The sequence below is a fragment of the Eutrigla gurnardus genome, assembly GCF_963514095.1.
Source record: "Eutrigla gurnardus genome assembly, chromosome: 5".
Taxonomy (NCBI): domain Eukaryota; kingdom Metazoa; phylum Chordata; class Actinopteri; order Perciformes; family Triglidae; genus Eutrigla; species Eutrigla gurnardus.
The window spans coordinates 23,917,033-23,987,925 of record NC_139919.1 but is presented as its reverse complement, the minus strand read 5'-3'; the positions used below and the strand labels follow the sequence as shown (position 1 = coordinate 23,987,925).

The following is a 70,893-nucleotide window of genomic DNA, read 5'->3' as shown; positions in this document are numbered from 1 at the left end:
CAACAGTTGGGTTGTTTATACAACCCAGTTGGGTTGTTCATATAACCCAACCATAGGCTCAATTTGACTATACTGCTGTTTTTTCTACTCAACTTTATTATAATAATATAATATTGTTATGGTCATTATTTATTGATTAAATATATTCTGACACAAAAAATTAAAAAACATTTTTTTTATTAAAACTCAAAATTCACAGAATACAAAATATTTTAAGTAACAAACTTTTTATCAAAAATAGGGAACAGTGATTTACACAAACATTGGCTCAACATTGGCCATCTCCTAGTCGGTCTTCATCTCACGCAGCTCAACATTGGCCATCTCCCCGGTGGTCTTCTTCGCACGCAGCAAAAACTCGCCGACTGTGTGAATGTGTGTCGTATTACAATTTTTCTCAGTCGCTTTGGTGCTTTTCTCACATCACTATTAACATTTGCACAGCAGTTAGTGCATTTCTCAAAAACAATTAGTGCAAACTGCAAAACCTAGTCCTAGTGGATAACCTGCAAAATCACGTCACTTGCTCAAAATGGATAGTCCATTCCTCAAAAGTAACTATTCATGTCAATGAAACTGCCAGTGTCATGAACAAGATAGTCAAATGGCTTTGTAATGTTTTTATTATGACAGTTTATTCTCTCAGTGTTTTCTTAGATCAGAACTCTGTGACACTTCCTGAAAATGCTCAAAACAGTAACCACTTCCTGTACACTACAGCCATTTGGAAACTACAGTAAAGTAACACATTGCTGTAGTTAGGGGGAAAAGTGAGTACAAGACATCATAAGGGCACAACTGATATAGGCAATAAAAACAACACTTCAGTGTATGACCTTCAAGACATCATAAGGGAAAGAAAAATCTGCCTAATGGAGGAAGTTCAGCTGGCCAAAACTGACTCACTTATCTTTTACAGACACCGTTCTTATGTGGTTTTGGTTTTGGGTGTGGGTGACAAAGCGGAGAGAAATGGTCTCAACACTGGTTTGTCATGTTCTAGGACTACCAATGAGATCAGCGATGTTTCTAGATAGGAGAGCAGCTCCATCCAAAGTGGGGTGGATGCCATCTCTCCTGATCAGACCAGGTTTTCCCCAGAAAGGCTGCCAATTATTAACGAAGCCCACATCGTTATCTGGACACCACCTCAACAGCCAGCGGTGGAAAGATGACATGCGGCTATACATGTCATCACTAGTAAAGTTTGGCAGGGGACCAGAGAAAACTACGGAGTCCGACATCGTTTTTGCATATTCGCACACTGAGCCAACATTAATTTTAGTGACTTCCGATTGGCGTAATCGGGTGTCATTAACGCCGACGTGAATAACAATCTTACTGTATTCACGTTTATCCTTAGCCAGCAGTTTCAATTGAGCTTCGATGTCGCCCGCTCTGGCCCCTGGGACACATTTGAATATGGTCGCTGGTGTTGCTATTTTCACGTGTCTCACTATGGAGCTACCAATCACCAGAGTTGGCTTCTCAGCGGGTGTGTCGCTGAGTGGGGAAAAACGATTAGACACATGAACATGGTGGTTAACCGTGGGCTTCGGTTTAGAACTATGCCTCCTTCGGACATTCACCCAGCCTCCCGGCTGCTCGGGGTTAGCCGGGGGACGGCTAGCTGCTACGCTATGTCGGTCTGCACCGTGTACAGCTAGCGTCAGCTGGCTGGTTACAGCGGCAGCCGACGGAGGATTGTTGGTGCGGAGCCGCGCTTCCAAATCATTTATCCTCGCCTCCAAAGCAAAAAGTGAACTACGTTTATTACATGTACCGTTATCAGTAAAGGAGGCAGAGTAGTAGCTGAACATCAGACACTGCGGGCAGGAGAGAAGAGAAGGAGGACAGGGAAAGAGAGAAGCCATCGTAACCGCTAGGCTAGCTGTTGCGCTAAAGTAGCTAGCAGAGATAGCGCGTAAACAACAGCAAATTTAGCGAGGCAACTCAGAGAGTGAGCGATGTGTCTGCTGAAGCAGGGATAGCGTGTGCTTAGTTTAAACTTGGCGGTAGTAAGCCGCTGAACAGGGAAACTACGTTAGATTAACAGAGTTAGGCTAGAGAGAAAAACACAGCCTGTAGCGACTATCACGGAGAAACAGGAAATAACGCAAAGCGCTTACCGTCAGAGAAGTCTCGCGAGACTGGAGTGGAAATCACAACCGCTCTGTGAAGCCTCACTCACTGATTAAACCTCAAGATGTCAACCAACGATCAAAGAGATTTCCCTTGTCCCTAACAAACTCAACGTAAGTTTGGGTTGAACTTTTTCGATGAGCTCTGAATTTTGCCGGTATGCTTCAGGCACAAGCTCATAGGCGTGCAGAACAGCGGCTTTTACTTTTACGTAATCTAAACTGTCTTCCACAGGAAGTGCAGACACAACTTCTTGAGCTTTTCCGTAGATCTTACATTGCAGGAGCAAGGGCCAGATCTCTAATGGCCATTTTAAGGCTGCTGCTAAACGTTCAAATGCATGGGAAAAAAACATCTACTTCAGCCTCTCTAAATTCAGGCACGAGAGCAATATACCTGCTGATGTCAACTGGAGGCAGTGAACCGGTGGGAGCAAGGGGCGTGGCTATGGTAGGGACAGTTCTCTGTGCGTCAAGCTCTAGTTGTCGGATTCTGATAGCTGTCTCTGCTTCTAACTCCAGTTTTTTAACGTGCAGGCGATAATCAAGATCAGCCTGTGTAATTTTCTCTCTCTCCTCAGCCTCCATCTTGAGGCGAGCAAGGCAGACTTTTATACGGGCGTCATCTCTAGACCCCGTGGACTCAGACAGTGAAAGGGCGTTGAATTTAGGCAAAGTGAACGGTGTTTTAGGCCGTACCTTAGCCTTCAATCCGTCACCCACAATCACCTTGTCCTCATCAGACGTATCCGATGCACCCTTAGTCTCACCATGCAGGCTACCCAACACATAAGCGCCTAAACCTGGAGGAGCAACAGACACTGGAGGATCAGCAGGACAGGCTACATCTAATTTAACATCAACGGCTTCCTCTACAACAAATACTCCTAGTCTGACCAGCTCACTGACAACCACTTCCCTCAGTTCAGCTTTTAACAGTTGCCTCGACACCTGAATATTATAGTGGGCTGCAATAACAAATAAATCCTCTTTACGGCAGCTGTTAAGCAGCACCAAAGAAGGATTCTCAACAAATTGAGTAAGCACGGACTGTGCCATCATTAGTCTCAATTAGATTAACACAACAAAATACAACAATTTGGCACGGGATAAGGTTATAAAGATCCTGGACGAGCCCCCACTTGTTACAACCCGAACAGTAGAGTCTAGGGACAGAAGGGAAGCAACAAAGCACGTGTACGGTTTGCTAGTCAGCCATTTATTTCAACACAACAAGAAGAAAAGAACAGTAACTGGGCTACAGTCCGCCACAAACACACGGTGAGCAGTAAGCTCCAAGCAGACAGAACAAAAGCAGGTGTCAGGCCTGCATGGGGTTTTAGACTAGTTAGTGGCCCTCCAAAATAAAAGTACAAAACAAAACCACTCTTCAACTAGTCTAAATCCCCCCTCCCTTTACAAAGACAATTTATGTCACAATGGTTCGAACAAGTTGGCGTGTCTGATCAAGTTGAATCACAGATCGCCCTGCACCAACACAAGAGCAGCTCTTTTATAGACCAGCAGCAAAGAGGCTCCAACAAACTCCACTGACAAGCCGATTGTCCACACCTGCAGCAGGAGGAGACGGAGGCGGGGCGCAGAGGGAGTTCCCAGACACCTTCCATGACATCACAGGGATCCCTCTCATCAGGAGACAAGCAGCACAGAAGAAAAAACACACGCTATGCCCCACAACAAACTCAGACCGCCGACAGCCGTAACAGATATCCACAATGACATTCTTCCTATCCACAATTGTCATTTCAGATATCCACAATGGCATTCTTCCTAGGACAAATGACGTAACTTTTGCCATTCATGTGTATTGGGCTTTCAATTTCAGATATCCACAATTACATTCTGGATATCTAGAATGAACATTCTGGATATCTGCAATTTAATTCTTACTAGGAAAAACTTGCATTTCAGATATCTTCAATCCAATTGTTACTAGTCATAATTTTCATTTCAGATATCCAAAATGAAAAACTATTCCAAATATCCAGAATGTAATTTTGAATATCCAAAAATACATTGTGACTAGTAGAAATGTCTTAATGGATATCCACAATTCGTATTATGACTAGTAGAAATGTAATTTCAGATATCTACAATTAGAATTATGACTAGGAACAATACAATTGCAGATATCCACAAATGTATTGTTGATATCTGTTGACAGGTAGACAGAATAGTTTTTCATTTTGGATATCTGAAATGTTCTTTTTGACTATGTTGAGAGTGGTTTAAGTGTATGAATGCATGTAACTGTATTTGTCCATGGGGAGGCGCTGTTGCGCTGGATGTGGTCATGTGTCGCGTGGCCTGAAGGGAAAAACACTGCATTTTTCTCTCTCTCTTGTACCTGGCTCTCACGGAGGGCAACATGTTCTTGGGCACCGAAATAAAGTATGCCGGTTGGCTGAAGAGACACCGTTCTGCTATAGAATTATTATTCCGCTGTAGTAGGCAGTGAAGCCTACCAGTTAACAGGTTATGGGCCCAGCAACCGAGAATAATTCTAAAGTTTGACGGACACATGCGGCGAAAGCTAGCAAGGTTGCGCTAGCATACAGAAGTGTAAAAGAGCTAGCTTAGCATCGAGTACCCGGGAAGCTAATGCTAGGCTAAAAACAAGTAAGAGCTACAAACACAAAAAGCCATGGCGACAGGAAGCAAGACCAAATGGCCCAAGTTCGACGGGAGAGCAGAGGAGTACGAGCTCTGGGAAGAAAGGATGCTGTGCTGCATGCACGGAGTGGGGCTGAAGCAGACAATCCTCACAGAGCCAGCTGGACCGCTAACGGAGGAAGAAAAGGCTAAAGACGACAAGCTAAACGCGGACGCCTATTGTGCATTGGCGCCGCTACTTGACAATACAAGCTTGGGACTGATATTCAGAGACATGACGGCGGTGGACGTAGAGAAGGTCGTGGACCAGATGGCGCCACGGGAGAGGACTACACCTTCCGCGCGCAAACAGGAGATGCCAGCCTCTCAGAGCAACCGCAGGAACGGAGAAAGGGACTGATCGTGGACACGGGCGCGACGTCCCATATCATCAATGACCGGAGCAAGTTTAAGAACTTTGACAGCACCTTCAAGCCAGAGAGACATTTCATGGAGCTTGCAGACGGGAAGCGTACAGCCGGAGTGGCACAAGGCAAGGGGGATGCACAGGTATGTCTCATAGACAGTGAGGGGCGCCGGTGTGCAGTGACTTTAAAGAACGCTCTCTACATCCCCTCATACCCCCAAGAACTCTTTCCAACCCCCAAAAAGCGATACAATCCAGGCCACTGAGAAGTATCTGGCAGACGTAGCGCCCTACGGCACTGTGAAATGTATAAGATCAGACAACGGGACTGAATTCACTAACAGAGAATTTCAGACACTACTGAGAAAGAACAAAATCAGACACGAGACTTCCTGTCCTTACTCCCCGCACCAGAACGGGATAGCTGAAAGGGAAGGGCGTACTCTATTGGAGATGGCAAGGTGTATGCTTATTGACAGTGACCTACCTAAAAGTCTTTGGCACTATGCCGTCCAGGAAGCAGCCTATACCAGGAACCGGTGCTTTAACAAGCACACTGGCACTACCCCATATACTGCAATGACAGGTAAAAAGTGTGATCTAGCCAGGATGCATAAATTCGGGTCAGTGTGCTATGCTTACCAACAAGACAGAGGAAAGCTGGATTCTAGGTGCGAGAGAGGACTTTTTGTAGGACATGATAAGGGCAGTCCCGCCTACCTAGTCTACTACCCTAGCAGAGGAAAAGTGCAGAAGCACAGACTAGTAAAGTTGTTACCAAGACAACTTGTGAATACGAGACTCAGACACTGGAGCTGGGACTGGACCCCAATGTAGGTTGTGACGAGAGAATAGAGACCCCACAGCCTAGTATACTGAGTACAGATGTACAGACTGACGGTTCACAGTCAGCACCGCAGGATGATGGCGAGAAGCACACTAGGGCGACGCCACATGCCTCAGACAGTGGGAGATATCCCAGCAGAGAGCGTAAACGCCCGGGGTACCTGAGAGATTATGTGCCAGAAAAGACTGATGACGATGATAGTACACTCACTAGTGTAGATTATTGCTATCGAGCAGTCTGTGGTGTACCCCTGACCTTTAAAGAGGCCATGACATCAACTGAGTCAGAAAAGTGGAAGAAAGCGATGGACGAGGAGATGAAGTCCCTAGAAGACAACCAGACCTTTACCCTGACTAAATTACCAGAGGGCAGAGAAACAGTGGGAGGAAAATGGGTGTACACGATCAAAGGTGACATTGACGGACACGACCAGTACAAAGCTAGGTTTGTAGCGAAAGGATATAGTCAGAGGGCAGGGATAGATTATGGCGAGACCTTCTCCCCAACAGCCAATCTTACAAGTATACGTGTGGTAATGCAGATAGCAGCCCAAGACGATTTAATCTTGCATCAAATGGATGTAAAAACAGCCTATCTGCACGCCCCCATTGATCGAGATATCTATATGGAACAACCTGAAGGTTACGAAAAAGAGGGAGAAAAGCTAGTGTGTAAATTAGAGAAATCAATTTACGGCCTGAAGCAGTCAGGGCGTAATTGGAATGAGATGCTCCACACATGCCTAGTAAATGACAACTTCATTCAGAACCCAACAGACCACTGCGTCTACACAAAGGAGTCGAAGGACGTAGGAAAGGTAATAGTAGTCATCTGGGTGGATGATCTCATCATCGCGGCCAGTAACAGCAACAGCCTAGAGGAAGTGAAAAACATGCTTTCTACCAGATTTAAGATGAAGGACCTAGGTAGTCTGAAGTGTTTTCTGGGCATGGACTTCAGCCAGTGTGATGGCTGTGTGAAAGTGACACAAAATAGATATATTGAAAAGATACTGGAACGTTTCGACATGCAGGAGTGTAGAATTAGAGAAACACCATGTGACCAAAAATTAGAATACTCAGAAGATGTGCCCAAAATGCTTGACGTGAAGAAGTACAGAGAGGCTGTCGGCAGTCTCATTTACTTGACAACCTGTACACGTCCTGACCTATGTTTCGTAGTGAGCAAGTTATCCCAGCATTTTGCTGACCCTACAGACGAGCACTGGGTTACAGTGAAACATGTTTTGAGTTATCTCAGAGGTACTGCAGACAAACAGTTCTGTTTCAGAAAGAGTGACGAAGATCTAGGCCTACGGGCTTATAGCGATGCAGACTGGGCTGGGGACGCTAGCGACAGACGTAGTACCTCCGGGTATTGTGTGAGTCTGGGTAAAGACAGCTCCTTAGTCTCTTGGAAAGCCAAGAAGCAACCCACGATAGCGTTATCCACATGCGAAGCCGAATACATTGCCCTAGCCCTAACAATACAGGAGTGTATTTATCTGGAGCAATTACTGAGAGGTTTAGGTACCTGTGAGTATAAGAAAACTATTGTCTATGAGGACAACCAGTGGACAATTGCACTTGTTAATAACCCGGTGTGTAGACAAAGGTGTAAGCATGTGGACATTAAGTATCACTTTATTAGGTCCATCATAAGGGAAGATAAGATGTCACTTGCTTACTGTCCCACAGACAACATGGTGGCAGATGTCATGACAAAACCAGCCTCCAGAGTTAAGCTGAGGAAATTTGCTGGAGTCATGTTTGGTGTGTAAAATGTTGACACTTGACATTGTCATGTTTTTGTTTTGTTTTGCTTTGTTTATTTGAATTATGTAAACTCTGTACAGTATCCATGTCATTCATAAGTGGGAGTGTTGAGAGTGGTTTAAGTGTATGAATGCATGTAACTGTATTTGTCCATGGGGAGGCGCTGTTGCGCTGGATGTGGTCATGTGTCGCGTGGCCTGAAGGGAAAAGCACTGCATTTTTCTCTCTGTGTTCGAAATGCCGTACTAACGTACTGCCTACTACATACTCAACGTGTATGTACTGCATACTGCCTACTAAATGAGCGTTTGAGTATGCGGTTACCCTCAGACTGTTCACACCGAAGTATACACATCTCATACTACATTTTTTTGTTTTTTTTTTACTTTATTGACATCTCGTCCTCATCTACCCTCACGTAACCGAATCGATTATGTTAGCGGTTCTAGCTCCCGTTTAATATTAATTACTTATCAAAATATAAAGCATGATTATTATTACAGTTAATTTAATATTTCTAAATATTTTAAAGTCAAATTACAACTGTCAAATGTTTTCTACAGTTTATTATATATGCGCGCTCTCACGCTTTCCCTCTTTCTTCCTCTTACCTGAGTAGCTTCTTCACTCGCCATCGATCGCGACTATTAAGCAGCTTTTATCGATCATTAATCGTCCGTTCATAGATCGTATTATACCTCTGACCACGGAACACCAGCAACCTTCACCACGGAGACGACGCAGGCAATCTGCCCGTCGGAGGAGCTACATTATTCACATGTACGGGATTTCCCTCTGAAGTAAGTAATATGACTTATCTGGTTTAAATACGTTCCTTTATTATTTGATTATCAATAGATGTGCATATGCATGCATAAACAAATGTAGGCTACATGTAGGCTAATATAAGTGGTTTTAATAATATCATGCATGAGTTTGGTGTGATAAAAATAAACAAGTACAAGCAAGTGGGATATTAGTGAATAATTTATTAGACAAATAATCCATGTTATATATACAGGTTGCAATACGTGTATGATAAGAAGGAATAAGTAGTTTATCAACAAATGAATAGGAAAACATTCTGAATAAATGTAATATCTGATGTTTTCTGTTACAGGTTGGTGCCAGACGGCCGTACTGCAGGTCAATCCTCATGTTCCCCCGATGGGACTCTACTTCGGGAAGGGGATTCAAGGAAGGACTTCTGTCTTTCAAGGTGTTCCACGGAGAACCTCGTCCACTGCTTACTAACAGAACAGATGGGTTCCATGTCCATAGTTCCACGGTGGTGATGGGGGTGACAGCGACGAAGTCAACGAGCCACTCCAGCAGTCCTGGGACATCCTCAGAGGCTCGTAGCTGCAGTGTCTGCTCCAAATGTCCAGATCCCTGTGTTGCAGGAACATGATTATTGTTGAGGTTTTATTTGTGTTTATCAGTAGTGCAGTTTATAAGTAATACCACATAGAAGTTGTTACAGACAAATGTTTCCTGTTAAATGTTTTACGATTATTAGGTTGTGTACAAATCTAAATAATAAATATCTGAATATATATATGATTGTTGACTCATGTTTTAGGCCTGCAGGTCTATTTCCCTCCTGCTCTGCAGGAGAGACCCTGCTGCAGTGGTTGGCATCATGGCTGAGGAGATGGGGTGTAGTGGGGTAATAGCAGGTCTTTGCTCCATCACCTCATCCATGACAACAAACACTTCCAGTGTGCAGCAGTGACCTCTCCTCCCTCAGTGCTGACATCTTCAGTTCATACAAACAACACATCTCATAATCATTGTTTAGATCAACTATTCACCACTAGTCATATATTAGAATATGTACTGTAATACTGTTCCACATGGGATAGACTTAATGGACTCTGATGTTTGAACACATTGTAGATATTATCCAGCACTGACTTTGCCTGGTTATTAATAAGAAAGACAACATCATCTTGCTTATTTTATGCTTCACATCAAGCATGTAGAGTTCAATACTTTAAACTGCTTCCAACTCACCTTGTATTTCTGCTTCATGTTCTCCCACTTCTTCTTAGCTCATCCGGCTCCACCTTCCCTCCATCCCATGTTCTTCAATAAACATCCTATATGAAGAACAGTACATAGAAAAGTGTTACAGTTCATTGATGATTTCTTGCTGTTCAACAGAACGTTTCATGTAGACATCTCAGGAGAGCAGTACATCTCCCATCTATATACGCTGGTGTTCAACCTTATATAATTGAGAAGCTAAATATGCACCAGTAGTTGTTAAGCCCTGCATATGAGAATTATAACATTTAAACCACATTTTCTTAGGTGAAGCCTCTCAGAGCAGCATCCCTCTTGCCGGTGAACTTCTCCTTATCGTTCCCTCCACTGAATGAGGCGCCCGGTGTTTTCATCCGTCCCTTTAACGGACAACGATGCACCGCGTTATTAACCACCGTTAGTAAATATATTATCACGTTTTCACATAAGCACCATCTTCTTAGATAACGTCGGTAAAAACGGCACATTTGCTGCTTCGCTTACGCTCGCTAACCTCTATGGTAAATTAGCGTCAGTAGGCTAGCCGGCTAGCAGGACCTTCGATTCGTAACGTTAACGTACCAACAACAATAAAGTAACGTTCATTATCAATACGATTTAAAAGTCAGCTGGAAACATAAAAGTCATGTTACAGTATACTTACATGTGTACGCGGTTTGTGTCGGGCTGTCGCCAGAATCACCGCTGTCGTCCGCCATTATCCAAAACTTTTCAGAAGTCAGACGAGCCGCAATGCATTTTGGGGAAGTTGAGTAGATTTAGCAAGGTCCGCTGTATACTCAGAAATTCTTGCCAATGCAGTATACATCCGGGCATTTCTCGCGTACACAAATCCACATACTATTGTATCTGAACGCACTACGTACTCAAATTTACGTCACGATTGAGTACGAGTAGGACGTTAGTATGGCATTTCGAACACAGCTCTCTTGTACCTGGCTCTCACGGAGTTCATGTTCTTGGGCACCGAAATAAAGTATGCCGGTTGGCTGAAGAGACACCGTTCTCTATAGAATTATTATTCCGCTGTAGTAGGCAGTGAAGCCTACCAGTTAACACTGACCGTTGTCGAACTAAAATAAATACAGATTCGGCAACTGCACAGCTTATTTCTCGCATAAAATGTTTCCAGAAATTTCGGTGAACTGTTTCCGCAAAATAAGAGCCGCAATGTAAGTCGGTTTGGAAAGGAGCAGACAGCCCACCAGTGAAAGCGTCGTCCAATCAGGTGCAGTGGGAGGCCCACCAGTGAAAGCGTCGTCCAATCAGGTGCAGTGGGAGGGTTTCCCGAAATAACAAGCCGAAAAAAATCCTTTAAAGTGGTCAGTAGACTGTACGCTGACACAGAAATGTCATCCCTCCGATGAACCTGTTATCCAGAATCTGGATCGCTTATAAAACTGTATTTGAAGGCACCACACGTCTCTTCCTGTATCTGTTCTCCGGCTGTGTGCGTTTACTTTTCATGTTCGGGTGGAAACCGAAAGTCTCTAGCGGGATGTTTTCAACTGTGAGAGAAATGGTCTCCGACACTTTAAGACGTGTTTTGGAAAACGCGCTGGTTCGCCTGAGGCGCTTCTGCTTTCGCCTGCTGTGGCGCACAGAACGGCCGAGTCCTTCTTTCAGGATCCGAATGGATCTGAGGCTGTAGAGTAAACATATAATACAGGCAAAAAGCAACAATTTCATCTGCCAAATGCTGGAAGGACAGCCGGCAAAAACTCGGCCGACTGTGTGAATGCGTGTCGTATAAATATATGACTTCCTGTTAAGCATATGTGATAATATGTGTCAACAAAGTCATGTTAAATATCCTACACAGTGATGTACGTGTGTGTGCCTGCGTGCACTATGATGTTATTGTGAGCATGTGCAGAATAAACGGTCGGTGTGAGTTCCCGGACCAAAGAGATGATGGCGGTCTGTGTTTTTCTCCCGTGAATATTAATGCTAGCTAACCACTTTGAGGACTGTAACAACGATAGACTGCTGCGGAAATGTCCAACGCTACACTGCCCCATCATAAGGGCACTACGCCACCTGACTGATTACATCGATGTTCAAGTGCGGTGATAAGTGGGAGAGTTTCCCGCAATAAAACTTTATTGCGCACCAAAATAAATACAGATTCGACAACTGCATAGCTTATTTCTCGCATAAAATGTTTTCAGAAATAGGCTACATTTCGGCGAACTGTTTCCGCAAAATAAGAGCCGCAGTGTTGGTCGGTTTGGAAATCCGGGAGCAGACAGCCCACCAGTGAAAGCGTCGTCCGTCGTCATCAGGTGCAGCCACGAAGTGTGCTGATTGTAGGAAGGAAAGCACCTGCGAATCATCCGCGTAGTGTCAGCCCACCAAGCGGGGTGCGACGACTAGCGTTTAAAAACGTCCCTGTGTACACGTACCTTGACAAAGGCAATCAACCACGCTGGTGATCAACTCGAGGCGGCGTTTGCAGCATTTAACCGATCCCAAACATCAGTCCACGGGCAGGAGAGTATGGCGTTATATTTGTGCCACATTTATGAAGGAGCAATGTGAGATTTTGAGCGCAGAAAAATATGATATATTATCAATATTTGATTCTGCCATTCAAAGCACAAAGACAAAGTTGAGCGCAGCGAGCAAGAGTTTGAGAGAGGGCAACTGAGTTATATATTTTTGCCTGCTCAAATGACATGTTTTGCTCGCGTATCATTTCTCTTCAAAATAATTTCTGTGCTCGCAAAATATATTTTTCTGCGCTCAAAATCTCACATTGCTCCTTCATAAATGTGGCACAAATAGCAACAATTTCATCTGCCAAATGCAGGAAGGACAGCTGGCAAAACTCGCCGACTGTGTGAATGCGTGTCGTATTAATAGTCGTATACTACTGCCCCATCATAAGGGCACTATGATTAGGCCTACATCGATTTTCAAGTGCGGTGTTAAGTGGGAGAGTTTCCCGAAATAAAACGCCGAGAAAAAACAACAACTTTAAAGTGGTCAGTAGACTGTACGCTGACACAGAAAAGTCTTTCCCTCCGAGGAGAAGTGGATCTCTTAACTGTATTTGAAGGCACCACACGTCTCTTCCTGTATCTGTTCACCGACTGTGTGTGTGTGTGTGTGTGTGTGTGTGTGTGTGGGTGTGTACATTTCATGCTCGGGTCCAAGACGAATTAGTCAAAAAGCAACAATTTCATCTGCCAAATAAAGGAAGTTCAGACAAAAACTCGCCGACTGTGTGAATGCGTGTCGTATAAATAGTCGTATACGACTGCCCCATCATAAGGGCAGATTAGGCTACATCGATTTTGAAATGCGGTGTTCAGAGTTTCCCGGATTAAAATCCCGGGAAAGAAACCGTAAAAGTGGCCACTATAGACTGTACGCCGACACAGAAAAGTCATTCCCTCCGAGGAGAATCTGGATCTAAAACATCGTGAAGGAAAGAAAAAGACCGGTCTCTGAACACTCGAGTTCTCTGAAGAGTCCCTCTCACGATCAACCGAACTTTTTTTTATTTATTTTTTTTATCCGCGCACCGAACTCCACTGGGTAAATGCTGATGCCAACTTCAAGAGAACTGATTAGTCAGTAGGCGTTGTTTTTCTCCACGTTGATCTCATCAAATCTGCTCTGGGAAAACTCAGGTTTAACCCTGAAGTGACCGCGCTAAACCCAAATCCTGCTTCGTCGTACAGGCCTCAGGCCTCTGGACTCCAAAATCATCTCAGATCTCTTGGTTTCAACCTTCCCCGAATCTGAAGCTCTGACGTTCGCTTTGGTGACTCTGGCGGAGATCGACTGCAGACAGACTGCACCTAGGTACAGGTTTCTTAAATGTATTATTTTTGTTTTGTTTTTAGTTCTTTCAATCCATGTTCAAGCCATAAGCATACAATCGTCTTCCAACAAAACGTGTGTAAAGACAAAAAGGCAGAGGGGGTACACTGTAACACGCAATTCAGACGTTAGTAATTAGTAGTGTACAAAGGTAGAGGTACGCTGTTTGATAGATCCACTCCCCTGGAATCTGACTTCCAGTGGGAGGCCTGAGGTCAACCTCAAAAATTGGAAAATTTGTGTCCATGTACAACCATCAGTGGAGCAAGGCCCACCTCATTAATATCTCTTTCAAGCATTTATATTAATATTCCCACGTAAAGTTTTATGAACATCATTTAATAGCGACTCTTTTTGTGGTTTGATTCTTTCCACATGCAGCTACATGTTTAGTCTGTTAGATTTGATATTTTACGATATCCTTGAATGGATTTTCTCTTCTTCTGTGTACTATGTACCGTATTGATAAGAACACACTTTCTTAAGTTAAGCAGTGCTGAAATATAAATATGTTATAGAATAAGTTCTAGAATTTGTAATGTAATGATGTACCTTTTTTATTTTGGCAGTTATGGAAGCTCGTCGACACCGCCTCCGAATTGGAGCCCAGGGCCGTGAGTCATTTCCTTGTTTTATGGTATCAATGAACTTTTGTAGAAAATGACTCACACTGTTTGCAATTTTACATCAAACGTATGCTTATAGATCTATATTTTTCCCTCCTCCCCCAGCAGAGCCCTTTGTGGACCATCAGCTAATCGCAGACACTTTCTCTCCAAGAGGAGTCTTGATGAAAGCCGGCCTTCCAGTGAAAGTTAACTGCAAAGTGTTAATATACAAGACCGACAAATCGTTCCTCACGCTGCATCTTTATCTGATCCCTCCTGACCCTGCCCTACAACAGGTTGTTGCCATCATCGTGGTTATTCATACTTACAGGCAGCAACGTTGGTTTCTGTAGCCGCGAAGCTTCTTTGCACTGACGATGTTCTCTTTCTTGTCCCCCCCCACAGTCGATAAAAAACAAAGAATCATCCAATGGATTCAAAATGATTCAGAAGCCATACCCAGCGAAGTCCCTGAAAATGCGCGATCGTTTCATCCTCACAGCCGATCAGAGCGCTGCAGAAATTTGCCCTCAGGTACGTTTTTCTTCTTTTCTTTTAGAAAACACAGCCTCTTTATTTTTCTTTGGCTCCCCATCTGAAGATCTCTTCAATCTTAATTAGAATATCATCTCATTTTTGACAAAATGTACCCTGACTCAAAGTCTAAATCTGTTCCATTTCTCTTTTTATGTATTTCTTTCACAGAAGTTAAAGCTCAGATATGACGGCTACGACCCAAACTACTATGAAGTGTTTATTAGAAACCCGGACAGTAATTTCCAGCTCACACTGACAGATGAGTCTGGACCCGTGTGGACCTGCACAATTCGAAAAGGTCAGTGGCTATAATAATATTCTGTGTATTCAAGCTACCTATGTATCACCCCTATTTAGTCAACGACATGTATTTATATGTTTGTTTGCATTTCATTTCAGATGACTATCAAAGAACTGGTGATATTCAGATGATGTATGGTAAGTGTCATACGAACTCTTTCACATAGCGTTCATCATCCTGGAGGTTATGACCGGTAGATCATAAAAATGAAGTTTAAATGGTTGAACATTAATACAGTAACATCTTATAATGTTCTTCAGAGAACCTTGAGCTTGTTATTACACACAGTAACATTAATCAGTCACGTCCACACTAGTATTTCAGTGTAACTAAATGTTTTTGATACCATGAACCTCCTTGAGAGCCCCAAATCTGAGTCGTGTTATTTTTTTTGTTTTCCTAGAAGAGGAGCTTGCCAGAGTGAGACCCGGCCTTGTGGGGAAAATGTCGAGAGAGCTAATTAATCAGCTGCTGGATAACCTTTTAGCGGATGGCGTCTTGAGCGAGGGAGAGAAAGACTGTATCATTCAGGAGAACAACACCAGCGCAGACAGAGCACGCTGCCTCATTGACACGGTGAAGAAGAAAGGACGGGAAGCCATCAGGAGGATATTTGCTCACCTCCAAAGCAGAGACCCAATGCTCTTCGCTCAGCTGGGGCTTCCCTACGACCCACCTGTTTAGTCAGGTATGGTCAGTCTCAGCAGAGCTGCTTCGCCATGATTCATCTTCCGCTACCAATTTGGGGGCGGCTGTGGCTCAGAGGTAGTGCGAGTTGTCCTCCAATCAGAAGATTGGCAGTTTAAATCCCAGCTGCTCCAGTCTGAATACCGAAGTGTTCTTGGGCAAGATACTGAACCCCCAAATGGCCCCCGATGCTGCGCCATCGGTGTGAATGTGTATGAATGAGTTAGATCCTGCTGTGCCTCTGCCATCAGTGTATGAATGTGTGTGTGAGGATAAAGAATCTATATATATATTGTACATATTTATATGTATAGTGTATGTGTTTTATTATTTTAGATATATTTTTGTATTGACTACTATTCATTGACTGTATAGTGTTTTTTTATTTTTTATTATTGTGTGTGTGATTGTGTGACTTGAATTTGTATGCTGTCTACAAATTGCCCCATTGGGGGACAATAAAGTATTTTGAACTTGAATCTGCAAGATGAAGAGGAGTGACATAACATTGATTTAACCCTCATGCCCTTGCACCTCATGTTTTTTTTATTGTATTTTTTTTTTATATTTGGTGATAATTTTGGCTGTGTTGATTTTTGGCAAGAACTTTTCTTTTTAGTTATATTTTTGAAATCCAATGATTTTTTATTTCACGTCTTTTAAATCTTCTCGACGAGAAGCTCTGGTTCGGGGGAACCTGCCTGCCCTGAAGGGACGTTCTGTTGAGGACATCAAGCTTCTTGCTGATTGGATTAGTGATATTGCAATTTCGCTGTACTCGTATAGTGACAATAAAGTGAATCTTGTATCTTGTACTCTATTGATGCATTTTGCACCCTCTGGACACCTTCGTGGCAAAAAAGCCAAGCACAAAACACCCTTATCCCAGTTTAATTTTTTTCATTTTTTCCTTTTTTATCGCCAAAAAACACAAAAAATGAGTTATTTTCCATATAATAATTAGGAGGTGGATGGGGCTTTGGTGGGGATTAGAGGCTTGGATATGTCAAAGATTAGCAACACAATTTATTTGATTGCATTAGTATTTTTTCTGTAGTACCAGATACTCCCTCTGGACACCTTCTGGCCAAAAATGCCCCATTGACTTCCATTCAAACCACATTTTTTAATCTCACTGCCATTACAGTATAAAACCATGCATTCTGGTATGTTAGCTTTTCATTATGAACAAAAGTAGCGATATTTGACATTTTTACTGTTATTTCACCATATTCATCTGGATCTCTCAAAACATCGTCAGGGAAAGAAAAAGGCTTTTTTTCATCTGCCAAATGCTGGAAGTTCAGCTGGCAAAAACTCGGCCGACTGTGTGAATGCGTGTCGTATTAAAGTCGTATATGACTGCCCCATCATAAGGGCACTATGCGATCTGACTGATTACATCGATTTTCAAGTGTGGTGATAAGTGGGAGAGTTGTTACATGCTCCCTGTCTACTGGCCAGGATGTGTCAACATGGCTGGTGATTGGCTTGCCAGCCAGGTGATAGCAGTCTGGCTGATTGGCTGATTGAGAAGAGTCAATAAGAGGGGGTAGGGCACTAGGCTCTGGTCTCTCTCTCACCTGGCTCTCTGCATGTCACTGGACCAGCAGTGCTGTCAGTCAGCCGGGAGGCTGGCTGGGGTATTATGTCTTTGGTTTATGTTATTCTGATGGGTGCTGTAGTTCAGTTCTCGTGGCTTTATTTCAGTTAGGATTAGTTGTTTTGGTGGGTTAGGGTAAACCCCAGGTCCGACGGCCCTGGTGGGTTGGTCTGGGAGTCTGCTCTTCTTATGCTTATTTTGGCCGACCCATCAGTTTGTTTGCTTTGTTTGATGATTAAGTTAATAAAATTCACCTTCCTTTGAACCATAACTTGTTGTTTTGTCTTATGTTAGACCTCTCTTACAGGGGGTCGTAACAGAGTTTCATTTCATTTCATTTCATTTATTTATTTATTGAGTTGGGACAATGCACATTCATCAACATTGATGCCTTAAGCGTCAGTGTAAATGCGCCGGACTTAGCATAACTGCTAAATTTCAGCCGTAGTCCCAAGGCAGGTTCCTAGGTGACATAGACACAAAAGACTTTAAAACCTCGCAACGACAAATCATACAACGAACAATTACAAAACGGAACACAGACGGACAATATCAAGGCGAAGCAGACACAGACAGACAAGATAAAACAGACAATTTTAACCCAGTTACAGAACAATAGACCAAAAGCCCCTGGGAACAGACATCAGATTGAGAACAGTATTTAAGCTATATGGGTACAAGTCTGATTTATTTTTAACCAATGTTTGAGATTTTTTTTAAAAAGTGAGTAGTTGTCGCAGTTTCTGATGTGTGATGGTAACTTGTTCCAGGACTGCGTTCCTCTTACAGAGACGACCATTTGACCAAATTTTGTTCTACGCCTCGGTACATTGCAATCACCTCTAGTTAAGGCTCTGGTTCTTCGTCCTTCATTATTTTTTTTCTGAATGAATTCATTCAGTGGTGGGGGGGCAAGTGCATTTAAAACTTTGAAAATGAGGCAAACATCCATAAAAATCTGATAACTATCCAAATCAAGAATGTTAAACTTTTTTAAAACATTGCAGTAATGGAAATGAAGAGGTTTCCTGTCCAAAATTTTAACTGCCTTTTTGAAGAGAGACTTGATGGGTTTTAATGTTTTCTGTTGTGTGTGTGTCCATGTTGTAAAACAATAATTCATGTGTGAGAATATCATGGCATGCATATAGACTTTAGCCGTCTTGGAGGTAAGAAATGGTCTTATGTGATAGAAATTTGACAAGTTGAATTTAATGATATTTGTGATTTTTTTAACATGTGCTTTAAATGATAAATTTGTGTCAAAGACCACTCCAAGATATTTGAACTCTCCCACTACATCAAGGCTCTCTCCATTGACCGCTACAGATGGTTGATCGCCCTCTGCTGACTGACGAGAGAAAAACATACATACAGTCTTTTTAGTGTTGAGGTGCAGGCAAGATTCGTTAAGCCAGTAAGATACAGGTGCCAGAGCTGCTGATAATTTTACAGCAGCTTCTTGTTTTGTTTTTGCGTGGACATATAGCACTGTATCATCAGCATATAATTGCAAATTAACATTTGGGCAAACTTTAGGTAAGTCATTTACATATAGACTGAACAGAATTGGTCCCAAGATAGAACCTTGGGGTACCCCAGTTGAGCAGCTGAGGTAAGATGACATTGAGTTTCCAATCTGAACAGTCTGTTTTCTGTTTGACAGATACGATCTCATCCAGCAGAGTGCGCCATCGGAAAAGTTAAAAAGGGACAGTTTTGAAATAAGTACATTATGGTTAAGTGAATCAAAAGCTCTTTTCAAGTCCAAGAAGACAGCACGTAACCACCCTGATCCAATAAACCTTTGATGTTCTCATGAAAGTAGCAAATTGCTGTTTCAGTTGAATGGTGTTTACGAAATCCAAACTGCATTGGATCCCGCAATAAAACGCAGAAAATAATACTTTAAAAAAAATGAACCTGTTGCTTAGATGTATTATAATGGCGTGGTGTATGACAATATCAGCCTAATTCTTTCAGCGGCAATCCCGGCGGATTTGGGAGCAAATAAAATAAATATAAAACATAATTCAAAGTGGTCAGTAGGCTGTACGCTGTCACAGAAAAGTCATTCCCTCCGATGAGAATCTGGATCTCTCATATAAAAACATCAAGGAAGGAAAAAGGCTTTTGCCGGTCTCTGAACACTCTAGTTCTCCGAAGAGTCCCTCTACGATCCACACAGAGCTATTTTTTTTTATCCGCGCACCGAGCTCCACGGGACAAATGCTGATGCCAACCTCATCAGAGCTCATTGGGCAGTAGGCGGTGTTTTTCTCCACGTTGATCTCGTATCAGGAACATAACCTGCTCCGGAGCAGGTTAGCTCTGCGGAGTAGTCTACCATGGCGATCTACCCCGGTAGAAGTGAACCAGCGTCGTAGGACGGAAAACCCAGAGTTATCCCTGAAGTTACCTCGCAAATCAGAGGCGTCCAGCTCGACTCCCGCAAGCTCTCGAAAATGTTTTAAACTGACCGTTGTCGAACTAAAATAAATACAGATTTGGCAACTGCACAGCTTATTTCTCGCATAAAATGTTTTCAGAAATTTCGGTGAACTGTTTCCGCAAAATAAGAGCCGCAATGTAAGTCGGTTTGGAAATCCTGTATCTGTTCTCCGACTGTGTGTGTGCACTTTTCATGCTCGGGTCCAAGACGAAAGTCTCTAGACGGGACGTTTTTAACTGTGAGAGAAATTGACTCCGACACTTTCAGACGTGATTTGGAAAACGCGGAGCCGGAGCTGGTTCGGCCTCAGGCGAACCATCTCCGGCTCCGCGTTTAAAGTGCGGTGTTCAGAGTTTCCTGGAATAAAACCCCGGGAAAGAAACCTTTTAAAGTGGTCAGTAGACTGTACGCGGACACAGAAATGTCATTCCCTCCGAGGAACCTGATCTCCAGAATCTGGATCTCTTATAAAATTGTATTTGAAGGCAACTTCCTGTATCTGTTCTCCGGCTGTGTGCGTTTACGTTTCATGTTCGTGTGGAAACCGAAAGTCTCTAGCGGGACGTTTTTAACTGCGAGAGAAATGGTCTCCGACACTTTAAGACGTGTTTTGGAAAACGCGGAGCCGCAGCTGAGGCCGAACCAGCTCCGGCGCTTCTGCTTTCGCCTGCTGTGGCGCACAGAACGGCCGAGTCCTTCTTTCAGGACCCGAATGGATCTGAGGCTGTAGAGTAAACATATAATACAGGCAAAAAGCAACAATTTCATCTGCCAAATAAAGGAAGTTCAGCTGGCAAAAACTCGCCGACTGTGTGAATGCGTGTCGGTGTCGTATTAATAGTCGTATATGACTTCCCCATCATAAGGGCACTATGATCAAACTACATCGATTTTGAAATGCGGTGTTCAGAGTTTCCCGGATTAAAATCCCGGGAAAGAAACCGTAAAAGTGGCCAATATAGACTGTACACTGACACAGAAAAGTAATTCCCTCCGATGAGAATCTGGATCTAAAACATCGTGAAGGAAAGAAAAAGACCGGTCTCTGAACGCTCTAGTTCTCTGAAGAGTCCCTCTCACGATCAACCGAACTTTTTAATCCACGCACCGAACTCCACGGGATAAAGCTGATGCCAACTTCAAGAGAACTGATTAGTCAGTAGGCGTTGTTTTTCTCCACGTTGATCTCATCAAACCTGTAGACTGTACGCTGACACAGAAATGTCATTCTCTCCGAGGAACCTGATCTCCAGAATCTGGATCTCTTATAAAACTGTACGTGAAGGCACCACACGTCTCATCCTGTATCTGTTCTCCAACTGTGTGTGTGTACTTTTCATGTTCGGGTGGAAACCGAAAGTCTCTAGCGGGATGTTATTAACTGTGAGAGAAATGGTCTCCGACACGCTGGTTCGCCTGATGCGCTTCTGCTTTCGCCCGCTGTGGCGCACAGAACGGCCGAGTCCTTCTTTCAGGATCCGAATAGATCTGAGGCTGTAGAGTAAACATATAATACAGGCAAAAAGCAACAATTTCCTCTGCCAAATGCTGGAAGGACAGCCGGCAAAAACTCGGCCGACTGTGTGAATGCGTGTCGTATTAATATATGACTACCTGTTAAGCATATGTGATAATTTGTGTCAACAAAGTCATGTTAAATATCCTACACAGTGATGTACGTGTGTGTGCCTGCGTGCACTATGATGTTATTGTGAGCATGTGCAGAATAAACGGTCGGTGTGAGTTCCCGGACCAAAGAGATGATGGCGGTCTGTGTTTTTCTCCCGTGAATATTAATGCTAGCTAACCACTTTGAGGACTGTAACAACGATAGACTGCTGCGGAAATGTCCAACGCTACACTGCCCCATCATAAGGGCACTACGCGATCTGACTGATTACATCGATTTCAAGTGCGGTGATAAGTGGGAGAGTTTCCCGCAATAAAATGCAGAAAAAAATGAACGTGTTGCTTAGATGTAGGCTATTCTAATGGCGTGGTGTATGACAATATCAGCCTAATTCTCTCAGCAGCAATCCCAGCAGATTTGGGAGCAAATAAAATAAATATAAAACATAATTCAAAGTGGTCAGTAGGCTGTACGCTGACACAGAAAAGTAATTCCCTCCGATGAGAATCTGGATCTCTCATATAAAAACATCAAGGAAGGAAAAAGGCTTTTGCCGGTCTCTGAACACTCGAGTTCTCCGAAGAGTCCCTCTCACGATCCACAGAGCTATTTTTTTTATCCGCGCACCGAGCTCCACGGGACAAATGCTGATGCCAACCTCATCAGAGCTCATTGGGCAGTAGGCGGTGTTTTTCTCCACGTTGATCTCGTATCAGGAACATAACCTGCTCCGGAGCAGGTTTTCTCTGCGGAGTAGTCTACCATGGCGATCTACCCCGGTAGAAGTGAACCAGCGTCGTAGGACGGAAAACCCAGAGTTATCCCTGAAGTTACCTCGCAAATCAGAGGCGTCCAGCTCGACTCCCGCAAGCTCTCGAAAATCTTCTAAACTGACCGTTGTCGAACTAAAATAAATACAGATTCGGCAACTGCATACCGGTAGCTTATTTCTCGCATAAAATGTTTCCAGAAATTTCGGTGAACTGTTTCCGCAAAATAAGAGCCGCAATGTAAGTCGGTTTGGAAAGGAGCAGACAGCCCACCAGTGAAAGCGTCGTCCAATCAGGTGAAGTGGGAGGCCCACCAGTGAAAGCGTCGTCCAATCAGGTGCAGTGGGAGGGTTTCCCGAATAAAACGCCGAAAAAAAACCTTTAAAGTGGTCAGTAGACTGTACGCTGACACAGAGATGTCATTCCCTCCGAGGAGAATCTGGACCTCTTATAAAACTGTATTTGAAGGCACCACACGTCTCTTCCTGTATCTGTTCTCCGGCTGTGTGCGTTTACGTTTCATGTTCGTGTGGAAACCGAAAGTCTCTAGCGGGACGTTTTTAACTGTGAGAGAAATGGTCTCCGACACTTTAAGACGTGTTTTGGAAAACGCGGAGCCGGAGCTGAGGCCGAACCAGCTCCGGCGCTTCTGCTTTCGCCTGCTGTGGCGCACAGAACGGCCGAGTCCTTCTTTCAGGACCCGAATGGATCTGAGGCTGTAGAGTAAACATATAATACAGGCAAAAAGCAACAATTTCATCTGCCAAATAAAGGAAGTTCAGCTGGCCAAAACTCGCCGACTGTGTGAATGCGTGTCGTATTAATAGTCGTATACTAGCCTGCCCCATCATAAGGGCACTATGATTACATCGATTTTCAAGTGCGGTGTTAAGTGGGAGGGTTTCCCGAAATAAAACGCCGAAATGGTCAGTAGATTGTTCGCTGACACAGAAAAGTCTTTCCCTCCGAGGAAAATCTGGGTCTCTTATACAACTGTATTTGAAGGCACCACACGTCTCTTCCTGTATCTGTTCTCCGGCTGTGTGCGTTTACTTTTCATGTTCGGGTGGAAAACGAAAGTCTCTAGACGGGACGTTTTTAACTGTGAGAGAAATGGACTCCGACACTTTAAGACGTGATTTGGAAAACGCGGAGCCGGAGCTGGTTCGCCTGAGTCCGAACCAGCTCCGGCGCTTCTGCTTTCGCCTGCTGTGGCGCACAGAAGGGCCGAGTCCTTCTTTCGGGACCCGAATGGATCTGAGGCTGTAGAGTAAACATATAATACAGGCAAAAAGCAACAATTTCAGCTGGCAAAAACTCGCCGACTGTGTGAATGCGTGTCGTATAATAGTCGTATATGATTGCCCCATCATAAAGGCAGATTAGGCTACATCGATTTTGAAATGCGGTGTTCAGAGTTTCCCGGATTAAAATCCCGGGAAAGAAACCGTAAAAGTGGCCAATATAGACTGTACGCTGACACAGAAAAGTCATTCCCCCCGATGAGAATCTGGATCTAAAACATCGTGAAGGAAAGAAAAAGACCGGTCTCTGAACACTCTAGTTCTCTGAAGATCGAGTCCCTCTCACGATCCGAACTTTTTTTTATTTGTATTTTTTATCCGCGCACCGAACTCCACGGGATAAATGCTGATGCCAACTTCAAGAGAACTGATTAGTCAGTAGGCGTTGTTTTTCTCCACGTTGATCTCATCAAACCTGCTCCGGGAAAACTCAGGTTTAACCCTGAAGTGACCGCGCTAAACCCAAATCCTGCTTCGTCGTACAGGCCTCAGGCCTCTGGACTCCAAAAGCATCTCAGATCTCTTGGTTTCAACCTTCCCCGAATCTGAAGCTCTGACGTTCGCTTTGGTGACTCTGGCGGAGATCGACTGCAGACAGACTGCACCTAGGTACCGGTTTCTTAAATTTATTATTTTTGTTTAGTTTTTAATTCTTTCAATCCATGTTCAATCCATAGGCCTACAATCGTCTTCCAACAAAACGTGTGTAAAGACAAAAAGGCAGAGGGGGTACACTGTAACACGCAATTCAGACGTTAGTAATTAGTAGTGTACAAAGGTAGAGGTACGCTGTTTGATAGATCCACTCCCCTGGAATCTGACTTCCAGTGGGAGGCCTGAGGTCAACCTCAAAAATTGGAAAATTCGTGTCCATGTACAACCATCAGTGGAGCAAGGCCCACCTCATTAATATCTCTTTCAAGCATTTATATTAATATTCCCACGTAAAGTTTTATGAACATCATTTAATAGCGACTCTTTTTGTGGTTTGAATGCTGTTGATTCTTTTCACTTATTTTTCCACATGCAGCTACATGTTTAGTCTGTTAGATTTTATATTTTACGATATCCTTGAATGGATTTTCTCTTCTTCTGTGTACTATGTACCGTATTGATAAGAACACATTTTCTTAAGTTAAGCAGTGCTGAAATATAAATATGTATACATATATAAGTTCTAGAATTTGTAATGTAATGATGTACCTTTTTTATTTTGGCAGTTATGGAAGCTTGTCGACACCGCCTCCGAATTGGAGCACAGGGCCGTGAGTAATTTCCTTGTTTTATGGTATCAATGAACTTTTGTAGAAAATTACTCGCACTGTTTTCAATTTTACATCAAACTTATGCTTATAGATCTATATTTTTCCCTCCTCCCCCAGCAGAGCCCTTTGTGGACAATCAGCTAATCGCAGACACTTTCTCTCCAAGAGGAGTCTTGATGAAAGCCGGCTTTCCAGTGAAAGTTAACTGCAAAGTGTTAATATACAAGACCGACAAATCGTTCCTCACGCTGCATCTTTATCTGATCCCTCCTGACCCTGCCCTACAACAGGTTGTTGCCATCATTGTGTTGATTCATACTTACATGCAGCAACGTTGGTTTCTGTAGCCGCGAAGCTTCTTTGCACTGACGATGTTCTCTTTCTTGTCCCCCCCCACAGTCAATAAAAAACAAAGAATCATCCAATGGATTTAAAATGATTCAGAAGCCATACCCAGCAAAGTCCCTGAAAATGCGCGATCGTTTCATCCTCACAGCCGATCTGAGCGCTGCAGAAATTTGCCCTCAGGTACGTTTTTCTTCTTTTCTTTTAGAAAACACAGCCTCTTTATTTTTCTTTGGCTCCCCAAGATCTCTTCAATCTTAATTAGAATATCATCTAATTTTTGACAAAATGTACCCTGAATCAAAGTCTAAATCTGTTCCATTTCTCTTTTTATGTATTTCTTTCACAGAACTTAAAGCTCAGATATGACGGCTATGACCCAAACTACTATGAAGTGTTTATTAGAAACCCGGAGAGTAATTTCCAGCTCACACTGACAGATGAGTCTGGACCCGTGTGGACCTGCACAATTCGAAAAAGTCAGTGGCTATAATAATATTCTGTGTATTCAAGCTACCTGTATCACCCCTATTTAGTCAACCACATGTATTTATATGTTTGTTTGCATTTCATTTCAGATGACTATCAAAGAACTGGTGATATTCAGATGATGTATGGTAAGTGTCATACGAACTCTTTCACATAGCGTTCATCATCCTGGAGGTTATGACCGGTAGATCATAAAAATGAAGTTTAAATGGTTGAACATTAATACAGTAAAATCTTATAATGTTCTTCACAGAACCTTGAGCTTGTTATTACACACAGTAACATTAATCAGTCACGTCCACACTAGTATTTCAGTGTAACTTAATGTTTTTGATATCATGAACCTCCTTGAGAGCCCCAAATCTGAGTCGTGTTATTTTTTTTGTTTTCCTAGAAGAGGAGCTTGCCAGAGTGAGACCCGGCCTTGTGGGGAAAATGTCGAGAGAGCTAATTAATCAGCTGCTGGACAACCTTTTAGCGGATGGCGTCTTGAGCGAGGGAGAGAAAGACTGTATCATTCAGGAGAACAACACCAGTGCAGACAGAGCACGCTGCCTCATTGACACGGTGAAGAAGAAAGGACGGGAAGCCATCAGGAGGATATTTGCTCACCTCCAAAGCAGAGACCCAATGCTCTTCGCTCAGCTGGGGCTTCCCTACGACCCACCTGTTTAGTTAGGTATGGTCAGTCTCAGCAGAGCTGCTTCGCCATGATTCATCTTCCGCTCCCAATTTGGGGGAGGCTGTGGCTCAGAGGTAGTGCGAGTTGTCCTCCAATCAGAAGATTGGCAGTTTAAATCCCAGCTCCTCCAGTCTGAATACCGAAGAGTTCTTGGGCAAGATACTGAACCCCCAAATGGCCCCCGATGCTGCGCCATCGGTGTGAATGTGTATGAATGAGTTAGATCCTGCTGTGCCTCTGCCATCAGTGTATGAATGTGTGTGTGAGGATAAAGAATCTATATATATATTGTACATATTTAAATATATAGTGTATGTGTTTTATTATTTTATATATATTTTTGTATTGACTACTATTTATTGACTGTATAGTGTTTCTTTTTATTTTTTATTATTGTGTGTGTGATTGTGTGACTTGGATTTGTATGCTGTCTACAAATTGCCCCATTGGGGGACAATAAAGTATTTTGAACTTGAATCTGCAAAATGAAGAGGAGTGACATAACATTGATTTAACCCTCATGCCCTTGCACCTCATGTTTTTTGTTGTTGTTTTTTTTATATTTGGTGATAATTTTGGCTGTTGATTTTTGGCAAGAACTTTTCTTTTTAGTTATATTTTTGAAATCCAATGATTTTTTATTTCACTTCTTTTAAATCTTCTTGACGAGAAGCTCTGGTTCGGGGGAACCTGCCTGCCCTGAAGGGACATTCTGTTGAGGACATCGAGCTTCTTGCTGATTGGATTAGTGATATTGCAATTTCGCTGTACTCGTATAGTGACAATAAAGTGAATCTTGTATCTTGTACTCTATTGATGCATTTTGCACCCTCTGGACACCTTCGTGGCAAAAAAGCCAAGCACAGTACACCCTTTAAATCCCAGTTTAATTTTTTTCATTTTTTCATTTTTTATCGCCAAAAAACACAAAAAATGAGTTATTTTCCATATAATAATTAGGAGGTGGATGGGGTTTTGGTGGGGATTAGAGGTTTGGATATGTCAAAGATTAGCAACACAATTTATTTGATTGCATTAGTATTTTTTCTGTAGTACCAGATACTCCCTCTGGACACCTTCTGGCCAAAAATGCCCCATTCACTTCCATTCAAACCACATTTTTTAATCTCACTGCCATTACAGTATAAAACCATGCATTCTGGTATGTTAGCTTTTCATTATGAACAAAAGTAGCGATATTTGACATTTTTACTGTTATTTCACCATATTCATCTGGATCTCTCAAAACATCGTCAGGGAAAGAAAAAGGCTTTTTTTCATCTGCCAAATGCTGGAAGTTCAGCTGGCAAAAACTCATGCATTGACACATTTAAAGACAGCCTGTGTGTAACACTTAGCTGGATTGATATGACTAGAAAAGGTTGTATTTCCAACTGTATGTGAAGGCACCACACGTCTCTTCCTGTATCTGTTCTCCGGCTGTGTGTGTGTGTGTACTTTTCATGTTCGGGTGGAAAACGAAAGTCTCTAGTCCGGGACGTTTTTAACTGTGAGAGAAATGGACTCCGACACTTTAAGACGTGATTTGGAAAACGAGCTGGTTCGCCTGAGGCCGAACCAGCTCCGGCGCTTCTGCTTTCGCCTGCTGTGGCGCACAGAAGGGCCGAGTCCTTCTTTCAGGACCCGAATGGATCTGGACTCGAAAATGATCGCAGATCTCTTGGTTTCAACCTTCACCGAGTATGAAGCTCTGGCCTTCGCTGTGGAGACTCTGGCGAATATCGGCTCCTACAACGAGTCATACAGACTGCGTCTAGGTACAGGTTTCTTTAATTTACTATTTTTGTTTTTGTTTTTAATTCTTTAAATCCATGTTCAAGCCATACAATCCTCTTCCAACAAAGCGTGGTGCCCCCCCACAAAACACCATTTAAAACTGTCACTTTATCAAGGCTGTATTCATGTACAATCATAACAATCTTAAATACCAAAAGTAAAGTGCGAAAAACATAACGAATTCTAGCATATAGATACAGGGACAATACAGAATCAAATTACTACCTTACAAATTCAATTAAAAATATTGCAAACAAAACACCCAAATAAAACTAAATTGCAGAACACACTGCTATTGCACACGGTTGCATAGTTCCAGACCTTTCTTGCCCCCCATGCAAAGTCATCAATCTCATCATCATAGGAAATCTGCCCAGCAACTGCTGATGTTTAATACTGATCAGCAGTGTCAGCAGTGTCTGTCAGTACTAACACAGTTTTAGAAATTGTAATGTAATGATGTGTCTTCTTATTTTGGCAGTTATGGAAGCTCGTGGACACCAACCCCAAATTGTACTCCAGAGCTGTGAGTCATTTCTTAGTTTTTTAAGAACTTTTGTAGAAAATGACTGACACTGTTTTCAATTTTACATCAAACGTATGCTTATAGATCTATATTTGCCCCTCGTCCCCCCAGCTGCACCCTTTGTGGACCATCAGCTCATTTTCAGCGTGGACGATGTTGAACCAATTTTGGACGAGCTCTTAACCAAGGGAGCTATTCAACGGGAAAGCTATGATGAAATCAGTGTGCTCCCGACCACTGAGGAGAAGATGAGGGAGCTCCTTTATAAGCATTTGAAAGCTGCTGGGAGTAGAGACATCCTCTACAACATCGTTGAGAAACACCGTCCAAGGTACAAAGACCAGCTTTTATTGACATTACACATCATTTCACAATGAATTACAGCTCTCACCACACTACATGCACATAAAATGTATTTAAAGACCTACCTAAAATGAACTATTTGTTTGGAGCCTAACAGTATGCAGACTCTCTTTGTGCCCTGCAAATGACTGCAAACACTTGATCAGTGAGGCTAGTTTATATACTGAAAATGAGTCCCATCAATAAACAAAGTGTATTATTATCTTAAGCCAAATAGAGAAACAGACTGCAACGACCACGAGTAAACAATATCACTCGTCTTTTACCATTTCAGATTTCACTCGGCAAGTGGAGTCCAGCATTTCGGGGATATGATGTATAAGAGTGTGAGTAGATCCTTAGCTGGTTCAGAGCAACCCCACTGACTTATGGGTTGATGACTAAATTCAAGACACAATATTTAAATGTAATTTTAAGTTTTAAAATAAACACATCAGGTAATTTGACAATACTTGGCTTGTTTTTAAAGACGCATCTGAAATCCACAGGCACATTCATGGGAGTGGTTCAGTGACACCAACTCTTCTGAGAGCATGATGGAAACTAAGCCTGACTGGATTCAACTTGAACCTGAAGTGAACTATGTAGATGCAGAGGATCCACCAATTTATAGGTAAAAAAAAAGAAAATACATTTCAGAGAAGGAAAACTGTGATATTTTTTAGTGCTGTTCCCATTAATACCAAAGCATTGTTACAAATATCAGAATGTTTCGACTGGAAAAGAAACAAAGGCATTTTCTGTTTACATGAATAATATTTTTGTTGGTTTATGTAATATTTCAGTGCAAAGTGAGTCCCAAACTTACGACACTTGTTTTCCCTTTCCTAAATTAGCCTACAGTCTGAAGCAGGTTACTTTGAATGCAGTGTCTCTGGTTTGCGCTGGGTTTGTAAGGAAAAGGTCAGCATCAAATACCAGTTTATCTCTTGGTGGGAGCACATGGAGAGACTGGAGTTCATGCATTACATCCCCGGAGGTCCCCTAATGGACGTCACCATTGTTGCTGGAAGGCTGGACGAAGCGTATCTGCCACACTGGATCTGCACAGGTAAGCAAACATTATATTGCAAAAAAAAAAAGAAAAGATAACTAACTGCTGTATGATAGTATGTCTATTAAAAATCCTTGATGCACTTATCTTTTGTGCAGAAAACAACCCCACGATTTTGAGCAAGTTTGCAGTCCTCCACATAGAAAGCTATGGAGATGTTCTGGAACCAGTGTCTGAGGTCACACCTTCCCATGTCAAGCTGCCCCAGCCAGCTTTCTCTCCAAGAGGAGTCTTGATGAAAGCCGGCTTTCCAGTGAAAGTTAACTGCAAAGTGTTAATATACAAGACCGACAAATCGTTCCTCACGCTGCATCTTTATCTGATCCCTCCTGACCCTGCCCTACAACAGGTTGTTGCCATCATCGTGTTGATTCATACTTACAGGCAGCAACGTTGGTTTCTGTAGCCGCGAAGCTTCTTTGCACTGACGATGTTCTCTTTCTTGTCCAGTCAATAAAAAACAAAGAATCATCCAATGGATTCAAAATGATTCAGAAGCCATACCCAGCAAAGTCCCTGAAAATGCGCGATCGTTTCATCCTCACAGCCGATCTGAGCGCTGTAGAAATTTGCCCTCAGGTACGTTTTTATTTTATTATTTTAGAAAACACAGCCTCTATATTTTTCTTTGGCTCCCCATCTGAAGATCTCTTCAATCTTAATTAGAATATCATCTAATTTTTGACAAAATGTACCCTGACTCAAAGTCTAATTCTCTTCCATTTCTCTTTTTATGTATTTCTTTCACAGAACTTAAAGCTCAGATATGACGGCTATGACCCAAACTACTATGAAGTGTTTATTAGAAACCCGGAGAGTAATTTCCAGCTCACACTGACACATGAGTCTGGACCCGTGTGGACCTGCACAATTCGAAAAAGTCAGTGGCTATAATAATATTCTGTGTATTCAAGCTACCTACTGTATGTATCACCCCTATTTAGTGAAGATAGCTTGTTAGTGTCTTGTGTTTTGAATGCAATACTTAAAACTACTCAGTCAACCACATGTATTTATGTTTGTTTGCATTTCAGATGACTATCAAAGAACTGGTGATATTCAGATGATGTATGGTAAGTGTCATACGATCTGCAGGGGATCTTTCACATAGCGTTCATCATGGAGGTTATGACCGGTAGATCATAAAAATGAAGTTTAGCTTGTGATTACACACAGTAACATTAATCAGTCACGTCCACACTAGTATTTCAGTGTAACTAAATGTTTTTGATATCATGAACCTCCTTGAGAGCCCCAAATCTGAGTCGTGTTATTTTTTTTGTTTTCCTAGAAGAGGAGCTTGCCAGAGTGAGACCCGGCCTTGTGGGGAAAATGTCGAGAGAGCTAATTAATCAGCTGCTGGACAACCTTTTAGCGGATGGCGTCTTGAGCGAGGGAGAGAAAGACTGTATCATTCAGGAGAACAACACCAGTGCAGACAGAGCACGCTGCCTCATTGACACGGTGAAGAAGAAAGGACGGGAAGCCATCAGGAAGATATTTGCTCACCTCCAAAGCAGAGACCCAATGCTCTTCGCTCAGCTGGTGCTTCCCTACGACCCACCTGTTTAGTCAGGTAAGGTCAGTCTCAGCAGAGCTGCTTCGCCATGATTCATCTTTTTTTTTTCATTTAAGGGCCTTGGTTAGAGTTAGACGAACCTTGTTATCTTAAATGTTTGAACTGTTGCGCACAAAGTACTTCATGGAAGCAAATACATATAAAAGAAATATGTTTAATCAACTCTTAGCTGTTGATCAAAGTTGCACTAATCATTATTTTTCAGAATTCAGTTTCCCACTGCTCCCGTTTCCAAAAAGCAATTGTTTTCATTGAAAACACTCAACTCACGCTGAACTCCGCAAACAGACAAGGTTGAGATTCTTGGTGCGGTCAGAGCTAGATATCAGCTGAAGGGAAGACCAAAAACAGATCAACTGAGAGGGAATATTGTAGTTATTTGTTGTGTGCGCTGACACTGTGAATGTACTACATACATTCCAATGTGAACAAATGAATGTAAATGTTATTAAGATTACAGTTTTTCTTTGATTCACCAAATATTCACTTCTGTGAAAATGAAGCATTTTGTTGTCGAGGATAAAGAATCTGCAAGATGAAGAGCAGTGACATAAAATCACTCCTAACGTGACTTATATTCATTTTTTTTGTATTAACATAATTTTGTAATCAGCCATTTCAATAAAATATAAATATTTTTTATAGAACTTGTCATGCTGGAAATTTTTCTGAATGGAAACATCAATAAAATACATGACAGTAGCCTGGGCTATACAACCATTCTATCACACAGACGGCAAGATGCTGCTCTGGGTCAATAGGATCCTGAAAGTTGATCCTCTGCCTTTGCAAATCTATTAAAACCTTTTATTGACGCAAATTTGCATCGCTGCCTGTATGAGCGGTTTAAGTATTTCGCATCTTTGTGTTTATTTGTCACGCCTCAGGTGTGTAAAGGCCTTCAAACTTCCTCCCAACAAGACATTGTCCAACTTGATCAAGCCAGTACACAATGATCATCTTGAAATGGTCTCCAAGGTAACAACAGTATCTTCCCGCCTGCCAAAGAGCGAGGAATCTAAACCTGCTCTAAACTGCCTCAACCAAATCCCACAGTCTAGCATGGCTACAAATCCCTGACGGTACTTCTTGTTGAAAAAGGTATATAGGAAAGGGTTCAGAGAAGAGTTAGCGTATCCGAGCCACATGCAGGCCTCCAGGACCAGGGGGCTGACGCTGTAGCCCTTCAGAGGGTGGATCATGTTCACACAGAAGTAAGGAAGCCAACAGAGCAGGAAGACCCCGATGATCAGACCCAGTGTCTTTGCAGCCTTCCTTTCCTTCCTTAGAGAATATCTTTCCATATGAGCTTGGACCAGTCTGGTGGGGTCGGTCCTCACGCGGTTCTGATGAAGCTGCCCAGTTTGGTGGCCGGTTGCATGGATCCACCTCGCTTGTCTCTGGGCAGCCTTGAAGATTTTCCCGTAGGCAAACAACATGAAACCCATGGGAATAAAGAAGCAAATAGCCGAGGACGCAATGGCGGAGGGGACCTGAAACGTGGCCGAGCAGGTCTGAGTGTCCGGTGTGCTGCCGCTTACCTCGGCAGCAAGCGCCTGAGGATGCATGCCGAAAGAGACGCTTAGAGAGGAGATGACCAGAGGCAACAGCCAGCAGAGCAGCAGGAGCACGGCCACGCGTCTGGGAGACATCCGGGCCGGGTAGTGCAGGGGGTCGCACACTGCTACGTAGCGGTCCAGTGCCACGCAGCTGAGGTTAAAAATGGAGCACGTGCAGAAGGTGACGTCCAGCAAGAAGTGAGCTCGGCAGAAGCATCGGCCAAAGCGCCAGCCGTCGACGGAACGCGCCAGACTGAAAGGCATCACCAGGACGGCAACCAAGAGGTCCGCCACGGCCAGGGAAACCACAAAGGCATTAGTGGGCGTCTGGAGGCTTTGGAAACGCACCACTGCAGCCACGATGACGAGATTCCCCACGATGGCAAAGATGGGGATGAGCAGGAGCAGGAAGAGTACAAAAGGGGTGCTATGAAATGAAGCCGAATCACTGCCGTCGCTGGTCAGGCTGTGGTTATCTGAGGTGTTGGTCCCTGGCCTGGAAAACATGATGCGGCAAGGACCTCGGCCACTCAATACAAATCCATGGGGGTTCATCAGGCGGTTGCCTCTCCCTTCAGTGTGATCACGTCTCACCAATCTGTCTCTGTTGCAGCTGCATGTCCTGTGATGTCTGCTCATGCGTGTGTGTCTGTGCACATATGTCCAGTATTTATTCATTATCAATACAGCCCATCAGGGGTAAATGATTAACAGACATGTACTGCAGCAGGAGTCAATGGACCATGAGGGAGGTACAGGTAGGTATATATACAGTCAGATGTCTTGTAGCGGAGCTGTGGTCTTTATAAGCAATAAACCCCTTGTATTTACCTCGTGTTTGCTTTTTACCTCAGACACTCCCTATACTTCACTTTTACATCAGGTTGACATTCACATCCACGATGATTGAGAGAGAGTTGGTCTGCGAGCGACATTTTGATCAACATTCTATGTTTATTCATGTATCAATCACATTTCTAACATTGATATTCAGATCATTTTTGAACATCAAACATAAAAAACAGTTATATCTGATGATTTGTGCGCACAGCAGATAAACCAGGTTATACTTTATTTCCACAACATACCATGAAGATATCAAGTGACAGCAACAGAAAGGTGATCATTTGTCTCATCACACATTTTACACGAGTCGGGTTCTTTGTCTTTTTTACAGGGCAGATATTTAACTGATTTAACTTTCTAAACGTGTCCTTTTTCCCATCAAATGTCTTTTTTTTTGTTAAATTAAAAATGCTTTCTCTGGTGTTTTCCCATCCTTAGGGTGGCGAACAGTGCTTTTGTTTCACTGTCTTACAGTTCACTGAAAGAAACTGTCAATGTCAACCACATATACACTTACATAGGATAAAATACCACTGATACAGCAGCAAAGTCAACACTCGGTTACCTTGGCCTTACATCGACCACTAATGACAACGACGATCCACTGACTGACGAATGACCACGGGACCAGTGACCAGTGAAATCCTACATCCACACCCAGTTTGCGACTTCGATCCCTATGAGGATCCCAGTGAGACTCAGCAGTTACACCCTGTCATCGGGCACCATGCTGTCTTTGTTGATCCCTTGCTTGTCCCGGTTCTTCCCAAAGGAGAACGAGAAAATACCGGCAGTAGGCTCCTCGGCTGGTTTCCCTCCTCTTCCCTCCCCCCTCAGAGCTCCCAGCTGGCAGTCCGCGGGGCTGCCGGGTAGTAGGTTGGGCGTGGAGGGCGTTGTGGGGGTGCCCCCCCAGATGTATAATGTTTCCCCTTCTGGGCAAGGCGGGAGCCCCTTGCCCAGGTAGCTGGGGCTCGGGCTGGCCGAGGAGGGCAGAGTACGCTGGCTGCCATTCAGGCAGCTGGAGTTGTGATCCATCGAACCTTTGCGCGAGTGTCCGGAGGAGCTGATGTTGGAGGAGCGGTAGTTGTACGCCCTCCAGCCGGGGTGCTTCCGCTGGTGACACTGGCATCGTAGGATGCGGATGAAGGCCAGCTTGAACTCGCGGTTGTAGCAGGGGTAGATGATGGGGTTCAGGCAGCTGTTGAAGTAGCCCAGCCAGAAGATCACCTTGAAGAAGGTGTCAGGCGGGCGCAAGTTCACATTAAAAGACCCTGGAAACAATAGAACAGAGAGAGAACATGGGATTACTGTCATTCTACTGTCAGCTTCGTACAGAGACATCAAATTAAAAGTCCTGGAAAGTGTTTTGGATATTTCATGTTAGATATTTCTGCTTTTCTCACTGTTTTGAAGTGATCAGGGCTCAGTTCGTATACTGTGCAATAATCACAATTTGGCATTATTAAGGTAAAAATGTTTATCAGATCTGATAAAACGTGTCTCTCACTTACAAATCACTGGAATCATTTTCATGAAAGATAATGTGTATCCCTGCACATCATTGACTGTGAGCCTTGCAGTTTATATTTTGCACAGTAGGTGGCAGCAGTAAGCTGACATGGATGCGAAGCAAAAGAGACCCAAGAGAGGAGCCAATTGCACGTTGTTTATCATTAAAGAGAGGTGTCATGTATAGGAAAGCTTACAGAAGCCTTTTTATAAAGGAATGCAGACGCTCTGCTCCAGTTCATATGGAGAACATTCATGAGAATACAGAGGGATGAACTGAATTCCCTTTGGATATCAAAAGCTTTGAGCAAAGGGTTGAAATGAAATGGCACCGAGTACACAGCTGAAGCTTTGTGTGCGTTGGGGACGGTATGTCACCTGTAAGACCCAACGAGATATTTTCCCAGGCAAAATGATGGAACTATACGTCATTATGCAAAAGACTCAGCAGCCAGTTTGTCATGTATGCTGTTGAGTTTGTGTTAGACTGAATTACACTGCTGTGGCCAAGTTTAAAGGACTATTTTAAAGCAAGTGTGAGATTAATGTGGAAGAAAAAGACTGTGTGTTTGTGTGTGTGGGCAGTAAAACTGTGTTTCCTAACACATACCCACATTGTTTAATTGAGATCACAATCCTGGAGAGAAGATGAACTTTAATCCCAGGCAAGTGTGAAATTTGTCCGATAAATTGTTGTGGACAGACAGACAGCTTGCTTCTTCATGAAAGTCACATCAACAGCATTAACAGTTATTTCAGTTGGTACAACATGCGTTTTATAGGTTTATTGGTTAAATGGTTTATTGGTTGTGAATAATGATAACAGCCTGAAGGGAGTTGTATAGATGCTATGGGGCGATACAGGACTTTATCGCGGATCGGGATAAAAAAATATTTTTATTATCGAGATAATGGAGAATATCGTCAGAATATCGTCAGAATATCGTAGGTCACGATCATGGCAGGGAAGTGATAAATTGCTTTGATCGTCTTTTTAAAGATTTTTTTTTTTACTTAAAAAAGATATTTACGAAAGAAAAGTCTCTGAGGCAATGAAAACATTTCATTTTTTTCTCTCTTTCTAAACAAAATGTAAAATGAATCCAAAATGTTTTATTGCCATATTCAAGCACATTTGGATGATTATGGGGATAATATTGCAATTTTCCTGTCGTCCCACGCCTAATAGTTCTGTCCACTTTATGACTTGATGCCACAAATCCTGTGCACAAGCCTGCAACTACACACATGATGGAAAGCGGTGTGTGCAACAACACGAGGAAATGTCACGTCCAACTGTAATTTAGTGGCTCCTAAATGGCAGCACCACAATATGTGTGTTCTGGTTGCCAGACTGAGAGATGAAACTGGAGGCGGCTATCTGAACGTTTGTTGGCCTCCTTGTCCTTTTGGATGAATGGGTCTCTTCTCAGTGGCTGGTATTTTCACATGCTATTTTCGCTTCTGGACAGGCACTTAAACGTGATTATATAAGCGTTTGAGTTATGTGTGATTGGGATACGGGGGTTTGGAGTGGAATTAAAACTTGGTCATTCTGTTATTTCTCTCTTCGCTCTTGTTCTCTAAGACTAAAACGATATTGAGCTCATCCGTGATTTAAGCTAATTGAGCATGTTGATCGACCCAAATGTCTCAGTATTCTTTAACCATTTTGTTAAATCATTAATATGTCTGTTCTCTGAGCTAGGACTGCAACAAAGTAGTTTTCCATTATCCATTTTTCCTCAAATAATTGCTTACAAAGAGTGAACATTTTACCTTGTTTGTTTTGCCCAACAGTCTAAAAAATATCTCATAAAACAGACAAACGCAGCAAATCCTCACATTAGATGATGGTACCAGAGAATGCTGTGACCTTTTTTTTTTAAAGATTCTTTTTTTGGGAGGGCTTTTCTTGCCTCATTAGTACAGCTGGAAAAGGGCAGAGAAAAGGTGACACAAGGAGTGCAGGTTGAAATCTGGGCCGATGCCAAGGACTCTACATGGGGAGCACGCTCTACGAGGTGAACTAGAGGTTGCCCAAGAATAGTGTGGCATTTTTTAAACTTGCAAATTGACTTTAATGTTGAAACAATCATCCAAAATAGTCTGTTGGATCTAATCATTGGAATGGGTATTCATGGGCATATGTGGCTCTCTTGGTTGAGTCAATAGTTAAGATGTTTGAGGAAAAGAAAGTGTGAATCTGCATTTCATTAAGACGCCTCTCAGATTGGCTACAGCAACAGTGTGATCTGCACAGACAAACACAGCTGTGTGGCTCTGCTGCCTCCCAGGAAGGGCCCTGCAAACATCTAGAGGCCCAACAGTGGGAATAAAGTGGCAGAATAAAAGTGTCGGAAACTCAGAAATAAATCTGTTTGACGACAGGCCTTCCTGCAGCCAGATATGGTGCATGTTTGTTCATTTTAGTTTTGTGTGAACGTGGTCCGCGTTTTGTACCTTGAAGAGTGTTTATGTGGAAAGGCGTTGGTACGAAAACAGCAGAGGATGCGAGACAATGGTATAGAGATAACTTTGGGAGGGGTAATGTTGGTGGTCTTGGCCCTTCTGTTAAGAGACATGTTTGCACCTCCTTCCTGAGAACAGGCACAACACACACACACACACACACACACACACACACATGCACGCGCGCACGTGCACTCTCACTATGGAACACAGGAACATCTTAACAAAACAAGGCATCCTGTTATTCTCCCTAATTGGAAGAAGTGATGCCTATTCTGGCCATGTGGTGGACACACACACACACACACACACACACACACACACACACCCTCAGCTCTCCAAAAAGGCTGGCACATCCTGTTTAATAACACACCCATAACCATGATTAATATATCTTGATCCAAAGGGACAGAAGTTATTGCCCTCGCAGATTGCTTTCAATGAAACCATAGCGTGAATCTATCTTTGGCTAATTGAGATGACATCCCCGTGGACTCTCACTCTCACCCCGCTGCCCTGTGGCCCCGCCAGCTCACATCTGCCACCTCCTCACTCCTCCATCGCTTTGACACTTAGCACTCTCATTATTTTTCCCCTTCAAAAAACATTTCAATTACCCCCCAGGCCCGAGCGCAGGGGCCGGCCAGCTCAATGTCACAACACACACGCACATGCACACGTACACCGTTGTGTGAGGTGCACACACACACATGCATGTATCTTTCCAAAAACACTTTTCCACTGAAACAATTGGTTAACACCTCAAAGTGTTGGTTTCTCTCACACGTGGGCAGAGTGCTCGCACCAGTTGCTAAATGTGAAGCCTTCACAGGACATTAGTGCCTAAGTTGGGTGTGAAAGAGCCATGAGACAATGTGTGCGATGGAGAAAAAAGAAAATTATGATTCGTTTCTTCGGCTGAGATGAGACCAAGAGGAAGCAGCTCATTGAAACAACTGAATGTCCATGATTCTTCATATTTTCTTATTATCTCTGGACAAAGCTTAAATGCTTCTAGTTGTATGTTTATGTTTTCTTATCTTGGTTTAGCTCAAGTGTCTTTGTTTACCTTTATTTAACTAATTCATTGATTTAGTCGATGGACAGGAAATTACTTGGCAATAGTTTTTGTGATTATTTATCAGTTAATCGTCAGTTGGTCGCAAGTTTTCAATCAAAATCTCCAAACATTCACAAGTTGGAGCTTATGCAATGTGAGGTTTTTCCTTTTTCTGTTTCTTTCAATATTTCTTCACATTTTATGCACCAGACATTAATCAATTAATCAAGAAATCAACTGGTATAATAGTATTTGCCGCCTACATTGTTTTCAGCTCTATAAGCAGATGTAGTAACTGTCCATCAGCATGTCAAGTCATGTCTGATTTGATTTACTTGTTGCAGGATTTTCCTGATGTTTCTCTCAAGCAATGACGTGCTTGTAAGTATTTTTAACCTAATCCATTTTGAACAATCGGTTAATTAACTGTGCTCTTTTGTTATACTTGTTAAAGTTATGTTTTTCTATGACTTCTCTATAGCAAATACTTAAGTATCTTGTACATAATTCCAATACCCATGTCGCAGTCAGTCAGCAGGGAATACATTTTATGTTTGGAAACATTTCCTTCCGGACTAGAATTTAGAATAAAGTTCTCTGTGTCTGAAGGGCGTTTAGCTGGTCAACATACTGTTGTAATGCAGGCCTGCTGGTGGGACAAGTGCAGTTTGAATAACTTCAGTGAAAATACTCTTATGATCAAATATGAAACTCCAATATATAGAAGATCTATTTTGTGAAGCAGTTTTCAGTGTTTGGCCCCTCAAAAAGCCAGTTTCGGCCTGTTTCTGCATTAGTCCCTGAAATAAAAGGCCACAGTATATTAAAAAAAAAAAAAAGTGATACAAGAATGTGTTCTGAAATAACTTAAAGTTTAGATATGTCACCCTTACTGACAAACAAGCTACGTTAGACAGCACTCAGTGAGTGTGTGTGAAATTTTGGGCTGCTTTTTGTCCAAGGAAGCTTGCCTGGAGCAACACTAACTTAAAAAACTTTGATGTCGTGTTTATAATCTTGACGTCTGTATACCTTACTTTGCTCCAAGTTAAAGGCGTAAAAGGCGACAATTCAGAACCTGAAAAAGGAATGACTCGGGGAGCGGTAGCTACATCCTCGCCATTTATGTGCAGAAAAAACAAGCAATTCTGTAAACACGGTGTTTACAGAATCAGAAAGGTCGGAGGAGTTGTGAAGGAGAGAGATCACACATTTCTTGAAGCTGCACAGGTTCTCAGGTTGAGACTTCAGGGGTCAGAGGTCATGGTGGATCTCCCTGACAGCTTCCACCCACCGGTTTCATCTTTGCTGGCTTTGAAATTCTTTAAAATCACTCAAAACACATGGACACACAAACAAAACACACGTGCCATCCGCTGTCAGCAGCTCACACACACCGCCAACCAAACCCCCACATACGTTACAAATCAGTGACAGTATGCCGAGGAAGGCGCAGGGTAATAAAGAGTGCGGGACAGGAAATCCCAATCTGTGGGTGGAGACTAATGAACACTCAGGGAACAGGACGATCACGGCCGCTGCCCTATCGCACGTTTGAGATTTAAGTTCACACGAGAGTCACATAAGAGAGCGGAGGGGAGGGCAAAAAAAACAACAAAGTTTCCTGCAAATCCCTTTTTGGACACAGAGGAGAGCTCTGGAGCGGTTTCAGTGTCAGGCTTTGACACGGTGGATGAATAAGTCCACTTTATGTACACGTATGTATGTGGCCAGTTACAAAGGCTGAGTGTTGTTCTGTCACAACGTGTCAGTGTGCTACACCTCAGACTGTGCAGAGAAACGTACCCTTGAGGTGCACTTCGTATCTGAAAATCAGAACTATGGAAAATGAAATCTGTTTTTTGGTATCTCACTTACAACACCTCAAGGCAAAACACCCTGCTGTGTGACACTGTGTAGCCCGCTCCAGGTAGTAATGTATGTGTGTCCATGTCAGGAGGTGATAAACTGCAACTTGGAGCCTGCAGGGGCATAAACACTCTCCCATGATAGAAACTGTAGCCTACATACAGAGGCACATATATGACATATGACATATGCCGGTATTCATCCAAACGATGATCCAGAATACAGCAGCTGTGCTTGTGGTTCAGACTTTGTTCATTGATCCCTTTTGTCCGGACTTCCGTCCCTACAGCCACGTGAGCATTTCACCACAAAATGTATTGTTTAATTTCCTCTGTAGGCTGTTAAACAGGGGGATGTTGCCACTCTCAGAGGCATCAGGGAGCCGCGGCTGGACCCACAGGCCCCCTATAAGCAGAGAGCCGAGGGAGCCCACTTACTCTTCAGTCCACTACAGGAGCATTTGTTGCACCATCAGATTAACTGAGGCTCAGGGAGTACTGCAAAGATAACACTCATAATGTTTGGATACGCTTAAGAAAACATATTTCACTCCTCATTATGAGCCCTGAGTTGAGCAATCAGTGTTAGTTTTGGAATTGTGGTATAGATGGCCCAGATTCAAAGTCTGTATCATAAAATATGATGCAATCTAATATGATGACATAGGCAGAGATTTTGAAATCAACGGAATTATATATATATATGTAGATCCACTCCTAATGTTACAATATGGGTGACTTTATTTTTAGATCCCATAAAATGACCACTACAGTATACTGGTTTAGTGACACCAAATTGGGGACCAGCAAGGTTTTTAATTGATGTTGTTCATCAATTACATCCAAGTTGTTTAAGATGGAGTGGATTGTGAGAAAACTCTTTCTCTATAACAGACCACCGTGACGTATGGGACCTACCTATTGGTAAGGCGAGGAAGAAGGGCAGCCAACAAAGCGTAAACATGCCGACCACAACTCCCAAAGTTTTTGCCGCCTTCTTCTCCCGGGAGAATTTCAGAAGTTTCACCGTGAGGGAACTTCTCGCCTGGTGCGCGCGGCCCTTCCCGGCGCCCGAACTGCAGGGCTCCTCGTGCACCTGAGAACCCTTGTGGATCCTGAGAGTCAGCTCACCGGAGTTCATCCTCTCGCGCATCACACCGGCCTCCAGGTTCTTAGTGGTCCGCTTGGCGACTATGTAGACCCGGCAGTACATGACCAGGATGACGATGAGGGGGATGTAGAAGGAGCCGAGGGAGGAGAAGAGCGCGTAAAACGGCTCCTCGGTGATGAGGCACACCGAGTCGTCCGGCGACGGCGGCTGCTTCCACCCGAGCAGCGGACCGATGGAGATGACCACCGACAGGACCCACACGCCCAGCATGGCCAGCAGAGCCCGCTTCTCCGTCACGATGCCCGGGTACTGCAGCGGGTGGCTCACTCCGATGTAGCGGTCGATGGAGATTACGCACAGGCTCATGATGGACGCGGTGCAGCACAGCACGTCCACCGCCGCCCAGATGTCACAGAAGATCCTGCCGAACACCCAGCGGTTCAGGATCTCCAGGGTGGCGGACACCGGCAGCACCGTGGTGCCCAGCAGCAGGTCGGCGATAGCCAGGTTGATGATGAAGTAGTTCGTCGGCGTCCGCAGGTGCCTGTTGCACACCACCGAGAGGATGACGAGGATGTTGCCCGCGATGGCGAACACGATGAACGCGCCCAGCACCAAGGCGAGCGGGATGGCTCGGGTGAGGTCCACCTCGGTGTGGTTCCCCCCGGAGCTGTTGGCGAAGTGGAGCGGGGAGAGCGCGCCCGGAACGCCGCCGAGTCCCGAGGAACCATTTTTCCACAAGTTTGTGACATTGTCATTGCTCAGACTCATTTTGACTCGAGAGGTCCTCCATAGCAGGTTTCAGATCACTTGTAACTGCAACTCACGAAAGAGCTTTCAACTGAACGTGGAGGTGGAAAAAGATGTAAAATGTCTCACGTCTGCATGGTTTAACGGCGTGTTTGCGATTTCCTTCCCAAGTCTGAGATGTTTGTTCAGAGAAACCCGTTCACCGTGCAGACGGTCCCCATGTAGTCCTCCCTCCACTCTCCTGAGGGCTCAGCGGAGAAGTGAGGGGGGGTGGGGAGGGGGGGCAGTCATCTCCTGCCTCCTCTGCATCACAAACAGCTCTCCCATGTAGCCAACTGACCAAACATACCCAACACGAGCCTATAAGCAGCGTGACGCATCACCACTTTAAAAAAAGAACAGAAAAACGCACAACGGGACATGTATTTCCATCATTTACGCGACTGTGGGGGGTTGGAATCACACGTTTTTGGTGTCTTGTTGCATTTTTACTCAGTGTGGGAGGGTGCTTAAATGAACAATTACCAAGAGAAAGTCTTTTGTGCCAAAAAACATCACAACTTTGTTTCATATGTTAGTTTTAAATCCTTAAAAATGACACTGATTTAGAAAATAAGATCATTTATAATACAATAAACGTCAAGTGTGCATGCGTATATCTCGTGGTTGTAACCATTGTGATCCACTCAGCTTGTGGTCTTCGTAGATGAACCAAGATGCTCAGGCAGGCAACTTAAAAGGTTAAGCATTCTAGGTCAAAGCCGCTAAGTTGAAAGATAACAAAGACATCACATACCCTCTCTCGGCTGTAACAGACATTTTCTTGGGGAAATAGTTTCCTATTTTGGTCAAATGCAGGGAGTTCTTCAAAGTAACCTCTGAGCGCAGTTACGGAGGAGTGACTGATTTAATGGGCCAAGTTCAGACACAAGCACATTCCTGACACTGAGGTTCCTCCTGTCTAAGAGCCTTTTCCCTTCTCATGATGCATCACCGGTGGATACGAGACAGATACGAGCAAAACAGTTTATTTGGAGAACCTGCCACAGAATTGCAAGTTTCATGATTCAATGTAAAAAGAAAAAAATCCTCTTATAGGTTACAGAAGATGTTTACAGGATGTTTTATTAACTCATCCGATTGTCCTTATGTGCATGGTTTAACTGCCCCCCCCCCCCCCCCCCCAGGAATGTAATACCTTCAGGGTCATCACAAAGGTTATGTTAGAAATGTTGGAATTTGAGTGGATTTATTTGAAATGGCCATGTTTAGTTCATTTTTCTATTTCTTCAGTCTCTATGTATCAAGTCTCTCTGAAGGCAACGTTGTTGAGTGGAAGATGTTTCTTTTTATCCAATGAAAACTAATAATATAAAGAAATATAAAGCTTTCTTTCTCATTCTCCTCTAATCTGATTTAGATGTCAGTGCATCATTTTGTGCCCCCAGCACTTCAAACACAACAATCAAATATAATAATGACAAAAAAAAAACACTCTTGTAAATTTGCACCCGATGACCAGTTTTATAACAAAAAAGCACTAGTATGATAAAATGTATTAACAAACAAACAAAAAAAGGGCATCTCGTGGATCACTGATTCATGCACGTCACCTGGCGTGACGTGAATCAAGCCCCGGATGTCCCCGCGGACAGGTAGCCCACAATGCTAACATGCTCTCGGCGGTGCGGGCGGGTCGCGGTCCCTCCAGCGGGGTTGTGCTTCGGGCCTTTCCCCTTCAGGTGTGTGAGGCCTGAACTACTACGACATTTAGCAGCAGAGCCCCGCAAAAGAGACGCTGAGCGGACTTTTTCTACGTTATAATGTGCACCGGGAACGAACGAGCTGAGGAGCTGAACCCGGACTGAGGAGGACTTGGCGGTGGACGTTGCTCGCAGGATACCGTTCAAACAGGTGAGCGCAAAAAACGCGATTCTGTGCGGACGATATCTACGAAACCTGGATTAGCTGGAAACGTTGTGTGTGTTTTAACGTCACGTGCAACGATAGTTTTGGCTGAGTGTGTCTGCTGTTGAGTTCATACATCTGTGTGTTTGATGCTTTGCGTGGTTTTATTCCGCTGTTGTTTCTCGGAGACGTGTTAGGTGACGTCATATCTGTGGTTTCAGCACTTGTTGCTATGGCGTCATCATGTCATTGTTGGGTCATTGCCTTGAGTTGTATTTTCTCTTGTTAATTCTTGTAAGACAAAATGACAAAAGGACTCTGGTTGGATGTTGAGACCATATGGAAATTTTACGTCAAGATTACGATTCACGATATCATCGCGATATTGATTACAATAAACTAAAACATAGCATTTTACATTCTGTTAGGAAACAAATATTTCTTAATCTTAAATACGTCCTGCATAAGTAGATGATGACTACAATTATAACGTATCTTTTTTTTAATTATTAATTTGTCACTTGTTTACCATGATGGAGAAGTAGACGCGTGACATTTAAAATGATCATGATAATGGCAATTCACCATGATTAACTTATTGTGTGTTTTTTTTATCCCGATGCGCAACTAAAATCCATCCCATCCCTACTGTGTACATGGACATTTATTTAATTTAATATTTCTATCATCACCATCATGTACACATACACCCCACGCCTTTTTAAAAATTGTACTCTTGCCTTTACATTTTAATCTAAGTATATTTTTACACGTTGTCCTTGTACTTGAGTAAATTTCTTTAAAGCAGCAGTACTTTTACTCTTCCCACCACCGGTGGATTAACTTTTCCAGTAAAGTCCAGCAGAGGATGTTTTTTATTTCCAATATTCATGTCAAAGTTGGTTCATCATAAAAGAACCAACACTTTCAGGAAGCTTGTCAGGAATTATATAAAGTTCATGCAGTTAAAATGTGAAGTGATATCTATCACTATCTATATCTTTAAGTAATTCCTCTTGGCGTCATGTACAGGTAAAGGAACCCGATTCCTAAGAGTTACGTTTATTTCGCAGCATGGTACAGTTTCCGAGAGGATCAGGAATTAATAGACACCGGAGTACTCTGCTATTATGAGCATCTTTCTTTCTCAAAAGATGAATCACCTGGAATTATATGATATCATATCTAAAGCTGGATTTTAGTGCTGGGATCAAGTACATTTTACTGCCCGTTTTCACTTGATTGAATACACTAAGCTTTCACGTAACATAAAAAGCTTCTGGTGCTCAGCTTGCTGCCAAGTGCTCAGAGTGAGAGAAGAGATTCATATCTTTGGACTGCGGCAAGAGCGTCCACCATACCGTATTTCTGTGTGCTTCAGTGGTGAGGATTTGCTGTTCTAGAAGACCAACTTTTGTCCCTGGCAGGGCAAACGAAATGGATTACATAAGACGCGGGGCATTTGATTTTCCTTTTGCAGATATAGATATAGCTTTGCACAGTAATTTGTCATTATTTCAATCCATTTTACATTAATCAAATTAGATGTTTTGTCTAGACTGCAGATAAAGACGTTTCCATGTTTAGTCCACATTAGTTTGTTTTGATATGTCGGAGATTAATTTGTTCTGTTGAAACATTTATATTTTAAGAGTTTCTGTCGAGACTCAGGCGACTTGAAGGAGTTTTCTAGTTTGACATGGCTCATCGTGATAAAACAGAAGTTCATTTAATTTCTGGAAAATGTCCAGATCTTCTGCATTTAACTGTTTTGGGTTCAACGGTCTTGGTTGAGAGTTTTTCCTGCTGAGAAGAGTTGAGAGGTGAGAGGTCAGGTTCTCTCTTTGACCCTGGGCTTCTGTTCAAGTTGGCCCGGTCATGGCATTGCTGTGCTCACTGACGCCACATGTTTAGCATAGCATTGCACCACAGAACTTAACTTAAAGGACCAGGATGTAGGATTTAGGATTGATTTATTGGCATAAATGAAACATTAATATCCTTGACTGGTTTCACACGGGGACTTCACTTGGTTGCAACCTCACCACTAGAATATTTAAGCAGCGTCCAATCCTGCGCATTTGATTGGCCGCTAAAAGGAAGCAGGCATTTAATATAGTATGCAGATTTATGGATGGATGGATGGATGGATGGATGGATGGATGGATGGATGAATGGGTGGTGTGGATGGGGACTTTTCTCAAATCTTTGCATTTTTTTGTGAAACACTGGATGATTTCCCCCCTAATTGGCCCTCAAACAGTTATTTGAAGTGAAAACATGAAAATGTGAAACGTCTCTATGGCTGAACTACAACTCAGAAATGTGACGATGGGGCTTCAACTGGATACTGCTTTTTTTTTGGTAAGCTATCATATGTCTATATTTTAATTGGAAAAGTATCTGAAGCTGTCAGACTGAAGGAAATTGTACAGTAATCCCACTGGAATGTCCTGGAGTAGAAGTGTAAAGTAGAATAAAATGGAAACACTCATGTGAAGTACAAGTACCTCAACACTGGACTGAAGTACCACTGTGACACACTCAGAGGAGGTATCGTCTTTGTTTGAACAGTTAAATATTTTAGATATATCATCGCATTTCATTAGCTGTTAACCCGACCGAGGGACAGTGACTCTGACAGCATATCCAGCACCTCGGAGGCAAATAAGTACTACTGGAAGTAGTTTGCCATCAGGATGTAATGTAGTTTCTCATTTTAGGGCAAAACTCTTTTTTTTTACAGTTGTTTTGATCCCATCGATAGGCGGATGGATGCCTGCTGGATGTGAAGCCCACACACAGACCCAATCTATAGCGGCCCACCTGAGTGGGCTCTTGCTGCCTGCTGGTGTAGTTTTCCCAGGCCATATATGGACGATGTTGTGTAATACCCCGAGACCCAGAAAATACTTTCTGTTGTATAACTTGTGGGATCAGTAATATGGTTTTAAAGGCACCCGAAATAGAGCAAAAGATAGAGAATGTGATTAGCTCTCCTAGTTTTCTCACCTTTTTTTCTCTTTTTCTTAAGCACTTGTTTTGTAGTGAAATGTTGGCCCTTTAAAGTCATAACAGGATACAATGAGTCATGAAAGGATTGAACGTCCTGTATCCGTCACTCAGAGGAAGTTTTATTTCAGCATTTTTGACTTATGTCTGTAAAAATAACCTTTTATGCGTGTTCCTGCAATTATGTGTGAGAATAAATCTTTCATCAACGATTGTGTTGTTTTTTGCAGCAACTTTTGCTAATAACCCTAAAACACTAACTGAACTGAACATGCATTCATTATTTTCACCCTTGTTTTGGAAAAATCCCTGAACAAACAATCTTGAACTTTGAACTGTAACGCTTGGAGCTGATGTGTTGCATGTTAAATCTATACTGAGCACGGAGAACAAGAGAGAAAGGAGGAAAACGGGAAAGACCCGATATCCAACCTTGATGACCCAGCAGATGAACAAGCGCTGTTTTCATCTGCTTTGCTGGTGACCTCCATGAACAAAGGGCAAACAAAAAGGGACTGTATCATGTGAATCTCATGAAGCATGACTTCATGTATTTAGATGCATGTGGCAAGCTGGGAGCTGGTTTGGAGCTGATAAAAAGCTGTGGTTAGTATTGATCACTACCAAACAAGAAAAAAAAAACCTGTTTTTCACAAGCTAGTTAGTGGATAAAGTTAGCTATTGGATGTAGTAGAGCATTTAGAGGAGACCAAACTCAGATAAAACCACCAAACTATTAATGCTGCTTTAATTTAGTGTTAAAACTTTTTCTGCAAACTGAGCTCATCTTTATTTTGTTTTTGTAATATGATGAAGTCCATGCCACCAGCATAAATCCTTCCGTCATTTTTACTTAAACTTTGACTGAATAATAAGATTGCCTTTTTGTCTTTCAACATCCCATCTGGTGTCCATCAAAGCTTCACACCTCAGTTCGTAGCCACTTGGCAACGTGGAAAGCAGACCTGGGTCAGCAGAAGCTGGGTCCATATTTCCGTTTCCCTGACAACCGAAATTTGGAGCGGCTGCTGAATGTTTCTTATTTAGGACAACATGAAATATTTTTGAACAAGAAATCCACATGTCCGTCCAAGTCTCCAAAGATCGTCACTTGAATTGGGAAGTGAAGTCAAAGTGTCCTTTGGGATTTTGCTGGGAAAGGATTGGACGGATCGTGAAGGATAATAATGGCAACATCTCAGAAATGTATTCAGAAAAACTCAGAATCAAATTGACTTTCTTTTCAAGTGTCTTTTGCATGCGACCAAAAAAAACTAGTAACCGTACGTTATTCTTCTCATTCTTTCATTCAGACATAATTCTCCCAGCAGCTGCAAAATGTTGTCCTGACAGTCCCCAGCAATATAGCACTGACTGATTATTGCAATGCTAAAGTGTTGTGGAAGAAACCCAAAGCTTTTCAGCTGAAATGTTGGAGAGATGAATAGAAACCACCGCCCCCCCCCCCCCCCCCCTCCCTCCCTTCTCTCCATTAGTCAAACTGCTGATTTTAGTGGTTTGCTAATGTTTTATGAATGCAGATCTGCTTTGCAAGGCCTCTGCTGCAAATGGAAATACCTGCCCAGATGGTGGATATTATTGACATAGCCATGCTGTCATTTCATATACTTTACAATGTCTGCCTTACACATTGCATTTCCAAGCTCTCCGCTCACCTTATCCCATATTCATTCACATTCATATGTCATATTTTGTTGCTGTTCATCCACAAATCCTGACAATATTCTTCCATTTCACACTCCTTAACCAGTTTCTGGGATTCGCCAGCTGCAGCACAGTTAAAGGCTGTGAGGAATGTTGTGAGGATAAGAATGGATTATTCTGAAAATACGATTGAGATCAGTTTTGTTGAATAGTCTCAAGTTTCTTTCAGTGAACTGTTGGATAAACCATACTTACATTAGAACCAAGTGGTTTTTACATGAACTGTTCTAAACCAGACCGAGGCCCCCTCCTAGACCGGGCCACCTCCTGGAGCCATAGTTTGTCAAATAGTGCAGCTTGTCCTATTATTGCTGGTTATTGTTATGTGTGAACGTCCTCTGCAAACATATTGCTTATGCTTGGCAATAAATTCGAATTTTGTAATCCACGGCAACAGTATTGTTGACATAATGACTGTTATCCGTCTGATTGAATCCGTTCATTTGTTTCTGTCTAATGATAATCGGAGCAGTTTAAACCATCTGAGTCCCGTAGTTGTGGATCTTGGACCAGAGAAGTAAAATCCTCTCAGGACAACAAGATGGTCGGTGGTTACATCACAGCTCCAGGTCGGCTCAGCAGCGGGAGTGAGTCAGTAAAGAGCAATGAAAAGCGAAGATAAAGGATTTCATCAATGCTGCCAGTGTGCCAGATAGTCCAAACTGTTTTGGCTGCACAAAAGAGCAGATGAATAGCCTTTCTCCTGCTTGTAAAGAGCCTGGGATTGATTGAGCTTATCTGGTAGAATATACCTTAAAACATTATCTTTTAGCTCAGCTTCTCTCTGCCTTTCACTTGGTCTGCCCCCACCTCCCCCTTCCTCCCATTTCCTCTCAACAATCCTGGTCATCCAGGATGAGTTATCATACCCGCCCACACAGTCACAAGAACCGCATGTACAGTTATATACACCATGCAACGGGACAACTACCAACGCACATCAATACAATACCTGCCCTGCTGGAAATGCACAGCTGGCATCGATGTGATTTCCTCCCTCAGTGGGAAAACTGCAAGTGCAGCACTTTGTTAAGGACTACTTATATTTGAGAAAAGGAGGCTGGGACGGTAGAGCCATCACTTAGATTTGATAAACCTCTGCTATGGCTCCTGGCTGACCCCATCAGAAATACTCATGGTTGCAAATACTGAGTCTTAAGTACAGGTTGTTTAACAAAGACAAAACAGGACCGGGGCAGGGGTGTGTGTGTGTGTGAGGCTGTTTGACCATACTATAGTATGGCAGGAAGGTGCGTTCATCAGGGGGGATTCTTGGCCGATGATGCTTGAGGCGAGAAATGGACTGGCAGGAGCCCAGACCCTACAGAGTGCTGCTGAGTGGACACTTTAGCAGTGCGGTGAGCCCTAACCATTAGATGATTGCCTTAGAGGTTTTGTCAGGAAGAGGGAGACTAGTTGTGTTCAGTGTTTTCCCTGCAGGATCATGATGACGCGGTCTTTGATCCACCACAGCAAAATCGTATATCTATCATGTTTTTTCGGACCCATGCGGAAGAAAAAGCAATATTATGCTGTAGTCTCAGATGAGAGAAGCCTTCAGGTGATTGTTTGGTTTATGGTATGTAAATGAAATGGCAACATTATTGCCCAATAAAATCAGAGAAAAGGGTTTCCGGTCTTGGACTGTGCCATTTCACCTCCGACAGGTCATTAGCTCCGCAGAGACGAGACGTTTCGCTCACTCAAATCGCCTGTTAGTAGCAACCTCGGGCTTTCCATCTCCAAAAAATGTATTTTGGAGTAATTTTGCTCCACGGACACAATGTCGTTTAATTTGAATACTTGCAATCTATTTGAATGCCATAGCATTGCACCTGGAAGTAACTAGCAATTTGGTACGAAGTGAAACAAAAGGAGCTGACAAACTAGTCTTGATTGGACAATAAGAACAAATCGGATAAATTATAGTGTTCAAGGATTCTTTGTTCATCTTTCTTTGACACCAAGTCACAGCAATCACAAGATTAGTTTTATTTCCTTGGACTAACGGTTGCAGGCCATCAAGGAAATTAAAAGGGGAAAACGGGGACCATTTTTGTAAATCGATCGGTGAATGATAAGCACATCTCCGTATGTTAATCAGTGTTTTGCCATAAACTAAATTTAAAGCCGGGCCTTCAGAGTTGCTGTCAGTATGAATGACTCATAAATTATAGGCTCACAGTATATCAAGGACATGTTGTTGCTTGTCTCGTTAAGACAAAGGAGCGTGAAAGTTTGAGGGAGGAGGAGAAAGATGAGAAAGTAACTCATCTTAGTGAGTTATATACATATTGCACAAAACACATTATGGAGGACTCTTTACGTCGTACTCCTTTAGCATTTTTGCCACTGCAGGTTGTCGGGACGACGATGCCGGGTGGTCTTTCCACAGCAAACTGAAATGCTAACATGCTGAACTAAGACGATACCTGCTACATGCATGGTAGAGAGTCTTTTCAGCATAACAGAGCTGCTAGTGTAGCTGCAAGTCTTGTTTAAACTCACCATGTTTTTATAACAAATTAATAAATAATTAATCAAATTTGAAATATTTAATTCATACAACAGCATTGACACACTTAATTGACTTATGATAAAATGTTAAAATTGCCTACATGTTTTCATCTGACTTTCAGTTTTGGTTGTTTCATGATATTTATGAGGGTTTGGCATGTGCTTGGTGTACTTTTGGCTAGGATGGACAAGATATCTGTCTCAAATTTGTGCCATGAGTCTTTGGCTGACTTTGTTGGATTTGGTGACAATTTTTGCAACAGTCTGTTGCTTTTATACTTTCCAACAAATTCATTTTCTTATCTGTTATACTGTTTAACATAACTGGTGATGAATGGTGACGGGCCTCGTAGCAAAATAACTAATGGGTACTTTTTATGGAGCCAAGCAATGTGCAAAAACAAAGTGGACACTTTGTGGACAAATTGTTCGCAAATTGAACTTCCTTCCATCATTTGTTTTACCTGGTAGGAGTCTACTCCTAAATCCCCCCACAAAGGTTTGGCCTTTCATTGTCTTTTCTTACATAAACAAAAGTGGGAAATAATATCTTAATTGTCACTAAAGACGATCTGCACAGAACACATCGGTTGCTGCGAGGAATTGCTTGTTTAGCAAAGTAAAGGCAGCAGACCCATTTCTGGTCATTGATCCAAAAGAAAACAGAGCCAAAATGGGTCACATGACCTCGGCTCTGAAGCTTTAATGAAAACCTATTGAGTCTGGGTGAAGTGATGGTGAGTCAGCCTGCGTCAATGGCTCTGAGATTCTCAGAACATCCTGTAAAAACGAATAAATACATCCCCGAGCCTGGGGTGATTTGAAGATGTGAGACAAACGTAACGCACCAATGTAACAAGTGCTCCTCCGGAAGCAGCAAGCTTAAGACCGAAGAGCAATGACCTGTTAAAGATGTCTGCCTGAGTCGATTTTCTTCACTGAAGAGAAGGAACACGTCGCCCTCCATCGGGTCCAGGTGCACTGTGTTCATCCCACACTCATTTTTCTTTTCTCCGGAGAATTGTTTCATTTTGAGTTCTTAAAGCCCTGCTCTTCTGGACAATATCTTGTACGTTGAAAAGGAATGTACACGTTATAATTAAAGCCAAAACAAGACGCTCTAGAATCTACAGGAGGCCTTTTTAAAGAAAATATTTCGATAAGTATAATGAGACATTTTCTATGGGAAGAGATACTATTTCTCATAGTATAGGCTTGTTTGGTTATCCAGGACTTCTGACATCGGAAGGGGTTTCTGAAAGCAGCACGAGGTTTTTGATGATATGACCGTGGCTCCAGGGTCGCTGAGGTCACACCAGGCCCCCTGAATAGAAAGAAATGCTGTCCATATATAAAACTTGCTTTTCCTCATCTAACATGATTCTCTTCGAGGTTGCTGCTTCCTTCATTGTATGAGAAAAAAACCTACAACACAGCTGTGGTTCAGTTTGAGTTGAAGGTCATTGCCCCTACAACAGTTTTCCATCACATCCAAAGAAGCATAAACTGTACAACTTCAATCTTGACAGCATGCTGTTAAATTAGTGGCTGTTGAGAATAAATGAATGCTTTTTTTAAATTATGGTTTGTTGCTGTAAAGCCATTCTGGACACCTTTTAATGTATCTTTACCTCTAAAAGTAGAATCATGCTACTTACAGTGTATATATATATGAAACTATAAGTATTAATGTGAACTACTGCAGATGAACAGTTTGCTTGGTCCTGTCAGTTGATTCTGCAGTAAAAATATCCTTTTTTTATTCATGTTTGCAAAGTGTCAGTGATTAAAGCGGATTTTCTTTCTACTTGAGGGCATCAGAAATGAGCTGTGAATACAGCACTGACATATTATTACCATTAAAAGATGACCTATTATGCATTTCCCTTTCCTTTAGTGAGTTAGGTAATTTTTCTTGTGCATGTAAAAGCTCTCCAGAGTTGCAAAGCCTAAAGTCCGTGCCCAAAGGGAGTTCCTTTCCCCCACGGAAACGCTCCTCTTGAAACGCATCGATTGAAATCTTGCCCCTTTCTTGCGTAAAGTGATGAGTCACCAAGTAATACGTATAATTACAGTACAAGTACAAGCCCAACTGCTAAATTGGCACGCCCTCTCAATCAAAGGTACTTGGAGCAAGCTGGAGCATAGTCCGAAGAGTTTGGTTTCTGGTCGTCATGTTGTTAATTTTAAAGTAAATTTCCTTTATATGGACTTCCAGAGGCAGAGGAGGTGGTTAAATGTATTTGTGTCACTGTTTATCAGCAGTAAAACTGTTCTGATTATGGTAAGGGCTACACTAAGTGGCTGACCAATCACAACAGTAGGCAAGCTGACCAATCAGAGCAGACTAGGCTTTTTGGGAGGGAGGGACAGGAGCTCAAACATAAGGTTTCAGAAAGAGGGTGGGTAGAGCTGGGAGTGCCAGGGTTGGAAAATGAAGTGGTTTATTTTAGCAATCAAGCATGTAAACATGTTCTAGTAGTAACCTGAAATAGAAGTATGCACCAGATAAACAGCATCATAGGTCTTCCTTAAGTCCATCTGGCGAACATAAGCAACTGGAGCTTTAATTTAGAGCTGTGTTGCTGCCCATCTGATGACTTTAAGTCCCATGTTTACTTAAAATTTCAGTCTTCACCGTCTCCTGAGGGAAATATCTGCCTCTTAAGCCTTTAAATGCTCAGCAGTGGGTGATAACTTTGTCTGCTGTTGGGGGAAAGTTAGGGTTTAGAGAATGTTGGCTGTGACTGAAAACAGTGAACTGTGAGACTGAACAAAGTTGGGCAAAGTGGTTTCCTTTTTGGCACGTGCCCATGAACCTGGGGCCGCTTTTGCCGTGGCCAAGCAGGTCATGTAACATCGTCTGAAAACACATTGTACATTGTCATTTGATCTATATCTGCTTTAATTCTTTGGAAAGGCTTAGGAGGCTGGAACTGTGTGACTTGGTGATACATTCTTGGGCTGGAGTTGCGTTGCGCTGATAACAACACTCCAAAAATACCAGGAACTGTCCTTTTTTTTATTGTACGTCTGGTTTGTAAAGTGTGATTGCATGTTGAGTAAACAACCCTCGGGCAATCTGTATCTTTCTAAACGTCGGTCCATCTGTTCGATGCCTTCATATTACCGAGTTGGATCAGACAAGGTCATCATCGGTTCGTCCTTTTGGAAGCATTAATTGTGTCTCCGACGGCTGCAGAGAGGCTCTGCTGCGTTGTGATGTTCCTTAGCCGCCAGCTGGAAGACCTCATCACATCAAGTCTGAGAAGGGAGATGCTTTCCTTGCTGGAAAGAGTGATCATTCCCAAAGGTAGACGGTATATTTATAGGGTCATATGTTTTTGCTGCTATTATAAATCTCAGCTCCCAAGATCAAGTGCATCCAAACAGCGGAGTCGATAACCGGCAGTAGATTATGTGGATTCGCCGCTGTGAGTAATCATGAGCCGAGATGATGATGATGATGTGAGTGATTTGCAGCTGTTCCAATAAACTGTGGAAAATATCATCTCTGCGTTGCCATTTGCAAAGTTTACATAATATGCAAAGAAACCGTGAGCGCACACAACAGGAGGAGCATGCACGTTTGGTGGAGCATTGTGACAATCTGAGAATCTTTTCGGAGGACTTGCCAAAAGACGAAAAAGTACACGAGTCAAAATAAACTTTTCGTGGAAGTTTGTAAATAAGCCCTAAAATAATGCCTAACAGATAGCTCTCTTGACATTGACCATGGCCAAACCTCTGTGAGGAGAGGGATATTTTCATCCTGAGAATTGTTGAGGACCATGAGATCCTCGGCAGCGAGGAGGACCAGGGACTCGGAGTATTTCTGTTGATGAGAAAATAGGTCTGGAGCCATTCAAACCCACTGAGAGCCGAGAGATGGATGAAAAGCGCGTGCTGAATTAGAAACTGTGAGACAGGCAGCAACGTTTCCAAAGTCCGTTCCCACTGGAAACTCCTTTTCAGGTGTTTTTTTTTCAAACATATCTCAACCACTTCTGTCTAGTGTCATTCATCACTGTGGTCAGTCAGGCCACGCCCCCCCAGGGGTGAGGAAAAGTGCACAGGGTCACGGAGAAGTCGTTCACCCCCGTTTCACGAGTCGCTCAGGCATAGAAATCAATGTTTTTTTACATTTGAGAACATCATCAACAGTATAACCCAATAAAAACAAATATCAGTAGAGTGTTTGGATGGGAAATTGTGTGAGCGCGTAAATATTTAGGAAGATTCTGTCGGGGACACATGGTTGCGGTTAGCGCTGGCTGCGTCAGCAGACAGGCACCAGACAAATGTGTTTGCATATGCACGTGTTATTTATTCTAGCCTAAGTGCATCTGCTCCATGCCTGTGACGTGTTCCCTCAGGTGAAACGCACCTCTATTTGTTTTTTTGCCAGATGTGCGCTTATGAAGGTATTTCTTAATTAGAGAGAAGAGGTGCCGTTCAATTTGAGCCCAGGTAACGGATCAATACCCTGGATGATAGTGATGAGAAACTGCTAATTTCAAGGAACATTGGTTTCGGAGAGCTGGCAGCGTGAGCTTGAATAACTGGAAATTAGTTTTCATTAACGTTAGCGTGTTAGTGATGAATTCTGGACCGAAAAAGGATTAATCACACATTTTCAGCACTGAAACTGTGGGAAATGACTGTCCGATTTTGATTAATACCACAAGAAATAAAGTTGGCCCCGTCTCATTTTCGAACCAACACACAAAGACACACGCTGCATTTTTCTTTCACCGTCGCTCATTTCCGCTGTGAGGTACAGTGACTGCAAAGAGGTTTGGAACTGGGGATAAGCTGGCGATAGCTAAACAAAAGCGCCATCCTCTTCCTGTTGTGGTTATGGCGATGGTTGATTCCACCAGCACAAAGGAGGGGTCTCCTTTGTGCTGGTGGAAGATATATTTGCATAGTTAGAGCGAGGCTTATCGGCAACCAATCTAATTACTATTATTCGTCATTATTCTATCATTCCATTGTGCAATCAACATTTACATAATAAGTTAAAGCAAAATACTTGTATAATTGCATCTTTAAAAGAAGCATATAATCAACCAAGGTTATTGTTCTGTATCTGATCCTGACCTCTGACCTAGCAACTCCTTTTGTATGCTAAACCATAAACAAGCTTACAGATTCCTGGAGCTCCGAGGGGGGGCGAAGCGACCACTAAGTCGCCATAAAGCCCACAGTCGGATCCCTGAGCCACCTTCAACACAGGCCTTTTCAAGGTGACTTATAGCTGGCTGTGGCGCAGCGATACGGTGAAACGCACTCTGTGGAGAAGATCCACCCAAATGGAGAAATCTGTGTAGAAAGTGTAAAAAAATATATGCAGTTCATCATGAAACTGTGGCGAGTCCACCTTAGCTGTAGAAATACTGGATTCGTCATGTGGGTTTTCCTTTGCATCAAGCCACAAAATAGTTGTAATGGACATGATTGACTTAGTTTTCCAGCATCGTACATCCTGTGATGTCGATGCTGACACAATATAAATGGTGCAGCCCCACCACCTGCACTCAAGGACATAAATAACTCGCTAAGTGAGGGTGGAGGCCTCTGAAAAGAGGAACAAGGGGTCTAGGAATGGTTTCAATGCTACAGCTGTAACACCAGTTAATTGCACACCTTATTTTGGATATTTGGTGTCAGCCAGCGCTCCCCAGTCTATCAAACTGGATCATCATCAAACACCCAATGGAAAAATGATGTTCTTCCTCCAGTAGAGTTTAAAAACATATAGATCCTGTGACGAGGAACATTGAAGCTGTTGTGGCTGCGTGTATTAGACATTAATGATGCTTTGTCACCCATCTGCACTGTGTATGAACTGGGCCTGGATTACATGGAGTGGGCCTCTTAATTGCTTCCATGTTGCTGAATATCATTAGTGCGAATTTTGAGTAATTTCTAGTGCACAGGGCCTCGCAACTCATTCGAAACATAAATATTATTCGTAACGACCCTATGATTGTCCGCACACACACTTAATGTCACTCATTTGCCTTTTTTTATTTCTGAAATTGGTCAAAATTAATCGGGACAAGCGCACTTAATTGCTACCTTGTACATCTACCAGGATCTCCTATTCCAGACCAGAGTTATAGTTGTGATTTCAGTATCGGTGTGAGCCAGCAGTAATTGCTTCCAGACTCTGTGGCTGATTGAACTCACCAGACATGGCACTGCGACCTGTTTGGGTTTTTCCCTCCTCTGCTTGCCGGGCTCAGACTGCACGAGTTTTGGGTCGATTTATCCCTGATTCACGCCTCCGCCGACAATCACTATTCATATTTACCCCCCAAAATTAGACATGTTCTGTCCCGGGAGCAGGAGGACGGGAATCCACCAAACTCCAGTTACAGTCAGAACGCAGCAGACACATAAAAGGAGAAATATTCATAAACGTATGGGTTCCCATTCTGACTGCTTTTTATTTGGTGGTATTAATAATTCTGAAGGCACAAGAATGCCGTTGCTGTGAGTCAACATTCGAGTGAGCGGTTGTTTTACCGGGACTTGGCTGGATTCCGGTGAACAGCGCTGTTTGACTGCGTGTGCTTTTCTGGTGGAGGGGAAGGTGGCGGTGCATTACTTGGGCTGAATAATGCATGGACTTGACGGAGCAAACAGCTTCTGAAATAATCGATGAAGTTCTGCTGCTGACCCTCATGCGTAAAAACGTTCAGCATCCCTCAGACAGCAGCTTTGCTTTCTGCTGTGTTGATATTTTAGTGGATCTAACGTAATGGATTAATACTTTATTATGTGTTATTTTATTCACCTGTGTGTGAATGTTTGAGATTAGAGAGAAGACCATCTGTGAAGTCTGTCATCATGTGTGTACTGCAACCCACAAATTGGTTTGGTTAGTTTAAACTCCCGAGCATTAGCCAATTGGATCGCAATCTCAGCTCTTTGGTCTTGATCCTTCAGAGGAGGCTTATCTCATCTTACCACCCTCAACTTTCAACAGTTTCTAGACCATCATAAACATCGTCTTGTAAGGTTTTGGGCTGTTTTATCCGGAGCGCTCCACACCAAGAAGGACATACTTTACAACGTCCTTTAAAGCTCTCCGGCTACTGCTGAGCTGATAAAAACACAACCCCGAGGGATATATCAGCTTGGATTCCCTTAGGAGCTAGATACACTGGAATAGCATCCGGCCCCCAAACTACGGAAATTCTTAAGCTTGTTAAGCATCTGTGTTCATGTTTATGAAACTGATTTTTTTCATTTTGTAACGACTTGACGAGGCTGAGAGACAGAAATGCATCCTTCTCCCTAAAACTGCAGCGATCACTGCGAGCACTGTGCTCCCCTCTCTCTCTGCTACGTGCACGGCTTCACGTCGGAGGAATAACATGTCGAGCTGCAGAAGATGCTCTTTGGCTTCGACTGAACCGCCTCGAGAATCACTCTGTCCACATCAAGACGCTGCTTTAGAGTGGGAAGATTGCATTCTACCCTTGTGGATAACAGCGTGACCTCAGACGTTCCCTGCCACACTATAATGTTTCCTCAGCATGATGCTGGAGGAGATAAACTCTCCGCCCGCACGAGCCCGTTCAACCCTTAACCCATAAACATTTTTTTTCTTCTCATGCAAGTCACTCAGGAGCAATTTCTTCATCACAGCTACACAGGCGGATTAAACTTCAAACAGCCCCTGGGTAAAAAAAAAAAAAATGCACTGTGAGGCCCTAAAGTTTAATTTCACCTGCAGAGAGCGCGTGTGCACGGAGTTGTTTTTAACATGCACACCAGTGGGCTGTGGCCCCGGGGCATCTGACTGCTTGCCCTGAGGGTAATCCAAGCCTTATACGTGGACAGTCTGGTATGCAGCAGGCCATATAAACAGCTTCTGTTCTCATTTGTGGCTTCCTGTCTCTCCCTGTCTTCCTCGTGAGTCCCAACATCAGGCTGCTGTGAAAAGCTTCCCATGTGAAAATTGACCGGGCTTGCCAAAAAGGCCATGGCTCTACTCAGCGATGTTTGGGGAGGGAAAAAAATGGTGGGCAACAACTACTTAGGACAGATGCAGAACCGGAAAATTACTCACAATTTAGCAATTTGACATAATGCGCTATTCCACATTTTCCAAACGGTTTAACAGACCGAACACGACTCAAAATTCCCCACTTTGCATGCGGTTTGTCAACTTGGGAAGCTTGATTCCTTCACAGTCATTTTTTTGACACCAATTTTGCAACATCCATTTTAACATAAATACAATTACACATTATTAACTTTGCTTTTAAACACACTCAAAGTGAGTTTATTACATAAAAATACAAACCTGTTTACAACAATGGGGTTTTACTGAAGTTGTCTTTTTCTGTTGCTTTTTCTGTTGTTTTTTACTCTGCATTGGATTGCATTGGATTGCATTGAATTGCGTTGCATTGCATTGTATTTGCATTGTGTGCTTTTGGCATCAAGCCTGATAAAATGGAACCACACTTTAGATTTTTTTTTAGATCTTTAGATTAGACCTTTTTTTTACATCTTTCCTGCAGTCAAGCCTCAACACAACTTGCCATCATGTAGTGTTTTTTTGTCTGCATGTCCCTGCGGCGTTAGACAACCAATCACCTGCATGATTAAATCTTGGTACAAGGATGCTTCATGCTTATGGAGGTTGGTAAGATTTACTCCTTAGGAATGTAAATTTGCTACTGAATGACAAGCTTTGATACTCAAGAGTATTGAAGCAATTATGTCGATGGCAAAAAAAAAGATGAGGGCATCATGCTAAAAAAAAACACACCACCAATAAGTTCTTCTTATTAATGACTTATAACTGATCTATAAAGCATTGCAAACGGATTAATTTACTATTCATTTAGCCACCAATTAAACCTTTTGAACTCTTTTTGAGCAATGGCTTATTTGAAAGTGTCCGGTCACAACAAAGCTGAGAATAACAGGACTTTGAATCTTCACGGTGCAGTTCTGTGGTCTGAAGTGAACGAGGCCCGTTCAGAGTCGACCATGCCTGACTCCCAGCTGGAATAACCCTTTAGCACCGGCGCTAGCTGTGTGAAATCAGGACAAAGAACAGCGGGAGGCTATTTTTTGTTGTTTGTCTTGCCTCCTCATTGAGTCCAACAATGTAAGGTCAGAGAGGACCCTGGACGTACATAAGGAGTGATTAATGTGGGCCATAAAAACCACACTAACATACAGGCCTGTGTGAATAGCCCGCCTATAGAGAATGCAGCGCTGACCCTGCGGCTCCATGTTGCAGAGGTCAGAGAGGAAAACTTTTTCTGGTTTTGGAAGTCCATAACATAGAGTATGCCATTTATCACTCATCTCTCCCACTCTGTATACAACATTACTGTGTTGCTGTTTAACTAATTCAGAGTCGAGTGCTTTGTGGTGTGCAGCGGAGCCTCAGAGAAATTACCCGTAATGGTTCAGAAAAAGACCGCAGGCAAGGTTGATTTACAACAAAAGTCTGATTAATTTGTGTGGGTTTGGCTCTTTAATGTGACTGGCATGATAATAACACCTAAATAACTCATTTATATTAGAAAAATAAAATACAATCTCACAGTTTATTGCCCAGGGGAGACAACAGGGGCCTCCGTGAAGCTAAGTTGGAATCCATATCAGACCCTGCTCTCTCATAAAGCTGAGAACCTTATGTAATAACTCATATGTTGACAGCCTTGTGTTTAAAACTGCTGCCATGTGACTTCTTTAGGGAATTGCGTCAGATGTGGCCCTCCATTTAATTTCCATGATGTATCCAGCTATATAGCTGGTGCTGTTAATGGCTCCACTTGTTGACGAAGTGGACAGCTCAGGTGTGAATGAACCGGAGACACATGGACACTCGCACCATGATTTTGAGGTCGTCTGGGTCACATGAGGCCACGCTAGCAGGTTGTACGTGAACAGGTCCGGGGCCACATTGAAAGACCACCAACTCAACCGATGAGTGTGCTCGTGGTTGTGTGTATACTGAAAAAACACAACTACTTTTCTTTTTCACCCAGTCAGGAAATTGATATTCTCTAGTTTGCATGATCTGGTTGAAATTTGCATGAATTTCTTTTTAATCAACTCCTCTGTAGCTCCGTATCATTGTTCTTTTTAAGCTTTTTTTCCTCAGTCTGTATAGATAACTGCTTCATTTGCTCAGAACAAGTGAGTAAAATAATTAAAAACGCGAACGGGTTAAAAACAACAATGCTCAGTCTCTTCGAATGGAAACGTTGAGGTGAGATCCAATCACAAGTGGCCGCTGTGAACAGACGTAGCTGGTCGGATCACCCAAGACGCATGTTAACGGCGGTGTACACGGGCTTCGTCTTATCTGTTTAAAACATGATGCAGCGATTTCAAACCAAATGCAGTATAGCTCGATTTTACATTCTTCTTAAGAGAACGTAATAAATCACTTGCTGCCTTGGATCTGACTTGTTTATACGTTTAGGTTTTATAGTTGGTTTTACAGTTGGCTTTCTTCCCCCCCAGGATTGAATCTGATATTCCTTTTTATATTTCACTGTAACAATGAAGGGAAGTGAGTGAAATTTGATTTGTGGTGCACACAGCTTTGACAAATTAAGTGATACAGCTCGCAACCAGAATCGTTGTCCCAGTTAAACAGCAAACTGCTTTCCTCTGGGCTTAGTTAATGGTAAATGGCCTCATTTATATAGCGCTTTTCTCCAAAGCACTTTACAGATATGACTGACATTGACCCATTCACTCACACATTCATACACCAGTCAACCACGCAGGGCGACAGCCAGCTCGTCAGGAGCAATTGGGGTGAGGTGTCTTGCTCAGGGTCACCAGGCACTCAGCTAGGAGGAGCCGGGGATCGAACCGGCAATCTTGCGGTAATCTTCCGGCATCAAACGCTCTACCTCCTGAGCTAAACCCCTCCCCCAGAAGAGAGTGTTTCCACTTAATCTCTTCACATTGAGGTCTGTGTATGAACCAGCGTAACAGAGATACTGGATTTTTTTCCAAAGAAGTTTTTTCGGCATCTGCAAACGTCCATTCATCTCCATCATTGTATCGGGATGGAAGCGCATTTATAAGAATAGCATGACCCACTAACAACACCCCCACTTCCATGTTCTTACCTATAGCACTTTGATCATAGGATCTAACACTTGTTTCTATTGTTTCGCTCTGACTTTATTGGCAATGATATGTTGTGGTTTCTTTCTTTTGACAAATGTACTTATTGTAAGTCACTTTGGACAAAAGCATCTTCTAAATGCCCTAAATGTAAGTAAGAAATGGACACCGTTGAGTCTGGACATGTGACCCTCAAGGCTCTGGGAGAAGAGCCGACCACCACTAACCAATATTTACATTGGATTGCAAAGAATCGATCCCTTAATGTGTGTAAGATGTACTAGACCTGTACCTGTCACGTGCTCGTGCAGTCGTGTGCGTGGCCTTATTGTTAACGGGATTATCCTCGTAGACTAGTTGATTGCCTTGGCTTACATCCATGAAATCTAGTGGCATTGTGTCGATTTCAGCATAACGCGGAAGGACTTTGGAGGGCGGATCCCCCTTCTCCATTATATCGAATCAAACATTTCTGTCCTGATCAATACAGCGGTTCTTTACTTATGCCTTATTTGCCTTTTCCCCTCTCTCATATGTTGATGCCTTTCTAGAACAAACATTTCTCCGTTCGGTTTGCTCGCCAACAGTGCAGAAGAGATTGTGTTTTTTGTTGTCATAATGTCTCTGATTAGTGAGTCACTGTCTCAGCAGTGTACATTCCTCAAAGACTAACACGGCATGTGGTCTACTTATCTGCTACAAGGGAATGGAAACAAACTTCTACAATCCAACTGTGAAAAACAGTGGGATTGTTTGTTGTTTTGTAATTGGTTGTTTTGTATCATCTGATTCAAGACAGAATCTTTCATCCAATCCCTTTTAAGTCCGAGTCGTGGTACTCGCTCACAGAATGGGATGCTGCTCGTCATTCCATGAATCGGAACTGAATTAGGAAAAATGTCATTTTCTTCAAGTGTGTATGTGGAACTGTTTTATATCTAGACATCATTCTAAATGAGGATACCTCTCATTTTAATGGTCTGAATAAATAAAAAATAAATAAATAAATGATGCATTACAAAAGGAGATGGCGACTTTACGTGCATATGTAACATTTGCCCCCAAGAGAGGTTTATATTTGGATTTGTTTCCCTAAATATACTGAGCAAGAATGTGCTTCCACAGTAGGTTTTGGCAATCGGTAAAGTGGGTTTTTCCACAGCTGTCTTAATCAATTTGTCTCTGCCATCTTGAATGGCTGCCATAATCCAATCATTTATGCAAACAGACAGGCTTGGTAGATCCGGTTCATCTTGTACAGACGAGAATATGGAAAAGCAAAAAAAAAAAAAAATACTATTTCTGTAGGCCGAATCTGTGGATATGAGATGCAGGTATTGAACATAATGTAATTAGTTTGGCAAAACGATTCCAGCTGTCTATTTTCAACCGTATCACACTGTTATCTCATCGGTGGTGCTCTTGGAGGTAGATCTGTTGCAGACTTCATCCATAGCACCGCTGGGACTCGTCTACACCGCCCTGGCATACTTGGTGGTGTGATTTTTTTCAAACCTCAACTGTATTTCCTAGTTCAAGAATGAACCTTCATTCATTGATTATAATTATGTCATGCTTGTTGAGCCAATTTTAAAAACTGTGCATTTATAATACGTATATTGATTTTTTAATGAATAAGAATAACAGACATACATAAATCCACTTTTATCATTCAAAAGAATATGATCTGAGATGTAAAAATCAAGCAGATATATAGAGGGGAATATGAATATATCAATCCTTTTTTTTATATCCAGGAAAATTATACGGCCCCACAATCAATATTCCATAAATATGAGTCCAAATGTAATGCAAATCCAAATGCATTTAGATAATACATCCAGGTCTGGCATCCTGCAGCCACCCGTCCAGGTGTCTCCGGACGTTGTGTATGATCAAAGGGTCATTGTTTTATCCTCCATCACACCCTGTGGCTGGGTTTCACTTCAATGCAATAGGCTCGTCTGGCGACATCCCTAGTCTGCAAATGGTCCTCCCGTCGTCTTGACGATAGACAGCCATTTGCAACACGTCCCTAGGACACAACACACTAAAGTAGAACGTCTGAGGACGCCTTGAATGGACATTTATAAGTCCTGATCATAACGGAAATACATGGTTAAATAGGAATTTCACTCACAATACACATACATATATATACACATATTTATACACATCGATATACACATAGATATACACAAAGATATACATATAGCAACATACAGATCTACAGATCAGATATAAAGAGAACAGATACAGGCAGATTGTTCAAGGCTGCCTGTTGCAGAAGAAACAAAATAAATGTCTTGAGTTATGATTTGTTACATTTCAAGTGATATTTTTGCAAACCAAATACTCCTTTTAAATAAAGGTCATTTGTAATTTATTATTAACAATGAGCCATTCATGCCCAGAAAAGAAAAACGTGTGTTTTTCCTCCGACTTGCAAAGTGGACGAACACAGGCACCCTATCAATACTGGGAAAAGATTTCAGATTAAAGCAGTAACTCAGTAGGTTGAAGGGTGCTCTTAAGATAGAAAGATGTCGAGCGTTATAGTTTTCTTGGATTGCTAAGAGCAGAGGGTCATCCAAGACCACCGAGGCCAAGTTTAACTTGGCATGCAGAAAGTGGAACTTGTCAGAGATCCTTTGATATACCATGTAAACCCCTAACTGATAAGAACGAGTTGACAAGCGTTTAAAGGGAAAATCCACGCACAAAACGATACCATTTATAAACGAAATGACAATTTGACAGTTAATCATTCTTACATCCGCGGTCGGCCCCGACATAAACCCAACTGTGACAGTAATGCTACTGTACAAGCTAATGACACAGAGCTCTAGCTAATTACATTCAAACAGGCATGTTTTTGTTCCGCTGTCAATTTTGTCTGAGCTCTTTTGAAAGTTATGTGGTGCACAAATACAATTAGCAAACCAGGAAAGAGTTAGAAAACAAATAAAATACTCAAATGTATAATGTAGAGGAATCCTGCTCATCTCTGATTGGAACTCTTTTCAAATATGAAATAGTTATTTAAATTATTATTATTATTTAAAGTTAAAAGGTGGAAAGGATGAACGATGTTGCAAATGAAAGTTAGCTGAAGCAAATATCAAAAATAATCCCAGATCCATTATAAGCAACAGTTGAAGGATGTTTTACAAAGTACTGCAAAGGAATGCATCATAAATAAATAATGCATATTGTATATATTAAACATGAAGGGTAAGAGCTCCGATATGATGATCAGACGAGTGACCAGATGATGTAGGATGCCATCTAGGACGTCGCTGTGTTTCTGTTGGCTGCCCCTTATGAACCTGTAATAAACAAAAGCATGCAGGAGCTCGAGGAGCTTCAGTGGCTGTTATCATAATTTAAAAACAAACGTGCACACTCCTAATAAAGTGTGTAAACCCAGAAATGGGGGATTTCCAATGGGAGCGACTCGTATTTTAATGAGCTGTGCTGTTTCTAGATCTCTCTCCACTCAAGTGCCCACTCACCACGTGGAGATACACTTTTCCAGCAAGTGGATGGATTTAATTATGTTCATTTACTTTCATCGGTTTGAATTTGTCGCAACATCCCCCAAAAAATTAAAATCTCTCCACCTCTGCAGCACAACGTGAGCTTGACTGTTTGCTGCATTGGCTCACCACAAAGGAAAACAAATTAGGAGAAAACGCATAGTAATCAGAGGAAAAAACATGAGCTGCTGCATTAGATATTTCATTTCTAAACCCTTTGCCAGATATTTTGCTTGTGAAACGAAGAAAAAAAAAAATGTTGTTTTCAAGATTTTTCTGTTGCTTTCCTTCCGTCTGACAGTCCTCACACTCTGTCCCAAAGCAATTAACACTTCAGGGCGATTACTCTGCTTGCCTTAGTTGACTCCTCACACACACACACACACACACACACACACACACACACACTCACACACACTCACACACAATGGACATTAAAATGTGCCAGCACGACATTTGGAAGCAGAGCCTCTATCTTCTCTCTGTTTTAATTACTGTCATTACAGGAAATAGTGCCGATAAGCGTTTGTGTTGTTGTCTCCCACTTTTGCTTCCTCCACCCAGACGCTCACAGCATCGAGGGGAGCCGTTCCCAGGCCCGGGTGCCTCGCTAAATCATCACTCATATTCAGCTCTGCTGAGCATTGTCTGGACAGCACGAGGGCCAAGGACTCGCAGCATCATACCTTATCGCAGTCGGGGCTATATCTGCTTTGAAAAAAAAAATTGGGCTCGTCAGCAAGAAAAGTATGTTGAACATTTAGCATTCTGTCATTTCCCAGGATGTTGTGTACGTGAGCGTGCTTTCAAAAACGATTAGATAGAGCGTTCAGAACAGCTGGTCTGTGTACAGTTGTTTTCAGAGCGTGTGTCAGTCCTCATGATGGCTGATCTTAGTTATCTAACTGACAGTAAAGACTAACAAAGAGATATGCTTTTCAGATCGTAATCGCTACTATTTCTTTTGGATAACGAGTCCGACAGCAGACGGGAGGAGAGTGAAGGCTGGTAGGCGAAGTCGCCAGTAAAGTCTCGGCTCCGAACGTACAGTTTAGGCCATTTGTCTGGCTTACTAGATGAAGTATTAACCGGTATTCAATACTTCAGTGATGGAGTATAGGAAACCCTGGAGGATTTTAAAATATTTCTTTCATCTTTATCTTGACGGGTGATCTCAATAAGACCATCAGTCTTATTTCTCAAGCTTAAAATCTGGTGGCCACGGAGGAACTTTTTCTCATCTGGTCATGGTTACTCAATCAAGTACGACCCTTAACAAAACGAGTCCTTTTATAATTCATACATTGAACATAACCTCAGACAGTCGCATTGATGAAATAATAGTTTAAGAAGGATTTTGCATTGTGTGATAATCATGAGATATTTCAAACGTAAAGACCAGCACGATGAATAACCAACTCTCCTTTTGCATTTACATTATTTATGATTATTTATGATGCTGCATTGCCACCATTTCATTGCCTGGTGTTTAAATGATAAGATCCAGTGTCATATCTGTGTTCACATCTTTTTCTAGTTTTATCAAGCCTCCTGCTACCACATGTGAAAACGACACAATCGCTGAGGGGAAAATGAATATTTTCACACATACAAATCTTTTGCTTAAAAATCGACGCCGTTTTCCTAAACGTTCTGCGCGGTAGCCACCGTGGAAGCATAAGAGTTTACAGTCCATATTGATGAAAGAGTCACAGACGCGACGTGCTGCAGCCTCTCGGTACAAACTGTCTCTTGAAATCCGCGGCCCCCTGCCAGAGTAAACAGCGATACATTTAGGAGCTCATACGATACCATTCCTCACTCACAGTGGCTCTCCCCTCTGCTCTCATTGGAAGCCGTGTTTATTATGAGGAAGGAGGTGAAAAAAACATGACAAAGTGTCGTTTTGACAGATGTAAGAAATTGCGAGCGCACGGTGTGTACGTCTCCAGGGATTGTGTGCCTGAAAGACAAATTAAATTGTCGTCAAAGGAAAAGCCAGCAATTTGTCCGAATCTTTTTTTTTTTTTTTTTTTTTTTTTCCTTGAAAGACTTATATATAATATCTGAAGATTAAACCTGGATGCTACACATGATGGGGATACATCATTAAGATTTCTCTCAGGTTTAGATTATATGTTGGAGAAAAAACAAAATCCATTTGTGTCCATTACCAAAAAAAAAAAAAACAGCTTCCTGACTCAAAGAAGTTGTTTTTTTTAAATAGTTGCCAGTGTGTCTTCAGTGGAAGCATTTTTTTTTCACCTAATTGAAATGCCACATGCGTCTGTGAGAAACTCCGACCATCCCTCCTCGGGGCCAAGTGAGCTGCATAGTTGCAGCCACAGCGTTTCCAAGGAGATTGCAGTGTGTCTGATTGGTCGCTGACGTCGGGGCCCAGGCTGGTGCACTTTACGAGGAAACGCGTGAAGCACAAACTGAGAGGGAGAGAGGACCGGCCGTGCACCCAGATGGTTTGTTAGAAACTCTCAAAGTAGTTTTTTTTTTTTAAAGAAGTCTTGGCAGAAAGACAAGTTATTACTAAATATAATTTAACGTCTGCAACACGTTGAATAGTCGACGGATACTATTTTTATTGTAAACAACAGAAACATACCCATATAAAGTCATTTTAAATCTCGCAACTTTCAATCACATTTGTCACAATTATGTTTTATTCCCAAAACGTCATCGCTGAGATGCTACAGAATGAAAGACCACCAGCACGTTCACATTTCTAAAATAATGAATTGATCTATTAGGGGTGAACTCATCATAAATCAACCCGAATTCTTCATTAAATCTTTCCAGAAATACAAACAAATGTCTTTGTCTGGAATGTGACCTTTGCCCTCAGGTGCATTTTTTCCCCACTGATTCAGTGCCCTCTCCTCCAGCTCCCCATTGTGTCCTAGCATGCAGGCGGCCTGTTTCCTTCCTCTCTTTGTGCACGTTCCCCATATGAAACCAATTCACGGGGATCGTTTGATGAAGATGAATGATGCGAGGAGGAAGGCCGAGTCCGTGTGTGAAAATTCCTGAAATGCTTCGAGTAGATTCCGTGTCTGACTCCCCGATGCATCACAGCGGGAGACGACCAGCTGCGACGTTTGACATAACATTAAACAGTTGCAATGTTTGAGAGGCATTTTAAATCCCCGTGGGATGATACACCCAAATGTTAACACGAAAAAAAACATCACTTTCTGTTTAAATACCTGTTAAAACGGCCTGGATTTATTTAACCTTTGACACTACGTGGCAGTAAATTGCGTCCTGTAGCTTTTTTTTTTTTTTTTAATGAGTGTTTGACCCGGTGCTGATTTTTATTTCATGGATCGGTTCACCTTCAGTAACTTATCCATAGATCTAACATGAGAACAAATCAGCCTGCCCTTTGTGCTTTTACAATGACTCAATCAAGAGGCCGGTGAATGGGTCTAACTCCCGGTCGTCTCAATGATTGACTGGTAAACGGCAAAAAAGAGATACTCAGTCATGAAACTATTGATTGGACTGTTGAGACTGATGAATATTAATGGACAGAATTGGTTTTGACGGGAAAAGTGCACATTATTTATGCTCTGACACGGACGTGTAAAAAAAAATCACATCGCAACCTTGCAACAGCTTGCAAGGCGAGTCCATTCTTTGTGCACTCTTTCCTTCAGTGAGTCACGTGTCCACGACAAAAGTGCATTTTTGAGTGTATGGACTCAGGCTTATTCAATCGAAATTTTATTTCGCTGGCAGATGAACATGCATATTTTCTAGATCCACACATCACCTCCGAGAGTTGTGAGCGTTGTTGAGATTTCAGCGGCACGTAACGTAGATTTTCAACCTCCATCTCCGTCTCCGCAGGATTGACACTAACCAGTCCAGCCATCTGCTCTGAAAGCTCACCTCCACGAAAGGCTTGGCAATGAATGCCTCGCAGGGCTCAAGTTGATCCAAATCCCCCAACCTGTTCTCAAACACCTTGGACTGGAGGTCACGGTGCTTATGCACGTCCAACACTGTTGCACCCGAGGAGAGGTCGAGGTAGAGACGACGGTAGATTTAACAAGCTGACGTTCAGTTAGAATGATTTGACAGTTTAAACGAACATTTGCCATTAACATTATCCTCTATTGATATCCGTGGTCAACTAATTATAGCTGTATTGAGAAATTACAGTCCAGATAACGTAGGCAAACTCAGTGGGCCGAA

At 42.6% G+C, this 70,893-nt stretch overlaps 5 protein-coding genes and 1 long non-coding RNA gene across 8 annotated transcripts; 3 read left to right on the top strand and 3 right to left on the bottom strand.

Annotated features, from left to right (window-relative positions):
- Window positions 1-8,747: 8,747 nt before the first annotated feature.
- LOC311013518 lies at window positions 8,748-10,754 on the bottom strand. The gene is made up of 3 exons (XR_014597156.1): window positions 10,496-10,754; window positions 9,820-9,905; window positions 8,748-9,195 (listed from the first exon to the last, which is right to left on the bottom strand). It is a non-coding gene; the product is annotated as an uncharacterized lncRNA (long non-coding RNA).
- A 2,742-nt stretch (window positions 10,755-13,496) lies between these two features.
- LOC311013674 (caspase recruitment domain-containing protein 8-like) lies at window positions 13,497-16,158 on the top strand. 2 transcript variants are annotated; one of them, XM_084009814.1, is made up of 7 exons: window positions 13,497-13,665; window positions 14,253-14,297; window positions 14,418-14,587; window positions 14,697-14,825; window positions 14,997-15,126; window positions 15,228-15,266; window positions 15,533-16,158. In XM_084009814.1, the coding sequence occupies exons 2-7, from the start codon at window positions 14,255-14,257 to the stop codon at window positions 15,811-15,813; spliced, it is 792 nt and encodes a 263-aa protein (XP_083865940.1). In that variant the 5' UTR covers window positions 13,497-13,665; window positions 14,253-14,254; the 3' UTR covers window positions 15,814-16,158. The 2 variants fall into 2 exon arrangements, with proteins under 2 accessions (XP_083865940.1, XP_083865939.1); XM_084009813.1 differs by having other exon boundaries at window positions 14,415-14,587.
- A 7,603-nt stretch (window positions 16,159-23,761) lies between these two features.
- Window positions 23,762-27,164, top strand: LOC311013532 (NACHT, LRR and PYD domains-containing protein 1 homolog). 2 transcript variants are annotated; one of them, XM_084009634.1, is made up of 8 exons: window positions 23,762-24,184; window positions 24,796-24,840; window positions 24,961-25,130; window positions 25,240-25,368; window positions 25,535-25,664; window positions 25,764-25,802; window positions 26,072-27,034; window positions 27,106-27,164. In XM_084009634.1, the coding sequence occupies exons 2-7, from the start codon at window positions 24,798-24,800 to the stop codon at window positions 26,347-26,349; spliced, it is 789 nt and encodes a 262-aa protein (XP_083865760.1). In that variant the 5' UTR covers window positions 23,762-24,184; window positions 24,796-24,797; the 3' UTR covers window positions 26,350-27,034; window positions 27,106-27,164. The 2 variants fall into 2 exon arrangements, with proteins under 2 accessions (XP_083865760.1, XP_083865759.1); XM_084009633.1 differs by having other exon boundaries at window positions 26,069-27,034.
- Window positions 27,165-27,803: 639 nt separating this feature from the next.
- LOC311014027 (caspase recruitment domain-containing protein 8-like) lies at window positions 27,804-32,324 on the top strand. The gene is made up of 11 exons (XM_084010384.1): window positions 27,804-28,134; window positions 28,635-28,679; window positions 28,791-29,010; window positions 29,317-29,368; window positions 29,531-29,655; window positions 29,879-30,093; window positions 30,195-30,445; window positions 30,547-30,675; window positions 30,847-30,976; window positions 31,131-31,169; window positions 31,388-32,324. The coding sequence occupies exons 1-11, from the start codon at window positions 27,876-27,878 to the stop codon at window positions 31,666-31,668; spliced, it is 1,746 nt and encodes a 581-aa protein (XP_083866510.1). The 5' UTR covers window positions 27,804-27,875; the 3' UTR covers window positions 31,669-32,324.
- Window positions 32,325-32,572: 248 nt separating this feature from the next.
- Window positions 32,573-34,029, bottom strand: LOC311014028 (trace amine-associated receptor 1-like). The gene has a single exon (XM_084010385.1). It carries the CDS (start codon window positions 33,910-33,912, stop codon window positions 32,632-32,634), a length of 1,281 nt encoding a protein of 426 aa, XP_083866511.1. The 5' UTR covers window positions 33,913-34,029; the 3' UTR covers window positions 32,573-32,631.
- A 179-nt stretch (window positions 34,030-34,208) lies between these two features.
- LOC311013073 (alpha-1A adrenergic receptor-like) lies at window positions 34,209-43,425 on the bottom strand. The gene is made up of 2 exons (XM_084008973.1): window positions 41,908-43,425; window positions 34,209-35,351 (listed from the first exon to the last, which is right to left on the bottom strand). The coding sequence occupies exons 1-2, from the start codon at window positions 42,869-42,871 to the stop codon at window positions 34,786-34,788; spliced, it is 1,530 nt and encodes a 509-aa protein (XP_083865099.1). The 5' UTR covers window positions 42,872-43,425; the 3' UTR covers window positions 34,209-34,785.
- Between the last annotated feature and the right edge of the window lie 27,468 nt (window positions 43,426-70,893).

Coding starts and splice junctions, on each gene's coding strand:
- LOC311014028 (XM_084010385.1), bottom strand. CDS start 33,912: ATGAATAAATACTGGACATATGTGCACAGACACACACGCATGAGCAGA.
- LOC311014027 (XM_084010384.1), top strand. CDS start 27,876: ATGGACTCCGACACTTTAAGACGTGATTTGGAAAACGAGCTGGTTCGC. Junction 28,135..28,634: donor GTCATACAGACTGCGTCTAG/GTACAGGTTTCT, acceptor TTATTTTGGCAG/TTATGGAAGCTCGTGGACAC. Junction 31,170..31,387: donor TGATATTCAGATGATGTATG/GTAAGTGTCATA, acceptor TTGTTTTCCTAG/AAGAGGAGCTTGCCAGAGTG.
- LOC311013532 (XM_084009633.1), top strand. CDS start 24,798: ATGGAAGCTTGTCGACACCGCCTCCGAATTGGAGCACAGGGCC. Junction 25,131..25,239: donor CTGACCCTGCCCTACAACAG/GTTGTTGCCATC, acceptor CCCCCCCCACAG/TCAATAAAAAACAAAGAATC. Junction 25,369..25,534: donor CTGCAGAAATTTGCCCTCAG/GTACGTTTTTCT, acceptor TTTCTTTCACAG/AACTTAAAGCTCAGATATGA.
- LOC311013073 (XM_084008973.1), bottom strand. CDS start 42,871: ATGAGTCTGAGCAATGACAATGTCACAAACTTGTGGAAAAATGGTTCC. Junction 35,352..41,907: donor CTTCCTCGCCTTACCAATAG/GTAGGTCCCATA, acceptor TATTGTTTCCAG/GGTCTTTTAATGTGAACTTG.
- LOC311013674 (XM_084009813.1), top strand. CDS start 14,255: ATGGAAGCTCGTCGACACCGCCTCCGAATTGGAGCCCAGGGCC. Junction 15,127..15,227: donor GACCTGCACAATTCGAAAAG/GTCAGTGGCTAT, acceptor ATTTCATTTCAG/ATGACTATCAAAGAACTGGT. Junction 15,267..15,532: donor TGATATTCAGATGATGTATG/GTAAGTGTCATA, acceptor TTGTTTTCCTAG/AAGAGGAGCTTGCCAGAGTG.